General features: G+C 47.6%; 2 protein-coding genes across 3 annotated transcripts; both read left to right on the plus strand.

Moving 5' to 3' along the window:
- Positions 1-32,616: 32,616 nt before the first annotated feature.
- LOC106586740 (DNA repair protein REV1) lies at positions 32,617-59,851 on the plus strand. Of its 2 annotated transcripts, none has more exons than XM_045707544.1 (17): positions 32,617-33,003; positions 35,238-36,330; positions 44,087-44,185; positions 44,277-44,529; positions 44,641-44,769; positions 44,960-45,114; positions 48,649-48,768; positions 48,941-49,161; positions 49,550-49,722; positions 52,257-52,486; positions 52,711-52,919; positions 53,257-53,529; positions 53,640-53,739; positions 54,520-54,713; positions 54,810-54,960; positions 56,578-56,680; positions 56,900-59,851. In XM_045707544.1, the coding sequence occupies exons 2-17, from the start codon at positions 36,252-36,254 to the stop codon at positions 57,009-57,011; spliced, it is 2,601 nt and encodes an 866-aa protein (XP_045563500.1). In that variant the 5' UTR covers positions 32,617-33,003; positions 35,238-36,251; the 3' UTR covers positions 57,012-59,851. The 2 variants fall into 2 exon arrangements, with proteins under 2 accessions (XP_045563500.1, XP_045563501.1); XM_045707545.1 differs by having other exon boundaries at positions 54,523-54,713.
- LOC123730499 (extensin-like) lies at positions 35,284-36,162 on the plus strand. Its single transcript, XM_045707439.1, has one exon. It carries the CDS (start codon positions 35,284-35,286, stop codon positions 36,160-36,162), a length of 879 nt encoding a protein of 292 aa, XP_045563395.1.
- Positions 59,852-60,948: the final 1,097 nt, after the last annotated feature.

Here is a 60,948-nt window from a genome sequence, read left to right on the forward strand (position 1 = left end):
AGGACTCTGTATGCGTCGGACATGATGAGAGGACTCTGTATGCGCCGGACATGATGAGAGGACTCTGTATGCGTCGGACATGATGAGAGGACTCTGTATGTGTCGGACATGATGAGAGGACTCTGTATGTGTCGGACATGATGAGAGGACTCTGTATGTGTCGGACATGATGAGAGGACTCTGTATGCGCCGGACATGATGAGAGGACTCTGTATGCGCCGGACATGATGAGAGGACTCTGTATGCGTCGGACATGATGAGAGGACTCTGTATGCGCCGGACATGATGAGAGGACTCTGTATGCGTCGGACATGATGAGAGGACTCTGTATGCGTCGGACATGATGAGAGGACTCTGTATGCGTCGGACATGATGAGAGGACTCTGTATGCGCCGGACATGATGAGAGGACTCTGTATGCGTCGGACATGATGAGAGGACTCTGTATGCGTCGGACATGATGAGAGGACTCTGTATGCGCCGGACATGATGAGAGGACTCTGTATGCGCCGGACATGATGAGAGGACTCTGTATGTGTCGGACATGATGAGAGGACTCTGTATGCGTCGGACATGATGAGAGGACTCTGTATGCGTCGGACATGATGAGAGGACTCTGTATGTGTCGGACATGATGAGAGGACTCTGTATGCGTCGGACATGATGAGAGGACTCTGTATGTGTCGGACATGATGAGAGGACTCTGTATGCGTCGGACATGATGAGAGGACTCTGTATGCGCCGGACATGATGAGAGGACTCTGTATGCGTCGGACATGATGAGAGGACTCGTATGCGTCGGACATGATGAGAGGACTCCGTATGCGCCGGACATGATGAGAGGACTCTGTATGCGTCGGACATGATGAGAGGACTCTGTATGCGCCGGACATGATGAGAGGACTCTGTATGCGCCGGACATGATGAGAGGACTCTGTATGCGTCGGACATGATGAGAGGACTCTGTATGCGTCGGACATGATGAGAGGACTCTGTATGTGTCGGACATGATGAGAGGACTCTGTATGTGTCGGACATGATGAGAGGACTCTGTATGTGTCGGACATGATGAGAGGACTCTGTATGTGTCGGACATGATGAGAGGACTCTGTATGCGCCGGACATGATGAGAGGACTCTGTATGTGTCGGACATGATGAGAGGACTCTGTATGCGCCGGACATGATGAGAGGACTCTGTATGCGTCGGACATGATGAGAGGACTCTGTATGTGTCGGACATGATGAGAGGACTCTGTATGCGGCCGGACATGATGAGAGGACTCTGTATGCGCCGGACATGATGAGAGGACTCTGTATGCGCCGGACATGATGAGAGGACTCTGTATGCGTCGGACATGATGAGAGGACTCTGTATGCGCCGGACATGATGAGAGGACTCTGTATGTGTCGGACATGATGAGAGGACTCTGTATGTGTCGGACATGATGAGAGGACTCTGTATGTGTCGGACATGATGAGAGGACTCTGTATGCGCCGGACATGATGAGAGGACTCTGTATGTGTCGGACATGATGAGAGGACTCTGTATGCGCCGGACATGATGAGAGGACTCTGTATGCGCCGGACATGATGAGAGGACTCTGTATGCGTCGGACATGATGAGAGGACTCTGTATGCGTCGGACATGATGAGAGGACTCTGTATGCGCCGGACATGATGAGAGGACTCTGTATGTGTCGGACATGATGAGAGGACTCTGTATGCGCCGGACATGATGAGAGGACTCTGTATGCGCCGGACATGATGAGAGGACTCTGTATGCGCCGGACATGATGAGAGGACTCTGTATGCGTCGGACATGATGAGAGGACTCTGTATGCGTCGGACATGATGAGAGGACTGTATGTGTCGGACATGATGAGAGGACTCTGTATGTGTCGGACATGATGAGAGGACGTCTGTATGCGCCGGACATGATGAGAGGACTCTGTATGTGTCGGACATGATGAGAGGACTCTGTATGCGTCGGACATGATGAGAGGACTCTGTATGCGCCGGACATGATGAGAGGACTCTGTATGCGTCGGACATGATGAGAGGACTCTGTATGCGTCGGACATGATGAGAGGACTCTGTATGCGCCGGACATGATGAGAGGACTCTGTATGTGTCGGACATGATGAGAGGACTCTGTATGTGTCGGACATGATGAGAGGACTCTGTATGCGTCGGACATGATGAGAGGACTCCGTATGCGCCGGACATGATGAGAGGACTCCGTATGCGTCGGACATGATGAGAGGACTCCGTATGCGTCGGACATGATGAGAGGACTCTGTATGCGCCGGACATGATGAGAGGACTCTGTATGCGCCGGACATGATGAGAGGACTCTGTATGCGTCGGACATGATGAGAGGACTCTGTATGCGCCGGACATGATGAGAGGACTCTGTATGCGTCGGACATGATGAGAGGACTCTGTATGCGTCGGACATGATGAGAGGACTCTGTATGTGTCGGACATGATGAGAGGACTCTGTATGCGTCGGACATGATGAGAGGACTCTGTATGTGTCGGACATGATGAGAGGACTCTGTATGCGTCGGACATGATGAGAGGACTCTGTATGCGTCGGACATGATGAGAGGACTCTGTATGCGTCGGACATGATGAGAGGACTCTGTATGCGCCGGACATGATGAGAGGACTCTGTATGTGTCGGACATGATGAGAGGACTCTGTATGCGCCGGACATGATGAGAGGACTCTGTATGCGCCGGACATGATGAGAGGACTCTGTATGGTGCGCCGGACATGATGAGAGGACTCTGTATATGTCGGACATGATGAGAGGACTCTGTATGCGTCGGACATGATGAGAGGACTCTGTATGCGTCGGACATGATGAGAGGACTCTGTATGCGCCGGACATGATGAGAGGACTCTGTATGTGTCGGACATGATGAGAGGACTCTGTATGCGTCGGACATGATGAGAGGACTCTGTATGTGTCGGACATGATGAGAGGACTCTGTATGCGTCGGACATGATGAGAGGACTCTGTATGCGCCGGACATGATGAGAGGACTCTGTATGCGTCGGACATGATGAGAGGACTCTGTATGCGCCGGACATGATGAGAGGACTCTGTATGCGTCGGACATGATGAGAGGACTCCGTATGTGTCGGACATGATGAGAGGACTCCGTATGTGTCGGACATGATGAGAGGACTCTGTATGCGCCGGACATGATGAGAGGACTCTGTATGCGCCGGACATGATGAGAGGACTCTGTATGCGCCGGACATGATGAGAGGACTCTGTATGCGCCGGACATGATGAGAGGACTCTGTATGCGCCGGACATGATGAGAGGACTCTGTATGTGTCGGACATGATGAGAGGACTCCGTATGCGTCGGACATGATGAGAGGACTCGTATGTGTCGGACATGATGAGAGGACTCTGTATGCGTCGGACATGATGAGAGGACTCTGTATGCGTCGGACATGATGAGAGGACTCTGTATGCGTCGGACATGATGAGAGGACTCTGTATGCGCCGGACATGATGAGAGGACTCTGTATGCGCCGGACATGATGAGAGGACTCTGTATGCGTCGGACATGATGAGAGGACTCTGTATGCGTCGGACATGATGAGAGGACTCCGTATGCGCCGGACATGATGAGAGGACTCTGTATGCGCCGGACATGATGAGAGGACTCTGTATGCGCCGGACATGATGAGAGGACTCTGTATGCGCCGGACATGATGAGAGGACTCTGTATGCGCCGGACATGATGAGAGGACTCTGTATGCGCCGGACATGATGAGAGGACTCTGTATGCGCCGGACATGATGAGAGGACTCTGTATGCGCCGGACATGATGAGAGGACTCTGTATGCGCCGGACATGATGAGAGGACTCTGTATGCGCCGGACATGATGAGAGGACTCTGTATGCGCCGGACATGATGAGAGGACTCTGTATGCGTCGGACATGATGAGAGGACTCTGTATGCGTCGGACATGATGAGAGGACTCTGTATGTGTCGGACATGACGAGAGGACTCTGTATGCGCCGGACATGATGAGAGGACTCTGTATGTGTCGGACATGATGAGAGGACTCTGTATGCGCCGGACATGATGAGAGGACTCTGTATGCGTCGGACATGATGAGAGGACTCTGTATGCGCCGGACATGATGAGAGGACTCTGTATGCGCCGGACATGATGAGAGGACTCTGTATGCGCCGGACATGATGAGAGGACTCTGTATGTGTCGGACGTGATGAGAGGACTCTGTATGTGTCGGACGTGATGAGAGGACTCTGTATGTGTCGGACATGATGAGAGGACTCTGTATGTGTCGGACATGATGAGAGGACTCTGTATGTGTCGGACATGATGAGAGGACTCTGTATGCGCCGGACATGATGAGAGGACTCTGTATGCGCCGGACATGATGAGAGGACTCTGTATGTGTCGGACATGATGAGAGGACTCTGTATGTGTCGGACATGATGAGAGGACTCTGTATGCGTCGGACATGATGAGAGGACTCTGTATGTGTCGGACATGATGAGAGGACGTGCTCTATGCGTCGGACATGATGAGAGGACTCTGTATGCGCCGGACATGATGAGAGGACTCTGTATGTTCGGACATGATGAGAGGACTGCTCTATGCGTCGGACATGATGAGAGGACATCTCTATGCGCCGGACATGATGAGAGGACTCTGTATGTGTCGGACATGATGAGAGGACTCTGTATGTGTCGGACATGATGAGAGGACTCTGTATGTGTCGGACATGATGAGAGGACTCTGTATGTGTCGGACATGATGAGAGGACTCTCTATGTGTCGGACATGATGAGAGGACTCTGTATGCGTCGGACATGATGAGAGGACTCCGTATGTGTCGGACATGATGAGAGGACTCTGTATGCGCCGGACATGATGAGAGGACTCTGTATGCGTCGGACATGATGAGAGGACTCTGTATGCGTCGGACATGATGAGAGGACTCTGTATGCGTCGGACATGATGAGAGGACTCTGTATGCGTCGGACATGATGAGAGGACTCTGTATGCGCCGGACATGATGAGAGGACTCTGTATGCGTCGGACATGATGAGAGGACTCTGTATGCGCCGGACATGATGAGAGGACTCTGTATGCGCCGGACATGATGAGAGGACTCTGTATGCGCCGGACATGATGAGAGGACTCTGTATGCGCCGGACATGATGAGAGGACTCTGTATGCGCCGGACATGATGAGAGGACTCTGTATGTGTCGGACATGATGAGAGGACTCTGTATGTGTCGGACATGATGAGAGGACGTGCTCTATGTGTCGGACATGATGAGAGGACTCTGTATGCGCCGGACATGATGAGAGGACTCTGTATGCGTCGGACATGATGAGAGGACTCTGTATGCGCCGGACATGATGAGAGGACTCTGTATGCGTCGGACATGATGAGAGGACTCTGTATGCCCGGACATGATGAGAGGACTCTGTATGCGCCGGACATGATGAGAGGACTCTGTATGCGCCGGACATGATGAGAGGACTCTGTATATGTCGGACATGATGAGAGGACTCTGTATGCGTCGGACATGATGAGAGGACTCTGTATGCGCCGGACATGATGAGAGGACTCTGTATGCGTCGGACATGATGAGAGGACTCTGTATGTGTCGGACATGATGAGAGGACTCTGTATGTGTCGGACATGATGAGAGGACTTGTATGCGTCGGACATGATGAGAGGACTCTGTATGTGTCGGACATGATGAGAGGACGTGCTCTATGCGCCGGACATGATGAGAGGACTCTGTATGTGTCGGACATGATGAGAGGACTCTGTATGCGGCGGACATGATGAGAGGACTCTGTATGCGTCGGACATGATGAGAGGACTCTGTATGCGCCGGACATGATGAGAGGACTCTGTATGCGTCGGACATGATGAGAGGACTCTGTATGCGTCGGACATGATGAGAGGACTCTGTATGCGTCGGACATGATGAGAGGACTCTGTATGCGTCGGACATGATGAGAGGACTCCGTATGCGTCGGACATGATGAGAGGACTCCGTATGCGCCGGACATGATGAGAGGACTCCGTATGTGTCGGACATGATGAGAGGACTCTGTATGCGTCGGACATGATGAGAGGACTCTGTATGCGTCGGACATGATGAGAGGACTCTGTATGCGTCGGACATGATGAGAGGACTCTGTATGCGTCGGACATGATGAGAGGACTCTGTATGCGTCGGACATGATGAGAGGACTCTGTATGCGCCGGACATGATGAGAGGACTCTGTATGCGCCGGACATGATGAGAGGACTCCGTATGCGCCGGACATGATGAGAGGACTCCGTATGCGTCCGGACATGATGAGAGGACTCCGTATGCGTCGGACATGATGAGAGGACTCCGTATGCGTCGGACATGATGAGAGGACTCCGTATGCGTCGGACATGATGAGAGGACTCCGTATGCGTCGGACATGATGAGAGGACTCCGTATGCGTCGGACATGATGAGAGGACTCCGTATGCGTCGGACATGATGAGAGGACTCCGTATGCGTCGGACATGATGAGAGGACTCCGTATGCGTCGGACATGATGAGAGGACTCTGTATGCGTCGGACATGATGAGAGGACTCTGTATGCGTCGGACATGATGAGAGGACTCTGTATGCGTCGGACATGATGAGAGGACTCTGTATGCGCCGGACATGATGAGAGGACTCTGTATGCGTCGGACATGATGAGAGGACTCTGTATGCGCCGGACATGATGAGAGGACTCTGTATGCGTCGGACATGATGAGAGGACTCTGTATGCGCCGGACATGATGAGAGGACGTCTGTATGCGCCGGACATGATGAGAGGACTCTGTATGCGTCGGACATGATGAGAGGACTCTGTATGCGTCGGACATGATGAGAGGACTCTGTATGCGTCGGACATGATGAGAGGACTCTGTATGCGTCGGACATGATGAGAGGACTCTGTATGCGTCGGACATGATGAGAGGACTCTGTATGCGTCGGACATGATGAGAGGACTCTGTATGCGTCGGACATGATGAGAGGACTCTGTATGCGTCGGACATGATGAGAGGACTCTGTATGCGTCGGACATGATGAGAGGACTCTGTATGTGTCGGACATGATGAGAGGACTCTGTATGCGTCGGACATGATGAGAGGACTCTGTATGCGTCGGACATGATGAGAGGACTCTGTATGTGTCGGACATGATGAGAGGACTCTGTATGCGTCGGACATGATGAGAGGACTCTGTATGCGTCGGACATGATGAGAGGACTCTGTATGCGTCGGACATGATGAGAGGACTCTGTATGCGTCGGACATGATGAGAGGACTCTGTATGCGCCGGACATGATGAGAGGACTCTGTATGCGCCGGACATGATGAGAGGACTCTGTATGCGTCGGACATGATGAGAGGACTCTGTATGCGTCGGACATGATGAGAGGACTCTGTATGCGTCGGACATGATGAGAGGACTCTGTATGCGTCGGACATGATGAGAGGACTCTGTATGCGTCGGACATGATGAGAGGACTCTGTATGCGTCGGACATGATGAGAGGACTCTGTATGCGTCGGACATGATGAGAGGACTCTGTATGCGTCCGGACATGATGAGAGGACTCTGTATGCGCCGGACATGATGAGAGGACTCTGTATGCGTCGGACATGATGAGAGGACTCTGTATGCGTCGGACATGATGAGAGGACTCTGTATGCGTCGGACATGATGAGAGGACTCTGTATGCGTCGGACATGATGAGAGGACTCTGTATGCGTCGGACATGATGAGAGGACTCTGTATGCGTCGGACATGATGAGAGGACTCTGTATGTGTCGGACATGATGAGAGGACTCTGTATGTGTCGGACATGATGAGAGGACTCTGTATGCGTCGGACATGATGAGAGGACTCTGTATGCGTCGGACATGATGAGAGGACTCTGTATGTGTCGGACATGATGAGAGGACTCTGTATGCGTCGGACATGATGAGAGGACTCTGTATGCGTCGGACATGATGAGAGGACTCTGTATGCGTCGGACATGATGAGAGGACTCTGTATGCGTCGGACATGATGAGAGGACTCTGTATGCGTCGGACATGATGAGAGGACTCTGTATATGTCGGACATGATGAGAGGACTCTGTATGCGTCGGACATGATGAGAGGACTCTGTATGCGTCGGACATGATGAGAGGACTCTGTATGCGTCGGACATGATGAGAGGACTCTGTATGTGTCGGACATGATGAGAGGACTGTATGTGTCGGACATGATGAGAGGACTGTATGTGTCGGACATGATGAGAGGACTCTGTATGTGTCGGACATGATGAGAGGACGTGCTCTATGCGTCGGACATGATGAGAGGACTCTGTATGTGTCGGACATGATGAGAGGACTCTGTATGCGTCGGACATGATGAGAGGACTCTGTATGCGTCGGACATGATGAGAGGACTCTGTATGCGTCGGACATGATGAGAGGACTCTGTATGCGTCGGACATGATGAGAGGACTCTGTATGTGTCGGACATGATGAGAGGACTCTGTATGTGTCGGACATGATGAGAGGACTCTGTATGTGTCGGACATGATGAGAGGACTCCGTATGCGTCGGACATGATGAGAGGACTCCGTATGCGTCGGACATGATGAGAGGACTCCGTATGTGTCGGACATGATGAGAGGACTCCGTATGCGTCGGACATGATGAGAGGACTCTGTATGCGTCGGACATGATGAGAGGACTCTGTATGCGTCGGACATGATGAGAGGACTCTGTATGCGCCGGACATGATGAGAGGACTCTGTATGCGCCGGACATGATGAGAGGACTCTGTATGCGTCGGACATGATGAGAGGACTCTGTATGCGCCGGACATGATGAGAGGACTCTGTATGCGTCGGACATGATGAGAGGACTCCGTATGCGTCGGACATGATGAGAGGACTCTGTATGCGCCGGACATGATGAGAGGACTCTGTATGCGCCGGACATGATGAGAGGACTCCGTATGCGTCGGACATGATGAGAGGACTCTGTATGCGTCGGACATGATGAGAGGACTCCGTATGCGTCGGACATGATGAGAGGACTCTGTATGCGCCGGACATGATGAGAGGACTCTGTATGCGCCGGACATGATGAGAGGACTCTGTATGCGTCGGACATGATGAGAGGACTCTGTATGCGTCGGACATGATGAGAGGACTCTGTATGCGTCGGACATGATGAGAGGACTCTGTATGCGCCGGACATGATGAGAGGACTCTGTATGCGTCGGACATGATGAGAGGACTCTGTATGCGTCGGACATGATGAGAGGACTCTGTATGCGTCGGACATGATGAGAGGACTCTGTATGCGTCGGACATGATGAGAGGACTCTGTATGCGTCGGACATGATGAGAGGACTCTGTATGCGTCGGACATGATGAGAGGACTCTGTATGCGTCGGACATGATGAGAGGACTCTGTATGCGTCGGACATGATGAGAGGACTCTGTATGCGTCGGACATGATGAGAGGACTCTGTATGTGCCGGACATGATGAGAGGACTCTGTATGCGTCGGACATGATGAGAGGACTCTGTATGCGTCGGACATGATGAGAGGACTCTGTATGCGTCGGACATGATGAGAGGACTCTGTATGCGTCGGACATGATGAGAGGACTCTGTATGCGTCGGACATGATGAGAGGACTCTGTATGTGTCGGACATGATGAGAGGACTCTGTATGCGTCGGACATGATGAGAGGACTCTGTATGCGTCGGACATGATGAGAGGACTCTGTATGTGTCGGACATGATGAGAGGACTCTGTATGCGTCGGACATGATGAGAGGACTCTGTATGCGTCGGACATGATGAGAGGACTCTGTATGCGTCGGACATGATGAGAGGACTCTGTATGCGTCGGACATGATGAGAGGACTCTGTATGCGCCGGACATGATGAGAGGACTCTGTATGCGCCGGACATGATGAGAGGACTCTGTATGCGCCGGACATGATGAGAGGACTCTGTATGCGTCGGACATGATGAGAGGACTCTGTATGCGTCGGACATGATGAGAGGACTCTGTATGCGTCGGACATGATGAGAGGACTCTGTATGCGCCGGACATGATGAGAGGACTCTGTATGCGTCGGACATGATGAGAGGACTCTGTATGCGTCGGACATGATGAGAGGACTCTGTATGCGCCGGACATGATGAGAGGACTCTGTATGCGTCGGACATGATGAGAGGACTCTGTATGCGTCGGACATGATGAGAGGACTCTGTATGCGTCGGACATGATGAGAGGACTCTGTATGCGTCGGACATGATGAGAGGACTCTGTATGCGTCGGACATGATGAGAGGACTCTGTATGCGCCGGACATGATGAGAGGACTCTGTATGCGCCGGACATGATGAGAGGACTCTGTATGCGCCGGACATGATGAGAGGACTCTGTATGCGCCGGACATGATGAGAGGACTCTGTATGCGTCGGACATGATGAGAGGACTCTGTATGCGTCGGACATGATGAGAGGACTCTGTATGCGTCGGACATGATGAGAGGACTCTGTATGTGTCGGACATGATGAGAGGACTCTGTATGCGTCGGACATGATGAGAGGACTCTGTATGCGTCGGACATGATGAGAGGACTCTGTATGCGTCGGACATGATGAGAGGACTCTGTATGTGTCGGACATGATGAGAGGACTCTGTATGCGTCGGACATGATGAGAGGACTCTGTATGCGTCGGACATGATGAGAGGACTCTGTATGCGCCGGACATGATGAGAGGACTCTGTATGCGTCGGACATGATGAGAGGACTCTGTATGTGTCGGACATGATGAGAGGACTCTGTATGCGTCGGACATGATGAGAGGACTCTGTATGCGTCGGACATGATGAGAGGACTCTGTATGCGTCGGACATGATGAGAGGACTCTGTATGCGTCGGACATGATGAGAGGACTCTGTATGCGCCGGACATGATGAGAGGACTCTGTATGCGTCGGACATGATGAGAGGACTCTGTATGCGTCGGACATGATGAGAGGACTCTGTATGCGTCGGACATGATGAGAGGACTCTGTATGCGTCGGACATGATGAGAGGACTCTGTATGCGTCGGACATGATGAGAGGACTCTGTATGCGCCGGACATGATGAGAGGACTCTGTATGCGTCGGACATGATGAGAGGACTCTGTATGCGTCGGACATGATGAGAGGACTCTGTATGCGTCGGACATGATGAGAGGACTCTGTATGTGTCGGACATGATGAGAGGACTCTGTATGCGCCGGACATGATGAGAGGACTCTGTATGCGTCGGACATGATGAGAGGACTCTGTATGCGTCGGACATGATGAGAGGACTCTGTATGCGCCGGACATGATGAGAGGACTCTGTATGCGCCGGACATGATGAGAGGACTCTGTATGCGCCGGACATGATGAGAGGACTCTGTATGCGTCGGACATGATGAGAGGACTCTGTATGCGTCGGACATGATGAGAGGACTCTGTATGCGTCGGACATGATGAGAGGACTCTGTATGCGTCGGACATGATGAGAGGACTCTGTATGCGTCGGACATGATGAGAGGACTCTGTATGCGTCGGACATGATGAGAGGACTCTGTATGCGTCGGACATGATGAGAGGACTCTGTATGCGTCGGACATGATGAGAGGACTCTGTATGCGTCGGACATGATGAGAGGACTCTGTATGCGTCGGACATGATGAGAGGACTCTGTATGTGTCGGACATGATGAGAGGACCTCTATGCGTCGGACATGATGAGAGGACTCTGTATGCGTCGGACATGATGAGAGGACTCTGTATGCGTCGGACATGATGAGAGGACTCTGTATGCGTCGGACATGATGAGAGGACTCTGTATGCGTCGGACATGATGAGAGGACTCTGTATGCGTCGGACATGATGAGAGGACTCTGTATGCGTCGGACATGATGAGAGGACTCTGTATGCGTCGGACATGATGAGAGGACTCTGTATGCGTCGGACATGATGAGAGGACTCTGTATGCGTCGGACATGATGAGAGGACTCTGTATGCGTCGGACATGATGAGAGGACTCTGTATGCGCCGGACATGATGAGAGGACTCTGTATGCGCCGGACATGATGAGAGGACTCTGTATGCGTCGGACATGATGAGAGGACTCTGTATGCGTCGGACATGATGAGAGGACTCTGTATGCGTCGGACATGATGAGAGGACTCTGTATGCGTCGGACATGATGAGAGGACTCTGTATGCGCCGGACATGATGAGAGGACTCTGTATGCGTCGGACATGATGAGAGGACTCTGTATGCGCCGGACATGATGAGAGGACTCTGTATGCGCCGGACATGATGAGAGGACTCTGTATGCGTCGGACATGATGAGAGGACTCTGTATGCGTCGGACATGATGAGAGGACTCTGTATGCGTCGGACATGATGAGAGGACTCTGTATGCGTCGGACATGATGAGAGGACTCTGTATGCGCCGGACATGATGAGAGGACTCTGTATGCGTCGGACATGATGAGAGGACTCTGTATGCGTCGGACATGATGAGAGGACTCTGTATGCGTCGGACATGATGAGAGGACTCTGTATGCGTCGGACATGATGAGAGGACTCTGTATGCGTCGGACATGATGAGAGGACTCTGTATGCGCCGGACATGATGAGAGGACTCTGTATGCGTCGGACATGATGAGAGGACTCTGTATGCGCCGGACATGATGAGAGGACTCTGTATGCGTCGGACATGATGAGAGGACTCTGTATGCGTCGGACATGATGAGAGGACTCTGTATGCGCCGGACATGATGAGAGGACTCTGTATGCGTCGGACATGATGAGAGGACTCTGTATGCGTCGGACATGATGAGAGGACTCTGTATGCGTCGGACATGATGAGAGGACTCTGTATGCGTCGGACATGATGAGAGGACTCTGTATGCGTCGGACATGATGAGAGGACTCTGTATGCGTCGGACATGATGAGAGGACTCTGTATGCGCCGGACATGATGAGAGGACTCTGTATGCGTCGGACATGATGAGAGGACTCTGTATGCGTCGGACATGATGAGAGGACTCTGTATGCGCCGGACATGATGAGAGGACTCTGTATGCGTCGGACATGATGAGAGGACTCTGTATGCGCCGGACATGATGAGAGGACTCTGTATGTGTCGGACATGATGAGAGGACTCTGTATGCGTCGGACATGATGAGAGGACTCTGTATGCGTCGGACATGATGAGAGGACTCTGTATGCGTCGGACATGATGAGAGGACTCTGTATGCGTCGGACATGATGAGAGGACTCTGTATGCGTCGGACATGATGAGAGGACTCTGTATGCGTCGGACATGATGAGAGGACTCTGTATGCGTCGGACATGATGAGAGGACTCTGTATGCGTCGGACATGATGAGAGGACTCTGTATGTGTCGGACATGATGAGAGGACTCTGTATGCGTCGGACATGATGAGAGGACTCTGTATGTGCCGGACATGATGAGAGGACTCTGTATGCGCCGGACATGATGAGAGGACTCTGTATGCGCCGGACATGATGAGAGGACTCTGTATGCGCCGGACATGATGAGAGGACTCTGTATGCGTCGGACATGATGAGAGGACTCTGTATGCGTCGGACATGATGAGAGGACTCTGTATGCGCCGGACATGATGAGAGGACTCTGTATGCGTCGGACATGATGAGAGGACTCTGTATGCGCCGGACATGATGAGAGGACTCTGTATGCGTCGGACATGATGAGAGGACTCTGTATGCGCCGGACATGATGAGAGGACTCTGTATGCGCCGGACATGATGAGAGGACTCTGTATGCGCCGGACATGATGAGAGGACTCTGTATGCGCCGGACATGATGAGAGGACTCTGTATGCGTCGGACATGATGAGAGGACTCTGTATGCGTCGGACATGATGAGAGGACTCTGTATGCGCCGGACATGATGAGAGGACTCTGTATGCGTCGGACATGATGAGAGGACTCTGTATGCGTCGGACATGATGAGAGGACTCTGTATGCGTCGGACATGATGAGAGGACTCTGTATGCGTCGGACATGATGAGAGGACTCTGTATGCGTCGGACATGATGAGAGGACTCTGTATGTGTCGGACATGATGAGAGGACTCTGTATGCGTCGGACATGATGAGAGGACTCTGTATGCGTCGGACATGATGAGAGGACTCTGTATGCGTCGGACATGATGAGAGGACTCTGTATGTGTCGGACATGATGAGAGGACTCTGTATGCGTCGGACATGATGAGAGGACTCTGTATGCGTCGGACATGATGAGAGGACTCTGTATGCGTCGGACATGATGAGAGGACTCTGTATGTGTCGGACATGATGAGAGGACTCTGTATGTGTCGGACATGATGAGAGGACTCTGTATGCGTCGGACATGATGAGAGGACGTGCTCTATGCGTCGGACATGATGAGAGGACTCTGTATGCGTCGGACATGATGAGAGGACTCTGTATGTGTCGGACATGATGAGAGGACTCTGTATGCGTCGGACATGATGAGAGGACTCTGTATGCGTCGGACATGATGAGAGGACTCTGTATGCGCCGGACATGATGAGAGGACTCTGTATGCGTCGGACATGATGAGAGGACTCTGTATGTGTCGGACATGATGAGAGGACTCTGTATGCGTCGGACATGATGAGAGGACTCTGTATGCGTCGGACATGATGAGAGGACTCTGTATGCGTCGGACATGATGAGAGGACTCTGTATGTGTCGGACATGATGAGAGGACTCTGTATGCGTCGGACATGATGAGAGGACTCTGTATGCGTCGGACATGATGAGAGGACTCTGTATGCGTCGGACATGATGAGAGGACTCTGTATGCGTCGGACATGATGAGAGGACTCTGTATGCGTCGGACATGATGAGAGGACTCTGTATGCGTCGGACATGATGAGAGGACTCTGTATGCGTCGGACATGATGAGAGGACTCTGTATGCGTCGGACATGATGAGAGGACTCTGTATGCGTCGGACATGATGAGAGGACTCTGTATGCGTCGGACATGATGAGAGGACTCTGTATGCGCCGGACATGATGAGAGGACTCTGTATGTGTCGGACATGATGAGAGGACTCTGTATGCGTCGGACATGATGAGAGGACTCTGTATGCGCCGGACATGATGAGAGGACTCTGTATGCGCCGGACATGATGAGAGGACTCTGTATGCGTCGGACATGATGAGAGGACTCTGTATGCGTCGGACATGATGAGAGGACTCTGTATGCGCCGGACATGATGAGAGGACTCTGTATGCGTCGGACATGATGAGAGGACTCTGTATGCGTCGGACATGATGAGAGGACTCTGTATGCGTCGGACATGATGAGAGGACTCTGTATGCGTCGGACATGATGAGAGGACTCTGTATGCGTCGGACATGATGAGAGGACTCTGTATGCGTCGGACATGATGAGAGGACTCTGTATGCGTCGGACATGATGAGAGGACTCTGTATGCGTCGGACATGATGAGAGGACTCTGTATGCGTCGGACATGATGAGAGGACTCTGTATGCGTCGGACATGATGAGAGGACTCTGTATGCGTCGGACATGATGAGAGGACTCTGTATGCGTCGGACATGATGAGAGGACTCTGTATGCGTCGGACATGATGAGAGGACTCTGTATGCGTCGGACATGATGAGAGGACTCTGTATGCGCCGGACATGATGAGAGGACTCTGTATGCGTCGGACATGATGAGAGGACTCTGTATGCGCCGGACATGATGAGAGGACTCTGTATGCGTCGGACATGATGAGAGGACTCTGTATGCGTCGGACATGATGAGAGGACTCTGTATGCGTCGGACATGATGAGAGGACTCTGTATGCGTCGGACATGATGAGAGGACTCTGTATGCGTCGGACATGATGAGAGGACTCTGTATGCGCCGGACATGATGAGAGGACTCTGTATGCGTCGGACATGATGAGAGGACTCTGTATGCGTCGGACATGATGAGAGGACTCTGTATGCGCCGGACATGATGAGAGGACTCTGTATGCGTCGGACATGATGAGAGGACTCTGTATGCGTCGGACATGATGAGAGGACTCTGTATGCGTCGGACATGATGAGAGGACTCTGTATGCGTCGGACATGATGAGAGGACTCTGTATGCGCCGGACATGATGAGAGGACTCTGTATGCGTCGGACATGATGAGAGGACTCTGTATGCGCCGGACATGATGAGAGGACTCTGTATGCGTCGGACATGATGAGAGGACTCTGTATGCGTCGGACATGATGAGAGGACTCTGTATGCGCCGGACATGATGAGAGGACTCTGTATGCGCCGGACATGATGAGAGGACTCTGTATGCGTCGGACATGATGAGAGGACTCTGTATGCGTCGGACATGATGAGAGGACTCTGTATGCGTCGGACATGATGAGAGGACTCTGTATGCGTCGGACATGATGAGAGGACTCTGTATGCGTCGGACATGATGAGAGGACTCTGTATGCGCCGGACATGATGAGAGGACTCTGTATGCGTCGGACATGATGAGAGGACTCTGTATGCGTCGGACATGATGAGAGGACTCTGTATGCGTCGGACATGATGAGAGGACTCCGTATGCGTCGGACATGATGAGAGGACTCCGTATGCGTCGGACATGATGAGAGGACTCTGTATGCGTCGGACATGATGAGAGGACTCCGTATGCGCCGGACATGATGAGAGGACTCTGTATGCGTCGGACATGATGAGAGGACTCTGTATGCGTCGGACATGATGAGAGGACTCTGTATGCGTCGGACATGATGAGAGGACTCTGTATGGCCGGACATGATGAGAGGACTCTGTATGCGCCGGACATGATGAGAGGACTCTGTATGCGTCGGACATGATGAGAGGACTCTGTATGCGTCGGACATGATGAGAGGACTCTGTATGCGCCGGACATGATGAGAGGACTCTGTATGCGTCGGACATGATGAGAGGACTCTGTATGCGTCGGACATGATGAGAGGACTCTGTATGCGTCGGACATGATGAGAGGACTCTGTATGCGTCGGACATGATGAGAGGACTCTGTATGCGTCGGACATGATGAGAGGACTCTGTATGCGTCGGACATGATGAGAGGACTCTGTATGCGTCGGACATGATGAGAGGACTCTGTATGCGTCGGACATGATGAGAGGACTCTGTATGCGTCGGACATGATGAGAGGACTCTGTATGCGTCGGACATGATGAGAGGACTCTGTATGCGTCGGACATGATGAGAGGACTCTGTATGCGTCGGACATGATGAGAGGACTCTGTATGCGTCGGACATGATGAGAGGACTCTGTATGCGTCGGACATGATGAGAGGACTCTGTATGCGTCGGACATGATGAGAGGACTCTGTATGCGTCGGACATGATGAGAGGACTCTGTATGCGTCGGACATGATGAGAGGACTCTGTATGCGTCGGACATGATGAGAGGACTCTGTATGCGCCGGACATGATGAGAGGACTCTGTATGCGTCGGACATGATGAGAGGACTCTGTATGCGCCGGACATGATGAGAGGACTCTGTATGCGTCGGACATGATGAGAGGACTCTGTATGCGTCGGACATGATGAGAGGACTCTGTATGCGTCGGACATGATGAGAGGACTCTGTATGCGTCGGACATGATGAGAGGACTCTGTATGCGTCGGACATGATGAGAGGACTCTGTATGCGTCGGACATGATGAGAGGACTCTGTATGCGCCGGACATGATGAGAGGACTCTGTATGCGTCGGACATGATGAGAGGACTCTGTATGCGCCGGACATGATGAGAGGACTCTGTATGCGTCGGACATGATGAGAGGACTCTGTATGCGTCGGACATGATGAGAGGACTCTGTATGCGCCGGACATGATGAGAGGACTCTGTATGCGTCGGACATGATGAGAGGACTCTGTATGCGCCGGACATGATGAGAGGACTCTGTATGCGTCGGACATGATGAGAGGACTCTGTATGCGTCGGACATGATGAGAGGACTCTGTATGCGTCGGACATGATGAGAGGACTCTGTATGCGTCGGACATGATGAGAGGACTCTGTATGCGTCGGACATGATGAGAGGACTCTGTATGCGTCGGACATGATGAGAGGACTCTGTATGCGTCGGACATGATGAGAGGACTCTGTATGCGCCGGACATGATGAGAGGACTCTGTATGCGCCGGACATGATGAGAGGACTCTGTATGCGTCGGACATGATGAGAGGACTCTGTATGCGTCGGACATGATGAGAGGACTCTGTATGTGTCGGACATGATGAGAGGACTCTGTATGCGTCGGACATGATGAGAGGACTCTGTATGTGTCGGACATGATGAGAGGACTCTGTATGCGTCGGACATGATGAGAGGACTCTGTATGTGTCGGACATGATGAGAGGACTCTGTATGCGTCGGACATGATGAGAGGACTCTGTATGCGTCGGACATGATGAGAGGACTCTGTATGTGTCGGACATGATGAGAGGACTCTGTATGCGCCGGACATGATGAGAGGACTCTGTATGCGTCGGACATGATGAGAGGACTCTGTATGCGCCGGACATGATGAGAGGACTCTGTATGCGTCGGACATGATGAGAGGACTCTGTATGCGTCGGACATGATGAGAGGACTCTGTATGCGTCGGACATGATGAGAGGACTCTGTATGCGCCGGACATGATGAGAGGACTCTGTATGCGTCGGACATGATGAGAGGACTCTGTATGCGTCGGACATGATGAGAGGACTCTGTATGCGTCGGACATGATGAGAGGACTCTGTATGCGTCGGACATGATGAGAGGACTCTGTATGCGTCGGACATGATGAGAGGACTCTGTATGCGTCGGACATGATGAGAGGACTCTGTATGCGTCGGACATGATGAGAGGACTCTGTATGCGTCGGACATGATGAGAGGACTCTGTATGCGTCGGACATGATGAGAGGACTCTGTATGCGTCGGACATGATGAGAGGGACTCTGTATGCGTCGGACATGATGAGAGGACTCTGTATGCGCCGGACATGATGAGAGGACTCTGTATGCGTCGGACATGATGAGAGGACTCTGTATGCGTCGGACATGATGAGAGGACTCTGTATGCGTCGGACATGATGAGAGGACTCTGTATGTGTCGGACATGATGAGAGGACATGCTCTATGCGTCGGACATGATGAGAGGACTCTGTATGCGTCGGACATGATGAGAGGACTCTGTATGCGTCGGACATGATGAGAGGACTCTGTATGTGTCGGACATGATGAGAGGACTCTGTATGTGTCGGACATGATGAGAGGACTCTATGTGTCGGACATGATGAGAGGACTCTGTATGTGTCGGACATGATGAGAGGACGTGCTCTATGTGTCGGACATGATGAGAGGACTCTGTATGCGTCGGACATGATGAGAGAACTCTGTATGCGTCGGACATGATGAGAGCACTCTGTATGCGTCGGACATGATGAGAGGACTCTGTATGCGTCGGACATGATGAGAGGACTCTGTATGCGTCGGACATGATGAGAGGACTCTGTATGTGTCGGACATGATGAGAGGACTCTGTATGCGTCGGACATGATGAGAGGACGTCCTCTATGTGTCGGACATGATGAGAGGACTCTGTATGTGTCGGACATGATGAGAGGACTCTGTATGTGTCGGACATGATGAGAGGACTCTGTATGTGTCGGACATGATGAGAGGACTCTGTATGTGTCGGACATGATGAGAGGACTCTGTATGTGTCGGACATGATGAGAGGACGTGCTCTATGCGTCGGACATGATGAGAGGACTCTGTATGTGTCGGACATGATGAGAGGACTCTGTATGTGTCGGACATGATGAGAGGACTCTGTATGCGTCGGACATGATGAGAGGACGTGCTCTATATGTCGGACATGATGAGAGGACTCTGTATGTGTCGGACATGATGAGAGGACTCTGTATGTGTCGGACATGATGAGAGGACTCTGTATGCGTCGGACATGATGAGAGGACTCTGTATGCGTCGGACATGATGAGAGGACTCTGTATGCGTCGGACATGATGAGAGGACTCTGTATGCGTCGGACATGATCAGAGGACTCTGTATGCGCCGGACATGATGAGAGGACTCTGTATGCGTCGGACATGATGAGAGGACTCTGTATGCGCCGGACATGATGAGAGGACTCTGTATGCGTCGGACATGATGAGAGGACTCTGTATGCGCCGGACATGATGAGAGGACTCTGTATGCGTCGGACATGATGAGAGGACTCTGTATGCGTCGGACATGATGAGAGGACTCTGTATGCGTCGGACATGATGAGAGGACTCTGTATGCGTCGGACATGATGAGAGGACTCTGTATGCGTCGGACATGATGAGAGGACTCTGTATGCGTCGGACATGATGAGAGGACTCTGTATGCGTCGGACATGATGAGAGGACCCAGCTTTTCATAGTTGTGCATGTTCATATCAGTCTGAAATGTGGGGCTGAGTATTCTTGCTAGAACAAATTCTAAGGTTGTTGCGTGTGTGTGTGTGTGTGTGTGCGTGTGCGTGTGCGCGCGCGCAGGGTGGGTACATGGCTGCCAAGGTGTCCAAGCTGGATGAGCAGTTAAAGCTGGACGCCCCGAGAGAGAAGCTGAAAGATGGCGCCTGCTCCAGCATCTTCACTGGGGTGGCCATCTATGTCAACGGGTACACAGGTGAGACAAATGGGCATTAACCTATGCCCCACCCTTACCCCACTGATCCTAGCGTGATCCCTCATATAGCTACTTGACTACAATTTCTGTGCAATTTTACTTTAATGTGTGTGTGTATTACTAGATAATAGACATGTTTCATGTGGGGTTCAGTTCTTAAATTTGTATGTTTAACTTTCTGCCTCTTCATTCTGTTTTCCCACATGGCCTTCCTCCCCCTTTCCCCTCTCCTTCCCAGTTGTGTAAAGTGCTATAGTAAAAACAATTTAAAGTACTAATTAAGTCATTTTTTGGGGTATCTGTACTTTACTATTTTATATTTTTGACAAATTTTACTTCACTACATTCCTAAAGAAAATAATGTACTTTTTCTCCATACATTTTCCCTGACACCCAAAAGTACATTTTGAATGCTTAGCAGGACAGGAAAATGTGGTCTAATTCACATACTTATCAAGAGAACATCCCTGGTCATCCCTACTGTCTCAGATCTGACGGACTCAAATACTTTGTTTGTGATGTCTGAGTGTTGAAGTGTGCCCCTGGCTATCCATAAATAAATAAAAAAACAAGAAAATGTGGCCGTCTGCTTTGCTTAATGTAAGTCATTTGAAAGGATTTTTACTTTTGATACTAAAGTATATTTGATGGCATTTGAGGAGTACATCACATCAGTCACTGGCTTTATCGATAAGTGCATCGAGGACGTCGTCCCCACACTGACTGTACGTACATACCCCAACCAGAAGCCATGGATTACAGGCAACATTCGCACTGACCTAAAGGGTAGAGCTGCCACTTTCAAGGTGCAGAACTCTAACACGGAAGCTTATAAGAAATCCTGCTATGCCCTCCGACGAACCATCAAACAGGCACAGCGTCAATACAGGGCTAAGATTGAATCGTACTACACCGGCTCCGACGCTCGTCAGATGTGGCAGGGCTTGCAAACTATTACAGACTACAAAGGGAAGCACAGCCACGAGCTGCCCAGTAACACGAGCCTACCAGACGAGCTAAATCACTTCTATGCTCGCTTCGAGGCAAGCAACACTAAGTTATGCATGAGAGCATGAGCTGTTCCGGACGACTCTGTGATCACGCTGTCTGTAGCCGACGTGAGTAAGACCTTTAAACAGGTCAACATTCACAAGGCTGCGGGGCCAGACGGATTACCAGGACGTGTATTCTGGACATGTGCTGACCAACTGGCAAGTGTCTTCACTGACATTTTCAACATGTCCCTGATTGAGTCTCTAATACCAACATGTTTGAAGCAGACCACCATAGTCCCTGTGCCCAAGAACACAAAGGCAACCTGCCTAAATGACTACAGACCCGTAGCACTCACGTCCGTAGCCATGAAGTGCTTTGAAAGGCTGGTAATGGCTCACATCAACACCATTATCCCAGAAACCCTAGACCCACTCCAATTTGCATACCGCCCAGATCCACAGATGATGCAATCTCTATTAGAGGTCGGCCGATTAATTAGGGCCGATTTTCAAGTTTTCATTACAATCGGTAAACAGCCTTTTTGGACGCTGATTACATTGCAATCCATGAGGAAACTGTGTGGCAGGCTGACTACCTGTTATGCGAGTGCAGCGTGAAAAGGACCTTGTGGCTGCAATGAGCCAAGGTAAGTTGCTAGCTAGCATTAAACTTATCTTATAAAAAAACAATCCATCTTCACATAATCACTAGTTAACTACACATGGTTGATATTACTAGGTTAACTAGCTTGTCCTGCGTTGCATATAATCAATGTGGTGCCTGTTAATTTATCGTCGAATCACAGCCTAATTCAACTTTGCCTAACGGGTGATGATTTAACAAAAGCGCATTCGCGAAATCGTTGCACAAATGTACCTAACCATAAACATCAATGCCTTTTTAAAAATCAATACACAGGAGTATATTTTTTTTAACCTACATATTTAGTTAAAATACCTCTTTGGGCTAGCGACCCACCTCGACAAGATCCGGTGAAATTGCAGAGTGCGAAATTCAAAATACAAAAATCGTAATATTAAACATTCATGAAAATACAAGTGTCATACATCATTTAAAAGCTTAACTTCTTGTTAATCCAGCCGCGAAAGCATACCATGCGATTATCTGAGGACAGCGCCCCGAGTACAAAAGCATTAAAAACATTTTCCAAACCAGCAGAGGCGTCACAAAAGTCAGAAATAGCGATAAAATAAATCACTTACCTTTGAAGATCTTCCTCTGTTTGCAATCCCAAGGGTCCCAGGGGTCCCAGCTACATAACAAATGCTTGTTTTGTTCGATAAAGACCTTCTTTATATCCCAAAAAGTCAGTTTTGTTGCCGCACTTGATTCAGTAATCCACCTGTTCCACTCATTCAAAATGCATACAAAGGAATTCTAAAAGTTACCAATAAACTTCGTCCAAACAAGTCGAACAACGTTTCTAATCAATCCTCAGGTACCCTAATATGTAAATAAATGATGAAAATTAAGACGAGAATAGTGTGTTCAATTCCGGAGATAAATAATGAAGTGCTCGCCTTCATCCACGCGCGCCACAACACTATAGTCAAAATGAGAGCCACCTGAAAAACTACAAATTCTAGCTCATTTTTCAAAAAACAAGCCTGAAACCCTTTCTAAAGACTGTTGACATCTAGTGGAAGCAATAGGAACTGCTATCTGGGAGGATTTCCTTTGATTTTCCCATAGACAGGCATTTAAAAAAAAAAAAAGAAGAAAACATTCCGGATGGATTCTCCTCGGGGTTTTGCCTGCCATATCAGTTCTGTTATACTCAGACATTATTTTAACAGTTTTAGAAACTTCAGAGTGTTTTCTATCCAATACTACCAATTATATGCATATCCTAGCCTCTGGGCCTGAGTAACAGGCAGTTTACTTTGGGCATGTCAGTCATCCGAACATCCGAATACTGTCCCCTATCCTTAAAATAAATGCATGTTAGCAGGCAATATTAACTAGGGAAATTGTGTCACTTCTCTTGCGTTCAGTGCAATGACATAACGTTGAAGGTTGTGCAATGTAACAGCAATATTTAGACTTAGGGTTGCCACCCGTTCGACAAAATATGGAATGGTTCCGTATTTTACTGAAAGAATAAACTTTTCCAAAATGATAGATTCCGGATTTGACCATATTAATGACCAAAGGCTCGTATTTCTGTGTTTATTATAATTAAGTCTATGATTTGATAGAGTACTCTGACTGAACAGTGGTAGGCAGCAGCATGCCCGTAAGCATTCATTCAAACAGCACTTCACTGCGTTTGCCAACAAATCTTAGCAATGCTTGAAGCACAGCGCTGTTTATGACTTCAAGCCTATCAACTCCCGACATTAGGCTGGCAATACTAAAGTGCCTATAAGAACATCCAATAGTCAAAGGTATATGAAATACAAATGGTATAGAGAGAAATAGTCAATGCGTCATAATTCCTATAATAACTACAACCTAAAATTTCTTAACTGGGAATATTGAAGACCAGGGAATATTGAACCACCAGCTTTCATATGTTCTCATGTTCTGAGCAAGGAACTTAAACGTTAGCTTTTTTACATGGCACATATTGCACTTCTACTTTCTTCTCCAACACTTTGTTTTTGCATTATTTAAACCAAATTGAACATGTTTAATTATTTATTTGAGACTAAGTAAATACAATCTATGTATTATATTAAGTTATTGCACTCCACACTGCCCTTTCCCACCTGGACAAAAGTAACACCTACGTGAGAATGCTATTCATTGACTACAGCTCAGCGTTCAACACCATAGTGCCTTCAAAGCTTATCACTAAGCTAAAGATCCTGGGACTAAACACCTCCCTCTGCAACTTGATCCTGGACTTCCTGATGGGCTGCCCCCAGGTGGCGAGGGTAGGTAGCAACACATCTGCCACGCTGATCCTCAACACTGGAGCCCCTCAGGGGTGCGTGCTCAGTCCCCTGCTGTACTCCCTGTTCACCCACGACTGCATGGCCAGGCACGACTCCAACACCATCATTAAGTTTGCTGACGACACAACAGTGGTAGGCCTGATCACCGACAACGAGACAGCCAATAGGGAGGAGGTCAGAGACCTGGCCGTGTGGTGCCAGAATAACAACCTCTCCCTCAACGTAACCAAGACTAAAGAGATGATTGTGGGCTACATTAAAAAGAGGACAGAGCACACCCCCATTCTCATCGACGGGGCTGTAGTGGAGCAGGTTGAGAGCTTCAAGTTCCTTGGTGTCCACATCACCAACAAACTAGAATGGTCCAAACACACCAAGACAGTCGTGAAGAGGGCACGACAAAGCCTATTCCCCCTCAGGAAACTAAAAATAATTGGCATGGGTCCTGAGATCCTCAAAAGGTTCTACAGCTGCAACATCGAGAGCAACCTGACTGGTTGCAACACTGCCTGGTACGGCAAATGCTCGGCCTCTGACCTTTAGGCACTACAGAGGGTAGTGCGTATGGCACAGTACATCACTGGGGCTAAGCTGTCTGCCATCCAGGACCTCTACACCAGGCGGTGTCAGAGGAAGGCCCTAAAAATTGTAAAAGACCCCAGCCACCCCAGTCATAGACTGTTCTCTCTACTACCGCATGGCAAGCAGTACCGGAGTGCCAAGTCTAGGACAAAAAGGCTTCTCAACAGTTTTTACCCCCAAGACATAAGACTCCTGAACAGGTAATCAAATGGCTACCCGGACTATTTCCATTGTGTGCCCCCCCCAACCCCACTTTTTACGCTGCTGCTACTCTCTGTTTATCATATATGCAGTCCCTTTAACTATACATTCATGTACATACTACCTCAATTAGCCCGACCAACCACTGCGAGCCCGACCAACCAGTGCGATCGCACATTGGCTAACTGGGCTACCTGCATTGTGTCCTGCCAACCCCTCTTTTACATTACTGCTACTCTCTGTTCATCATATATGCATAGTCACCTTAACCATATCTACATGTACATACTACCTCAATCAGCCCAACTAACCAGTGCCTGTATATAGCCTCACTACTGTTATAGCCTTGCTGCTGTATATATCCTCGCTACTATTATTTTTCACTGCCTTTTTTACTGTTGTTTTTATTTCTTTACTTACCTTGTTCACCTAATACCTTTTTTTGAAATTGCGCTGTTGGTTAGAGCCTGTAAGTAAGCATTCCACTGTAAGGTCTACACCTGTTGTTTTTGGCGCACGTGACAAATACATTTTGATTTGCACACTGCTCTTGATAGTATCACTGCTCTTTAATAAGCTTTACGTATCGGCCTCACGGCCTTCGTCAGAGATTTTGTGATTTTTGTTAATTAGCACCCTTATGTAGACCTAGCCCCACCCACATCCGTTCAATGCATCGAATGGGGTTGGAGGTGAAGGAAAAGAAAAGTGCTACCAAATATAACAATATGCAGCCCCAGCCCACTAGCTGAGAGACAGAGATACTAACGAATACCCACCAACAAACTTTATTCTAGAGCTGGCTGAATATGTTTCGACGTATAACTACAGTTGAAGTCGGAACTTTACATACACTTAGGATGGAGTCATTAAAACTCGTTTTTCACCACTCTACTCATTTTTTGTTAACAAACTATAGTTTTGGCAAGTCGGTTAGGACTTCTACTTTGTGCATGACATAAGTCATTTTTCCAACAATTGTTTACAGACAGATTATTTCACTTATAATTCACTGTATCACAATTCCAGTGGGTCAGAAGTTTACATACACTAAGTTGACTGTGCCTTTAAACAGCTTGGAGAATCCCAGAAAATTATGTCATGGCTTTAGAAGCTTATGATAGGCTAATTGACATAATTTGAGTCAATTGGAGTTGTACCTGTGGATGTATTTCAAGGCCTACCTTTAAACTCACTGCCGCTTTGCTTGACATCATGGGAAAATCAAAAGAAATCAGCCAATGGTACCACGTTCATCTGTACAAACAATAGTACGCAAGTATAAACACCATGGGACCACGCAGCCGTCATACCACTCAGGAAGGAGACGCATTCTGTCTCCTAGAGATGAACGTACTTTGGTGCGAAAAGTGCAAATCAATCCCAGAACAACAGCAAAGGACCTTGTGAAGATGCTGGAGGAAAGCGGTACAAAAGTATCTATATCCACAGTAAAACAAGTCCTATATCGACATAACCTGAAAGGCCGCTCAGCAAGGAAGAAGCCACTGCACCAAAACCACCATAAAAAAGCCAGACTACGGTTTGCAACTGCACATGGGGACGGACAAAGATTGTACTTTTTGGAGAAATGTCCTCTGGTCTAATGAAACAAAAATAGAACTGTTTGGCCATGATGACCATCGTTATGTTTGGAGGAAAAAGGGGGAGGCTTGCAAGCCGAAGAACACCATCCCAACCGTGAAGCACGGTGGTGGCAGCATCATGTTGTGGGGGTGCTTTGCTGCAGGAGGGACTGGTAACTTCACAAAATAGATTACATCATGAGGAAGGAACATTATGTGGATATATTCAAGCAACATCTCAAGACATCAGTCAGGAAGTTAAAGCTTGGTCGCAAATGGGTCTTCCAAATGGACAATGACCCCAAGCATACTTCAAAAGTTGTGGCAAAATGGCTTAAGGACAACAAAGTCAAGGTATTGGAGTGGCCACAAAGCCCTGACCTCAATCCCATAGAAAATGTGTGAGCAGAACTGAAAAGGCGTGTGCGAGCAAGGAGGCCTACAAACCTGACTCAGTTACACCAGCTCTGTCAGGTGGAATGGGACAAAATTCACCCAACTTACTGTGGGAAGCTTGTGGAAGGCTACCCGAAACGTTTGATCCAAGTTAAACAATTTAATGGCAATGCTACCAAATACTAATTGAGTGTATGTAAACTACTGACCCACTGGGAATGTGATGAAAGAAATAAAAGCTGAAATAAATCCTTCTCTCTACTATTATTCTGACATTTCACATTCTTAAAATAAAGTGGTGATCCTAACTGACCTAAGATAGGGAATTTTTACTTGGATTAAATGTCAGGAATAGTGAAAAACTGAATGTATTTGGCTAAGGTGTATGTAAACTTCCAACTTCAACTATATTTCAGGTTTAATGATGAATTATATCTCCAAACGAATGAAACATCGATGGGCTCCACATTCGCTCCGAGCTATGCTACTCCTTGTGGGTCTTTTTGAAGAACGTTTTGTTAATAATGAAAATGAAAATCATTTTTGAATAAAGTCTTGAGGTGGTATCGATATGTTTAGGACATTTTTTGCATATGGAGAAGAGCTGTCTGACTTCATGGCATTACTCAATGGCATTGACCCAAATCTCAAATTCACTATTGAATGTGACACTGTGTTCATTACCTTGATATGTGGATTGAGAAATCAAATGCAACTCTGTATAGAAAAGAAATGGAAAGAATACTCTATTACAGGGGGACGGCTTCCATCCTGAGCCATTAAAAAGAGGACTTCCAAGAAGCCAGTTTTTCAGACTGTGCCGTATATGCCACTCCACAGAGGATTATCTAGCAAAAGCAGCGGAGATGCGCACTAGGTTTCTAAGAGGAGGTTATTCGCCACAATGTGTGGATGAAGCTCTTCATTTGGCATTGGGTAAAACACGAGATGAACTTCTACACAAAAGACCCGCTAGTGCTAAAGAACAACCTGTAATGTTCACAACTACATATAAACTCAGCAAAAAAAGAGACGTCCCTTTTTCAGGACCCTGTCTTTCAAAGATAATTCGTAAAAATCCACATAACTTCACAGATCTTCATTGTAAAGGGTTTAAACACTGTTTCCCATGCGTGGTCAATGAACCATAAACAATTAATGAACATGCACCTGTGGAAGGGTTGTTAAGACACTAACAGCGTACAGATGGTAGGCAATTAAGGTTACAGTTATGAAAACTTAGGACACTAAAGAGGCCTTTCTACTGACTCTGAAAAATACCAAAGAAAGATGCCCAGGGTCCCTGCTCATCTGCGTGAACGTGCCTTAGGCATGCTGCAAGGAGGCATGAGGACTGCAGATGTGGCCAGGGCAATAAATTGCAATGTCCGTACTGTGAGACGTTTAAGACAGCGCTACAGGGAGACAGGACGGACAGCAGATCGTCCTTGCAGTGGCAGACCACGTGTAACAACACCTGCACAGGATCGGAACGCACAATCCCTCCATCAGTGTTAAGACTGTCTGCAATAGGCTAAGAGAGGCTGGACTGAGGGCGTGTAGGCGTGTTGAAAGGCAGGTCCTCACCAGACATCACCGGCAACAACGTCGCCTATGGGCACAAACCCACCGTCGCTGGACCAGACAGGACTGGCAAAAAGTGCTCTTCACTGACGAGTTGCGGTTATGTCTCACCAGGGATGATAGTCGGATTCGCGTTTATCATCGAAGGAATGAGAGTTACACCGAGGCCTGTATTCTGGAGCGGGATTGATTTGGAGGTGGAGGGTCCGTCATGGTCTAGGGCGGTGTGTCACAGCATCATCGGACTGAGCTTGTTGTCATTGCAGGCAATCACAACACTGTGCGTTACAGGGAAGACATCCTCCTCCCTCATGTGGTACCCTTCCTGCAGGCTCATCCTGAATGCCACCAGCCATACTGGTCATTCTGTGTGTGATTTCCTGCAAGACAGGAATGTCAGTGTTCTGCCATGGCCAGCGATGAGCCCGGATCTCAATCCCATTGAGCATGTCTGGGAACTGTTGGATCAGAGGGTGAGGGCTAGGGCCATTCCCCCCAGAAATGTCCGGGAACTTGCAGGTGCCATTGTGGAAGAGTGGGGTAACATCTCACAGCAAGAACTGGCTAATCTGGTGCAGTCCATGAGGAGGAGATGCACTGCAGTTCTTAATGCAGCTGGTGGCCACACCAGATACTGACTGTTACTTTTGATTTTGACCCCCCCTTCGTTCAGGGACACATTATTCAATTTCTGTTAGTCACATGTCTGTGGAACTTGTTCAGTTTATGACTCAGTTGTTGAATCTTGTTATGTTCATACAAATATTTACACGTGAAGTTTGCTGAAAATAAACACAGTTGACGTTTCCTTTTTTGCTGAGTTTACTTTGAACTCGTGAAAAGTGGAAGATGCTGTCAAGAAGCACTGGCATGTTTTGTCATCAGACCCAGCTTTGCCTGCTGAATTTAAGAATCCACCACTCATTGTGTATAGGAGAAGTCGCAATTTAGGCAATAAATTGGTCCATGCCAACTGCCAGCCACGAAAGAAAATCAGCCAGGCTCTGTTACACCCTCTTCCAAATGGTAGCTATAAATGCAGAGGTTGCTGACAGTGCAACAATATGATGAAGTGTGAATATTTCTGCCACCCCCACACAGGAAAACGGGTTCCAAATAAATGACATCATTATGTGCTCCACCACCCACGTTATCTACATGATTAAATGTCCGTGTGGGCTCTGCTATGTCGGTAAAACCTCTCGTTCTCTCAAACAGAGAATCAGTGAATGTAAAAGTTAAATTAGGAGAAACGACAGGGATTATCCAGTCGCAGTACATTTTAATGACCTAAAACATGACATTTCTACCTTTTAGATTTTGTGGCTTAGAGAAAGTCAAGATATCAGACAGGGGAGGTGATATTAATAATACTCTGAGTAAAAGAGAATGTTTTGGGATTTTCACCCTCCAGACATTATTTCCTAAAGGACTTAATGATGAAATGCCTATGTATGTTATGTTGTGAATTGTAACATGAATTATGCCCCTATTCCAGATTACTCTGATTTTTCTTGCACTGTACCCAATGATTTATGAAAACTTGCTTGGTAGGTCGATGTCCTCATTGTGATTTCACAGACGTGTTTAATACGTTTTATGTACACACTTTATTTGAATATTTATGAAATGCATATTGTTATATTTGGAAGCACTTATTTGTTTTTCCTTCGCCTCCAACCCCATTCGATGGTGGAACGGATGTGGGTGGGGCTAGGTCTACATAAGGGTGCTAATTAAAAAAACTCACAAAAGCTCTGACGAAGGCCGTGAGGCCGATACGTAAAGCTTATTAAAGAGCAGTGATACTATCAAGAGCAGATTGCAGGTTCCTTATTTTTTCTCCTCTTATTCAACTGTTTCCATGCACCTGCAATAAGATAGCTTGGATGTGCGAGTGCCTTTTAGAATTTTGAGATACTTACAGTAAGTATATTTAAAACTAAATACTTTCACTCAAGTAGTATTCTACTGGGTGACTTTTACATGAGTCATTTTCTATTAAGGTATCTTTACTTTTACTTAAGTATGACAATTGGGTACTTTTTCCACCACTGCTCCTTCCTGCCTTCCTCTCTTTTGTCCCTCCTTCCTTCCTCAGCCTTTCTCTTTTTTTATCCCATTTCTTTCCTCCTCTTTTGTCGAATCTCACTTTGACCCACAGGAAAGATACAGTGGATATGTAAATTAACTTTAAAAATATCACAGGGAGTATTCTCTCTCTCTCTCTCTGTTGCGCGCGTTAGGCTTGGTTATATCACATTACTCCTTAATCTCTCCTTGTCTCTTCTCCGTTGTAACCTCTGCTCTTAAAGAAGTATATCTGTAAAACCAATATGGATATACATCATGAATATAGGCCAGAAGACACGGCTGGATTCAATAATAATATGTCCAGACGTAGATATGCCTATCCCTGTTCTTACTCTCGACCCTGCTTGTGTGTGTGTGCACAGAGCCACAGACCCATAGGATTACAATGAGTAGAATCTGCATTTCAGAGTTAGTTCTATTCATTCTAATTCTATGCCCAGAGCCCAGTGTGAACGAGCTGCGCAGGCTGATGAATCTGCATGGGGGTCAGTTCCACATGTACTACTCCCACTCTAACACCACCCACATCATCGCTACCAACCTGCCCAACAGTAAGATACAGGAGCTGAGGGACCAGAAGGTGGTCCGGCCAGAGTGGATCACTGACAGGTGTGTGTGTGTGTGTGTGTGTGTTGTGTCTAAGTGTAGTGTAATCTACATTATACTTAGTGTTTCAACATACCTCTTTCCCTCCATCAGTATCAAGGCTGGCCATCTCCTGTCCTACTTGCAGTACCAGCTCTATGCCAAGCAGAAAGGCCTGAGCTTCCCCAGTGTGTCTGTTCACCAGGGCCAAGAGCCTGCAGGACCCCACCATGGGCACCTCCTACCCAGCCACAGCCTCCCTTTACCCAGCCTCAATAACCACAACCCAGCCCCTAGCCTTGGGCAGCCCCTATCCAGGCACCACACTCCTACATCCAGCCACAGTCATCTACACACAGACAATCTACACCCCCAACCCAACCACTATAACCCCCTAGCTAGCCACTGCAGCCCCCAGCCCAGCCACTCTCTCCCCAGCCACCTCGGCTCCCAGCCCAGCCACTCTCTCCCCAGCCACCTCGGCCCCCAGCCCAGCCACTCTCTCCCCAGCCACCTCGGCCCCCGGCCCAGCCACTCTCTCCCCAGCCACCTCGGCCCCCGGCCCAGCCACTCACTCCCCAGCCATCTCGGCCCCCGGCCCAGCCACTCTCTCCCCAGCCACCTCGGCACCCGGCCCAGCCACTCTCTCCCCAGCCACCTCGGCCCCCGACCCAGCCACTCTCTCCCCAGCCACCTTGGCCCCCGGTCCAGCCACTCTCTCCCCAGCCACCTCGGCCCCCGGCCCAGCCACTCTCTCCCCAGCCTCCTCGGCCCCCGGCCCAGCCACCTCGGCCCCCGGCCAAGCCACCTCGGCCCCCGGCCAAGCCACCTCGGCCCCCAGCCAAGCCACCTCGGCCCCCAGCCCAGCCACCTCGGCCCCCAGCCCAGTCAACTCAGCTCTCAGTCCAGGCACCTCACTCTAGGACCCAGCCTCCTCGGCCCCTTTTCCTCCAACCACCTTTACTCTGACCCAGGGCACATCACCCACCACCCACCCAGGCACGGGAAACCCAAGTTAGGCTGCATCCAGCCTCCTCCTTCAGCCTATACCCACCCACAGACCCCTGGTCCCGTCCCTGCAAACCCCAGCCACAAGCGCTCTAAACCTGGACAGGCACAACCTCCTTCCATCCTCTGCATCTCCAGTCACCTCCAGCACAGCTACCGGGAGCTGGACTTCAGACTGTGAGTGTGTTTTAGGTGTATTTTGATATTTGTACAATGCCTTCCACTAATATTGGCACCCTTGGTAAATATGAGTATAACGGGCTGTGAATTTTTTTTATTTGCTGTTTATCTCCTTGGTCTTTCATTCAAAATGTTCACAAAAATCGAACCTTTAATTGAAGTAAAATTATTGAAAAAATAAAAGTGAAATAAATATTGTTCTACTAAACATGTGTGCCACAATTATTTTACCCCTAGAAATTCTTATGAGTAAAATCTAACTGAATTCTATTCCCATTCATATTTTACGGTTTTAAGTTCACCTGAGTGATTAGGAACACTTAAGTGGTAAGCCATGACTTCCTGTTTCACTGGGGTATAAATATGAGGTGACATACAGGCCAAGTTCCCATGGTCATCCATCACTATGGGAAAGACCTGAGAATACAGTAATGATATGCGACAAAAGGTTATTGAGCTGCAGAAATCAGGAAATGGCTATAAGAAGATGTCTCAATGGTTGAAAATGCCCATTTCCACTATCAGGGCAATAACTATGAAGTTTAAAGCAACTGGAGATGTTAACAATGGGCCTGGAAGAGGACGTGTGTCTATATTGACCCCATGCACAGTGAGGAGGATGGTTAGAGTGGCCAAAACATCTCCAAGGATCACAGCTGGAGAATTGCAGACGTTAGTTGGGTCTTGGGGTCAGAAAATCTCCAAAACTACAATCAGACGCCACCTACATAACCACAAGTTGTTTGGGAGGGTTGCCATAAAAAAGCCTTTGCTGTCATCAAACAACAAACTCAAGCGCCTACAGTTTGCCAAACATTACTGGAACTTTCAATGGGACCGGGTTCTATGGTCAGATGAGACCAAAATAGAGCTTTTTGGAAACAAACACCAGAGGTGGGTTTGACGTAGACAGAAAGATAGCCATGCAGAAAAGTACCTCATCCCCACTGTGAAATATGGTGGTGGATCAAGCAATCAAGGAAATGTATTTATAAAGCCCTTCTTACATCAGCCGATGTCACAAAGTGCTGCACAGAAACCCAGCCTAAAACCCCAAACAGCAAGCAATGAAGATGTAGAAGCACGGTGGCTAGGAAAAACTCCCTAGAAAGGCAGGAACCTAGGAAGAAACCTAGAGAGGAGCCAGGCTCTGAGGGGTGGCCAGTCCTCTTCAGGCTGTGCTGGTTGAGATTATAACAGTACATGGCCAAGATGTTCAAACATTCATAGATGACCAGCAGGGTCAAATCATAATAATAATCACAGTGGTTATCGAGGGTGCAACAGGTCAGCACCTCAGGAGTAAATGTCAGTTGGCTCTTCATAGCCGAGCATTCAGAGTTAGAGAATTAGAGAGAGTATACTTAAATTCACACAGGACACTGGATAAGACAGGAGAAATACTCCAGATATAACAGACTGATCCTAGCCCCCCGACACAAACTATTGCAGCATAAATACTGGAGGCTGAGACAGGAGGGGTCGGGAGAAACTGTGCCCCTGTCCGACGATGCCCCTGGACAGGGCCAACCAGGCAGGATATAACCCCACCGACTTTGCCAAAGCACAGCCCCCACACCATTAGAGGGATATCTTCAACCACCAATTTACTATCCTGAGACAAGGCTGAGTTTAGCCACGATGATCGACTCCCCCCACGGCACGAACCCGTGGATCTTTTATGTTGTGGGGCTGTTTTTCTTCCAAAGGCCCTGGACAACTTGTTAGGATACATGGTATCATGGACTCCATCAAGTACCAGAAGATTTTACATCTAAACCTGACTGCCTCTGCTGGGAAGATTAAACTGGGCCGTGGTTGGATCTTCCAGCAGGACAATAATCCAAAGCACACCTCAAAATCAAAACAAAAATGGTTCACTGACCACAGAATCAAGGTTTTGCCATAGCCATCCCAGTCCCCAGACCTAAACCCCATAGAAACCCTGTGTGCTGAGCTGAAGAGGATAGTCCACAAGCGTGGACCTTGGAATCTGAACGATCTAGAGATGTTTTCTACAACCTCATTATGCATTATAGGAGAGGACTCGGAGCTGTTATCGTGGCAAAGGGAGGTTGCACAAAGTATTGAATGAATATTAAGTGGGGGGCACTGTATATTGGTGCATGTTTGTGTATTGTCCTGGCATAATAACATACAAAAGCCAATACAGAAAGAACATTGGTTCCATGTTGTGATTCTTAATTCTCACTTCTCTCTCTCTCCGATAGGAATGGATCATTACTGACCTCTTATGAAAAGACTGGTAGCGTCAAAATGAACGGGGTCCAAGAGTTGGGTGGTGAGGACCCCTGTCCTGTCAAAACTCCCAGAGGGGTGAAGGACCCCACTCTGACCAACAGTCACGCCCATCCTGTGAATGGTGCCATAAAGCCTCTGGACCTCTCCCCACACCCCACACGACCCACACCCACTACAGACAGGGGGTTACCCCATACTCTCCAATCCATACCCCCACAGCCTGACAGCCCCTTATCCAAACCCCCTATCCAACATGACACCCTCAGACCTCCCCCTGTCTCTCACCACAGACACCACGCACAACCGGCCAATGAACAGAGACCCAAGCCCCCTCCGCCCACCTATCAGGAGGCCATGGCTGCCTCGACATCCTGCCCCCTAGATCTCCCGCCTCAATCAGATTTCCCTCCTGAGAAACCACTCCCCCCTGCTAACCCAAACCCCTCCCCTTCCCCTGTCTGTCTGAATGGCAGCCACCACAATGTTTTTCCTTCTAACCCCACCCCCCTGGAAACCAACAACCTATCAGCCAACACCTTTCCTTCTAACCCCACCCCCCTGGAAACCAACAACCTATCAGCCAACGCCTTTCCCTTGAACCCTGCCCCTCTGGAAACCAACAACCTATCAGCCAACACCTTTCCTTCTAACCCCACCCCCCTGGAAACCAACAACCTATCAGCCAACACCTTTCCTTCTAACCCCACCCCCTGGAAACCAACAACCTATCAGCCAACACCTTTCCTTCTAACCCCACCCCCCTGGAAACCAACAACCTATCAGCCAATGCCTTTCCCTCGAACCCTGCCCCCCTGGAAATCAACAACTTATCAGCCAACCCCTTTCCCTCAAACTACGCTCCTCTGCACCACGACCAACAATCAGCAAAGGTAAAGACCGGGGGGATCATCTCAGAGTTTTACTCCCACTCTCGTCTACACCACATCTCCACGTGGAGGAGTGAGTTCTCTGAGTATGTCAACATGTTGCAGAGCAGGAGGAGGGCCACAGAGGGTACCACCTTCCCCGGGAGAGACAGGCTCAGACGCCAGAGGAGAGAGGGTAAGGAGCTGTAGGGTGGGTGTTTGGAAGGGATGGATTGGATAGTCTCTGTCTGATGGTATGTGAATTCTGATAACTCAGTCCAGTCATGTCCATCTGTCGGTCTGTCTCTCTCTCGCTCACACACTCCTCTCTTATCTCACTCGCTCTCTCTCTCTCACTCACACACACACACACACACACTCCTCTCACTCTCCTCTCTTAAATGTCATAGGGAAAATTCTGCATGTTGTTAATGTCATCAGGGTTTGTTTGAGTGTGATGCATTTTGCAGACCATGAATAGCTGTGTACAGAGCCTTCAGAAGGTATTCATACCCCTTGACTTATTCCAGATTTTGTTGTTACAGCCTGAATTCAAAATGGATGAAATACAATAAAATTCTCACAGACAATACCCCATAATGACAGTGAAAACATGTTTTTAGAACATTTTGCAAATGTATTAATAATGAAATATCAAATTTACATAAGTTCACACCCATGAGTCAATACTTTGTAGAAGCACCTTTGGCAGCGATTACAGCTTTGAATCATCTTGGGTATGTTTGTATCAGATTTGAGTCATCTTGGGTATGTCTGTATCAGCTTTGAGTCATCTTGGGTATGTCTGTATCAGATTTGAGTCATCTTGGGTATGTCTGTATCAGCTTTGAGTCATCTTGGGTATGTCTGTATCAGATTTGAGTCATCTTGGGTATGTCTGTATCAGCTTTGAGTCATCTTGGGTATGTCTGTATCAGCTTTGAGTCATCTTGGGTATGTCTGTATCAGCTTTGAGTCATCTTGGGTATGTCTGTATCAGCTTTGAGTCATCTTGGGTATGTCTGTATCAGATTTGAGTCATCTTGGGTATGTCTGTATCAGCTTTGCACATCTGGATTTGGGGATTTTCTCCCATTCTTCCTTGCAGATTTTCTTAAGCTGTTAAATTGCAGTAGATGGGTAGCTGGTGAACAGCAATCTTGAAGTCTTCAAACAAATATTCAATGGGATTCAAGTCGGGGCTTTGGCTGGGCCATTCAAGGACTTTCACATTCTTTTTCTGAAGCCATTCCAGTGTTGCTTTGGCTGTATGCTTGGGGTCATTGTACTGTTGGAATGTAAATCTTTGCCCCAGTCTAAGGTCGTTTGCACTCTGAAGCAGGTTCTCATCAAGGATTTTCCTGTATTTGGCTCCATCCATTGTTCCCTCTATCCTTACCAGCCTCCCAGTCCCTGTCGCTGAAAAGCATTCCACCAGACAGATGAGCTGTGCCTGATTTTTTTCCAGACATAGCGCTTTGCATTCAGGCCAAAGGGTTACAATTGTGTCTCATCAGACCACAGAATCTTTTGCATTATGATCTCAGAGTCTTTCATGTGCCTTTTGGCAAACTCCAGGCGTGCTGTCATGTGCCTTTTGTCAAACTTCAGGCATGCTGTCATAAAGCCCAGATTGGTGAGGTGCTGTAGATACTGTTGTCCTTCTGGGAGGTTCTCCCATCTCAGACAAGTTCTGTCAGAGTGATCATTGGGTTTTGGTCACCTCTCTGACCAAGGTACTTCTTGCCCGGTTACTCAGTTTTGGTCGAACGACCAGCTCTAGGCAGAATCTGGGTAGTTCCATATTTTTTCAATTTCCCAATGATGGAGACCACTGTGCTCTTGGAAACTATCAAATCAAATGTATTTGTATAGCCCTTCTTACATCAGCTGATATCTCAAAGTGCTGTACAGAAACCCAGCCTAAAATCCCAAACAGCAAGCAATGCAGGTGTAGAAGCACGGTGGCTAGGAAAAACTCCCTAGAAAGGCCAAAACCTCGGAAGAAACCTAGAGAGGAACCAGGCTACGAGGGGTGGCCAGTCCTCTTCTGGCTGTGCCGGGTGGAGATTATAACAAAACATGGCCAAGATGTTCATAAATGACCAGCATGGTCAAATAATAATAATCACAGTAGTTGTCGAGGGTGCAACAAGTCAGCACCTCAGGAGTAAATGTCAGTTGGCTTTTCATAGCCAATCATTGAGAGTATCTCTATCGCTCCTGCTGTCTCTAGAGAGTTGAAAACAGCAGGTCTGGGACAGGTAGCACGTCCAGTGAACAGGTCAGGGTTCCATAGCCGCAGGCAGAACAGTTGAAACTGGAGCAGCAGCACTGCCAGGTGGACTGGGGACAGCAAGGAGTCATCATGCCAGGTAGTCCTGAGGCATGGTCCTAGGGCTCAGGTCCTCCGAGAGAGAGAAAGAGAGAATTAGAGAGAGCATATTTAAATTCACACAGGACACCGGATAAGACAGGAGAAATACTCCAGATATAACAGACTGACCCTAGCCCCCGACACATAAACTACTGCAGCATAAATACTGGAGGCTGAGACAGGAGGGGTCAGGAGACACTGTGGCACCATCCGATGATACCCCCGGACAGGGCCAAACAGGCAGGATATAACCCCACCCACTTTGCCAAAGCACAGCCCCCACACCACTAGAGGGATATCTTCAACCACCAACTTACCATCCTGAGACAAGGCCGAGTATAGCCCACAAAGATCTCCGCCACGGCACAACCCAAGGGGGGGGGCGCCAACCCAGACAGGAAGACCACGTCAGTGACTCAACCCACTCAAGTGACGCACCCCTCCTAGGGATGGCATGGAAGAGCACCAGTAAGCCAGTGACTCAGCCCCTGTAATAGGGATCGAGGCAGAGAATCCCAGTGGAGAGAGGGGAACCGGCCAGGCAGAGACAGCAAGGGCAGTTCGTTGCTCCAGAACCTTTCCGTTCACCTTCACACTCCTGGGCCAGACTACACTCAATCATAGGACCTACTGAAGAGATGAGTCTTCAGTAAAGACTTAAAGGTTGAGACCGAGTCTGCGTCTCTCACATGGGTAGGCAGACCATTCCATAGAAATTGAGCTCTATAGGAGAAAGCCCTGCCTCCAGCTGTTTGCTTAGAAATTCTAGGGACAATTATGAGGCCTGCGTCTTGTGACCATAGCGTATGTGTAGGTATGTACGGCAGGACCAAATCGGAAAGATGGGTAGGAGCAAGCCCATGTAATGCTTTGTAGGTTAGCAGTAAAACCTTTAAATGCCTTAACAGGAAGCCAGTGTAGGGAGGCTAGCACTGGAGTAATATGATCACATTTTTTGGTTCTAGTCAGGATTCTAGCAGCCATATTTAGCACTAACTGAAGTTTATTTAGTGCTTTATCTGGGTAGCCGGAAAGTAGAGCATTGCGGTAGTCCAACCTAGAAGTAACAAATGGATACATTTTTCTGCATCATTTTTGGACAGGAAGTTTCTGATTTTTGCAATGTTACGTGGATGGAAAAAAGCTGTCCTTGAAACAGTCTTGATATGTTCTTCAAATGAGAGATCAGGGTCCAGAGTAACGCCGAGGTCCTTCACAGTTTTATTTGAGACGACTGTACAAACATCAAGATTAATTGTCAGATTCAACAGAATATCTCTTTGTTTCTTGGGACCTAGAACAAGCATCTCTGTTTTGTCTGAGTTTAAAAGTAGAAAGTTTGCAGCCATCCACTTCCTTATGTCTGAAACACAGGCTTCTAGCGAGGGCAATTTTGGGGCTTCACCATGTTTCATTGAAATGTACAGCTGTGTGTCATCCGCATAGCAGTGAAATTTAACATTATGTTTTCGAATGACATCCCCAAGAGGTAAAATATATAGTGAAAACAATTGTGGTCCTAAAACGGAACCTTGAGGAACACCGAAAATTACAGTTGATTTGTCAGAGGACAAACCATTCACAGAAACAAACTGATATCTTTCCGACAGATAAGATCTAAACCAGGCCAGAACTTGTCCATGTAGACCAATTTGGGTTTCCAATTTCTCCAAAAGACTGTGGTGATCGATGGTATCAAAAGCAGCACTAAGGTCTAGGAGCATGAGGACAGATGCAGAGCCTCAGTCAGACGCCATTAAAAGGTCATTTACCACCTTCACAAGTGCAGTCTCAGTGCTATGACGGGGTCTAAAACCAGACTGAAGCGTTTCATATACATTGTTTGTCTTCAGGAAGGCAGTGAGTTGCTGCCCAACAGCTTTTTCTATAATTTTTGAGAGGAATGGAAGATTCGATTTTTATATTTTCTGGGTCAAGGTTTGGCTTTTTCAAAAGAGGCTTTATTACTGCCACTTTTAGTGAGTTTGGTACACATCCGGTGGATAGAGAGCCGTTTATTATTTTCAACATAGGAGGGCCAAGCACAGGGAGCAGCTCTTTCAGTAGTTTAGTTGGAATAGGGTCCATTATGCAGCTTGAAGGTTTAGAGGCCATGATTATTTTCATCATTATGTCAAGAGATATAGTACTAAAACACTTTAGTGTCTCCCTTGATCCTAGGTCCTGGCAGAGTTGTGCAGACTCAGGAAAACGGAGCTTTGGAGGAATACGCAGATTTAAAGAGGAGTCCATAATTTGCTTTCTAATGATCATGATCTTTTCCTCAAAGAAGTTCATGAATTTATTACTGCTGAAGTGAAAGCCATCCTCTCTTGGGGAATGCTGCTTTTTAGTTAGCTTTGCGACAGTATCAAAAAGAAATTTTGGATTGTTCTTATTTTCCTCAATTAAGTTGGAAAAATAGGATGATCGAGCAGCAGTGAGGGCTCTTCGATACCGCACGGTACTGTCTTTCCAAGCTAGTCGGAAGACTTCCAGTTTGGTGTGGCGCCATTTCCGTTCCAATTTTCTGGAAGCTTGCTTCAGAGCTCGTGTTTTTTCTGTATACTAGGGAGCTAGTTTCTTATGACAAATGTTTTTAGTTTTTGGGGGTGCAACTGCATCTAGGGTATTGTGCAAGGTTAAATTGAGTTCCTCGGTTAGGTGGTTAACTGATTTTTGTTCTCTGACGTCCTTGGGTAGGCAGAGGGAGTCTGGAAGGGCATCAAGGAATCTTTGGGTTGTCTGAGAATTTATAGCACGACTTTTGATGCTCCTTGGTTTGGGTCTGAGCAGATTATTTGTTGTGATTGCAAACGTAATAAAATGGTGGTCCGATAGTCCAGGATTATGAGGAAAAACATTAAGATCCACAACATTTATTCCATGGGACAAAACTAGGTCCAGAGTATGACTGTGGCAGTGAGTAGGTCCAGAGACATGTTGGACAAAACCCACTGAGTCGATGATGGCTCCGAAAGCCTTTTGGAGTGGGTCTGTGGACTTTTCCATGTGAATATTAAAGTCACCAAAAATGTGAATATTATCTGCTATGAATACAATGTCCGATAGGAATTCAGGGAACTCAGTGAGGAAAGCTGTATATGGTCCAGGAGGCCTGTAAACAGTAGCTATAAAAAGTGATTGAGTAGGATGCATAGATTTCATGACTAGAAGCTCAAAAGATGAAAACTGTGGGGTTTTTTTTTTGTAAATTGAAATTTGATATCGTAAATGTTAGCAACACGCCTTTGTGCGATGCACGGCATGCCTTTGTGGGATGCATGGGGGATATGGTCACTAGTGTAACCAGGAGGTGAGGCCTCATTTAACACAGTAAATTCATCAGGCTTAAGCCATGTTTCAGTCAGGCCAATCACATCAAGATTATGATCAGTGATTAGTTCATTGACTATAACTGCCTTGGAAGTGAGGGATCTAACATTAAGTAGCCCTATTTTGAGATGTGAGCTATCACGATCTCTTTCAATAATGGCAGGAATGGAGGAGGTCTTTATTCCAGTGAGATTGCTAAGGCGAACACCGCCATGTTTAGTTTTGCCCAACCTAGGTCGAGGCACAGACACGGTCTCAATGGGGATAGCTGAGCTGACTACACTGACTGTGATAGTGGCAGACTCCACTAAGCTGGCAGGCTGGCTGACAGCCTGCTGCCTGGCCTGCGCCCTATTTCATTGTGGAGCTAGAGGAGTTAGAGCCCTGTCTATGTTCGTAGATAAGATGAGAGCACCCCTCCAGCTAGGATGGAGTCCGTCACTCCTCAACAGGCCAGGCTTGGTCCTGTTTGTGGGTGAGTCCCAGAAAGAGGGCCAATTATCTACAAATTCTATCTTTTGGGAGGGGCAGAAAACAGTTTTCAACCAGCGATTGAGTTGTGAGACTCTGCTGTAGAGCTCAACACTCTAGAAGTTGTTTTATACCTTTTCCCAGATATATTCCTCATCACAATTCTATCTCGGCGATCTAGAGACACTTCCTGGGACTTCATGGTATAGTTTCTCAAAGGAAATTGGATACACCTGAGCTCAATTTGGAGTTTCATAGCAAAGGGGTGTGAATACTTATGTAAATTAGATATTTCTGTATTTCATTTTCAAAAAATTTGGAAAACATATTTTCACTTGGTCATTATGGGCTATTGTGTATAGGGTGAGGGGGAAAAACAATTTAATCAATTTTGAATTCAAGCTGTAACACAACAAAATGTGGAGTAAGTCAAGGGGTATTAACACTGTCTGTCTGTCTGTCTGTCTGTCTGTCTGTCTGTCTGTCTGTCTGTCTGTCTGTCTGTCTGTCTGTCTGTCTGTCTGTCTGTCTGTCTGTCTGTCTGTCTGTTTCTCTGTCTGTTTCTCTGTCTGTCTGTCTGTCTGTTTCTCTGTCTGTCTGTCTGTCTGTTTCTCTGTCTGTCTGTCTGTTTCTCTGTCTGTGTGTCTGTCTGTCTGTCTGTTTCTCTGTCTGTCTGTCTGTTTCTCTGTCTGTCTGTCTGTCTGTCTGTCTGTCTGTCTGTCTGTCTGTCTGTCTGTCTGTCTGTCTGTCTGTCTGTCTGTCTGTCTGTCTGTCTGTCTGTTTCTCTGTCTGTCTGTCTGTCTGTTTCTCTGTCTGTCTGTCTGTTTCTCTGTCTGTCTGTCTGTCTGTCTGTCTGTCTGTCTGTCTGTCTGTCTGTCTGTCTGTCTGTCTGTTTCATTGTCTGTCTGTCTGTCTGTTTCCTTCTCTGTCTGTCTGTCTGTTTCTCTGTCTGTCTGTCTGTTTCTCTCTCTGTTTCTCTGTCTGTCTGTCTGTCTGTCTGTCTGTCTGTCTGTCTGTCTGTTTCTCTGTCTGTCTGTCTGTCTGTTTCTCTGTCTGTCTGTCTGTCTGTCTGTCTGTCTGTCTGTCTGTCTGTCTGTCTGTCTGTCTGTCTGTCTGTCTGTCTGTCTGTCTGTTTCTCTGTCTGTCTGTCTGTCTGTCTGTCTGTCTGTCTGTTTCTCTGTCTGTCTGTCTGTCTGTTTCTCTGTCTGTCTGTCTGTCTGTCTGTCTGTCTGTCTGTCTGTCTGTCTGTTTCTCTCTCTCTCTGTCTGTCTGTCTGTCTGTCTGTCTGTCTGTCTGTCTGTTTCTCTGTCTGTCTGTCTGTCTGTCTGTTTCTCTGTCTGTCTGTTTCTCTGTCTGTCTGTCTGTCTGTCTGTCTGTCTGTCTGTCTGTCTGTCTGTCTGTCTGTCTGTCTGTCTGTTTCTCTGTCTGTCTGTTTCTCTGTCTGTCTGTCTGTCTGTCTGTCTGTCTGTCTGTCTGTCTGTCTGTCTGTCTGTTTCTCTGTCTGTCTGTCTGTCTGTTTCTCTGTCTGTTTCATTGTCTGTCTGTCTGTCTGTCTGTCTGTTTCCTTGTCTGTCTGTTTCCTTGTCTGTCTGTCTGTCTGTCTGTCTGTCTGTCTGTCTGTCTGTCTGTCTGTCTGTCTGTCTGTCTGTCTGTCTGTCTGTTTGTTTGTTTCCTGGACTGTCTGTCTGTCTGTCTGTCTGTCTGTCTGTCTGTCTGTCTGTCTGTCTGTCTGTCTGTTTGTTTCCTGGTCTGTCTGTTTGTTGACCAGGTTTGTCAGCTGCTCCTGGCCCTCAGTCCTGTATCCTGCATGTGGACATGGACTGTTTCTTTGTCTCCGTGGGGATCAGACACCGACCAGACCTCAAAGGTATACACGCACAAACTCAAGTATTTCTATCATATTTGCTATTCTAGTCCTAAGTGCCCACTAACCGCACCCCCTCCTCTCCTCCCCCCAGGGAAGTCTGTAGCGGTGACCAGTAACCGTGGTTCAGGCAGAGTGGCCCAGAGACCTGGTGTTGACCGCCAGCTGGAGCTGCAGTACTACCAGAAAACATATTGCTATCCAGCTGTGTCAGAGAGGAAGGATGGGGACCTGGAGGAAATGACATCATCAGAGACGGAGAGTCACATCTCCCATGGCAACAGTGTTGACCAGGGTACTGCTGCCCTCTCTATGGCTGAGATCGCCTCCTGTAGCTATGAGGCCAGGTACCACACACACACACACACACACACACACACACACACACACACACACACACACACACACACGTACACTCTACCCTATAGTAATATGTGGTCTCTCTTTCGGTCTGTCAGGCAGGCGGGGGTGAGGAACGGGATGATTTTTGGCCAGGCCAAACAGCTGTGTCCCTCCCTGCAGTCTGTCCCTTATGACTTCCAGGCCTACAAGAAGGTGGCCCTGGCCATGTACGAGACCCTCGCCAGGTTCGCATGGATGAACAGATACTCACTCACTCTCTCTCTCTATACCTGTCATCTATGACTATTAGTTACTTGGTAGGATTGTAGCACAATCTCATCTATTAGACAACAAATTGATTTAACTTTTCTCTTTATTTTCTCTCTTTCTCTCCCTCTCCTCTGCCTCTGTTACTCTCTCTGTCTCTCTCTGTAGTTATTCTCACGACATCGAGGCCCTGAGTTGTGACGAGGCGTTGGTGGATAGCTCCGCCCTGCTGGCCGAGTTGAGTGTTACACCAGATGAACTTGCCAGTGCCATCCGGGCAGACGTCAGGGAGAGGACTGGGTGCTCTGCCTCAGTGGGCATGGGTGAGTAGTGCCATCCGGGCAGACATCAGGGAGAGGACTGGGTGCTCTGCCTCAGTGGGCATGGGTGAGTAGTGCCATCCGGGCAGACATCAGGGAGAGGACTGGGTGCTCCGCCTCAGTGGGCATGGGTGAGTAGTGCCATCCGGGCAGACATCAGGGAGAGGACTGGGTGCTCTGCCTCATGAACCTTTTTCATTTCCATATGGACTAGAAAGCTAAGCTAAGTGTTTGTTGGTCTTCAGGAATGTGACTGAATTGTGCCTCAGGCCTTGAAAAAGAAAAGGTTTAACTGATTGAAGTATAAAGAGATATGGGTGATTAAATGCCGTGGTGAAGGCAGCGACGGTGCCAGAGCAATGAGTGGAGCTGACTTGGCTGTTTGAAAGTGCATCAGACTAATTCTTCTTTAGTTAGTTAGTTAGTTTTTTGTTTAGAAAATAATTTCTCCTCAGAAGCGACAGTTTCAGGGATGGTAAACAGCTTGCCATATCTGTATCAGGGAACTGGACAGGAGGGACAGTTTCAGGGATGGTAAACAGATTGTCATATCTGTATCAGGGAACTGGACAGAGTGACAGTTTCAGGGATGGTAAACAGATTGCCATATCTGTATCAGGGAACTGGACAGAGTGACAGTTTCAGGGATGGTAACAGATTGTCATATCTGTATCAGGGAACTGGACAGAGCGACAGTTTCAGGGATGGTAAACAGATTGTCATATCTGTATCAGGGAACTGGACAGAGCGACAGTTTCAGGGATGGTAAACAGATTGTCATATCTGTATCAGGGAACTGGACAGAGCGACAGTTTCAGGGATGGTAAACAGATTGTCATATCTGTATCAGGGAACTGGACAGAGCGACAGTTTCAGGGATGGTTAACAGATTGCCATATCTGTATCAGGGAACTGGACAGAAGCGACAGTTTCAGGGATGGTAAACAGATTGCCATATCTGTATCAGGGAACTGGACAGAGCGACAGTTTCAGGGATGGTAAACAGATTGTCATATCTGTATCAGGGAACTGGACAGAGCGACAGTTTCAGGGATGGTAAACAGATTGTCATATCTGTATCAGGGAACTGGACAGAGCGACAGTTTCAGGGATGGTTAACAGATTGCCATATCTGTATCAGGGAACTGGACAGAAGCGACAGTTTCAGGGATGGTAAACAGATTGCCATATCTGTATCAGGGAACTGGACAGAAGCGACAGTTTCAGGGATGGTAAACAGATTGCCATATCTGTATCAGGGAACTGGACAGAGCGACAGTTTCAGGGATGGTAAACAGATTGTCATATCTGTATCAGGGAACTGGACAGAGCGACAATGTCAGGGATGGTAACAGATTGTCATATCCGTATCAGGGAACTGGACAGGAGGGACAGTTTCAGGGATGGTAACAGATTGTCATATCTGTATCAGGGAACTGGACAGAGCGACAGTTTCAGGGATGGTAAACAGATTGTCATATCTGTATCAGGGAACTGGACAGAGCGACAGTTTCAGGGATGGTAAACAGATTGTCATATCCGTATCAGGGAACTGGACAGGAGGGACAGTTTCAGGGATGGTAACAGATTGTCATATCTGTATCAGGGAACTGGACAGAGCGACAGTTTCAGGGATGGTAAACAGATTGTCATATCTGTATCAGGGAACTGGACAGAAGCGACAGTTTCAGGGATGGTAAACAGATTGTCATATCCGTATCAGGGAACTGGACAGGAGGGACAGTTTCAGGGATGGTAACAGATTGTCATATCTGTATCAGGGAACTGGACAGAGCGACAGTTTCAGGGATGGTAAACAGATTGTCATATCTGTATCAGGGAACTGGACAGAGCGACAGTTTCAGGGATGGTAAACAGATTATCATATCTGTATCAGGGAACTGGACAGAGCGACAGTTTCAGGGATGGTAAACAGATTGTCATATCTGTATCAGGGAACTGGACAGAGCGACAGTTTCAGGGATGGTAAACAGATTGTCATATCTGTATCAGGGAACTGGACAGAGCGACAGTTTCAGGGATGGTAAACAGATTGTCATATCTGTATCAGGGAACTGGACAGAGCGACAGTTTCAGGGATGGTAAACAGATTGTCATATCTGTATCAGGGAACTGGACAGAGCGACAGTTTCAGGGATGGTTAACAGATTGTCATATCTGTATCAGGGAACTGGACAGAGCGACAGTTTCAGGGATGGTAACAGATTGTCATATCTGTATCAGGGAACTGGACAGGAGGGACAGTTTCAGGGATGGTAAACAGATTGTCATATCTGTATCAGGGAACTGGACAGAGCGACAGTTTCAGGGATGGTAAACAGATTGCCATATCTGTATCAGGGAACTGGACAGAAGCGACAGTTTCAGGGATGGTAAACAGATTGTCATATCTGTATCAGGGAACTGGACAGAGTGACAGTTTCAGGGATGGTAAACAGATTGTCATATCTGTATCAAGGAACTGGACAGAGCGACAGTTTCAGGGATGGTAAACAGATTGTCATATCTGTATCAGGGAACTGGACAGAAGCGATAGTTTCAGGGATGGTAAACAGATTGTCATATCTGTATCAGGGAACTGGACAGAGCGACAGTTTCAGGGATGGTAAACAGATTGTCATATCTGTATCAGGGAACTGGACAGAGCGACAGTTTCAGGGATGGTAAACAGATTGTCATATCTGTATCAGGGAACTGGACAGAGCGACAGTTTCAGGGATGGTAAACAGATTGTCATATCTGTATCAGGGAACTGGACAGAGCGACAGTTTCAGGGATGGTAAACAGATTGTCATATCTGTATCAGGGAACTGGACAGAGCGACAGTTTCAGGGATGGTAAACAGATTGTCATATCTGTATCAGGGAACTGGACAGAGCGACAGTTTCAGGGATGGTAAACAGATTGTCATATCTGTATCAGGGAACTGGACAGAGCGACAGTTTCAGGGATGGTAAACAGATTGCCATATCTGTATCAGGGAACTGGACAGGAGGGAGTGGTGATTCAAATACAGCAGTTCTGTAACATCTTTAATTGAGCCTCTCATTCTCCTTAATTGCCGGCCTCAACACGTTACGGAAAGAGGTGAACTGTATTGGAATCTGGGGACAGGTCGTCTGGATACTGGACAGCCAATAAATTGGCAAATTGGAAACATCTTTAGCGGACAACAGTTCTTCAGGGCTTGAACAAAAAAAGCGGTTTGCGATTTGGTTCATACTGGTGAACCGGCGTTTGAGTTGTGTGGTTGTAATATCTCTGGTGTATCTTGGCATGCATCATTCAAGACTACATTTAACTTGTGTGCAGCGCAATGGACATGTAACGCACAATATCTCAGGAAAGACTGTCTGGGTTGACTCCGTAAAGGAAACCAGAGGAGGTTAAAGTGCATTATACCAGTGATTCTGTTGGCACAACAAGGGAGGAAGCATTTGGAAATGGAGGGGCAGCATAGTTTCCCTCCCACTGTAACACACCCTGTCTAACCTCTGTGACCTCTGACCTGTCCAGGGTCCAACATCCTGTTGGCGAGAATGGCTACCCGGAAGGCTAAGCCGAACGGACAGTACTTCCTGAGGTCAGAGGAAGTGGACGACTTCATCAGGGACCAGACGGTGACCAGCCTACCAGGTGAGGCACTACAGCAGCACCTGCTGGCCGCACACACACCACACACACACCACACACCAACCACACACACATCACACACACAGTTACTCTGCAACTGATGATCATCTTTCTTGTGCATCTCCAGAATATAAACTGTCCTTCTCTACACCCTCCATCTCTCCTTCTCCCACAGGTGTGGGCCGTTCTATGGCTGGTAAACTGGCATCTCTGGGTGTGAGGTCATGTGGGGACCTGCAGCAGGTGTCTCTGCAGCGGCTGCAGAAGGAGTTTGGCCCTCGCACCGGTCAGACCCTCTTCAGGTTCTGCCGAGGTCTGGACGACCGGCCCGTCCGTAGCGAGAAGGAGAGGAAGTCTGTCTCGGCTGAGATGAACTACAACATCCGCTTCACACAGGTCCGTACCTGTTTAATCCGGTTTACACTGGTCCGTACCTGTTTAATCCGGTTTACACAGGTCCGTACCTGTTTAATCCGGTTTACACTGGTCCGTACCTGTTTAATCCGGTTTACACTGGTCCGTACCTGTTTAATCCGGTTTACACTGGTCCGTACCTGTTTAATCCGGTTTACACTGGTAAGAGCTTGTTTGATCTGGTCCACGCAGGTCATAACTGGTTTATACTGATCAAAACTGGGGCTTATTCAAGGAGGCAGAATATTCAGATTGTTCAGAATGGGATATTTCCTGAAGAACAGACATTCTTCTTTGCCTGTTCAAAGTGACAGGCTTTTCTATCACTTTCTCCATTCTCTCTTTCTCTAAATTCTCTCCATCTCACCAGGTGGACGAGGCGGAGTCGTTCCTGACCAACCTGTCCATTGAGGTGCAGAAGCGACTGCAGGGGGCGGGGCTTAGGGGTCGCAGGCTGACCCTAAAGGTCATGGTCTGTAAGGCAGGGGCCCCGGTGGAGCCATCCAAGTACAGTGGTCATGGCACCTGTGACAATTTGGCTAGGTGAGCGAGACAAATGGACACGGTGACCGTGTCCGAATACCCATAAATAGTAGGCTCTTGTGGTATGCGAAAATTTAACATTTTATAGTATGTAAAATGAAGTATGCTTTAAATACCAGGATGTCATACTCATTTCAGCTCTTCATCTAGTACATTTAGCTGCACACTGTTGAGGAAGAGCATCGTCTTTTCACCCTCACGTGTGTTTGACAAGCTGATAATCAGAATTGAGGACACTCTACATAAATAAACGAATGGCGGGAAATCAACGCATTCTCAGTATGGATCAGCCTAGGATGTTATCTGTTGCTCATTCTCAGTATGGATCAGCCTAGGATGTTATTTGTTGCTCATTCTCAGTATGGATCAGCCTAGGATGTTATCTGTTGCTCATTCTCAGTATGGATCAGCCTAGGATGTTATCTGTTGCTCATTCTCAGTATGGATCAGCCTAGGATGTTATTTGTTGCTCATTCTCAGTATGGATCAGCCTAGGATGTTATCTGTTGCTCATTCTCAGTATGGATCAGCCTAGGATGTTATCTGTTGCTCATTCTCAGTATGGATCAGCCTAGGATGTTATTTGTTGCTCATTTCAGCCTAGGATGTTATCTGTTGCTCATTGTCAGTATGGATCAGCCTAGGATGTTATTTGTTCCTCATTCTCAGTATGGATCAGCCTAGGAAGTTATTTGTTCCTCATTCTCAGTACAGATCAGCCTAGGATGTTATTTGTTCCTCATTCTCAGTACGGATCAGCCTAGGAAGTTATTTGTTCCTCATTCTCAGTACAGATCAGCCTAGGATGTTATTTGTTCCTCATTCTCAGTACAGATCAGCCTAGGAAGTTATTTGTTCCTCATTCTCAGTACAGATCAGCCTAGGATGTTATTTGTTCCTCATTCTCAGTACGGATCAGCCTAGGATGTTATTTGTTCCTCATTCTCAGTATGGATCAGCCTAGGATGTTATTTGTTCCTCATTCTCAGTATGGATCAGCCTAGGATGTTATTTGTTCCTCATTCTCAGTATGGATCAGCCTAGGAAGTTATTTGTTCCTCATTCTCAGTACGGATCAGCCTAGGATGTTATTTGTTCCTCATTCTCAGTATGGATCAGCCTAGGAAGTTATTTGTTGCTCATTCTCAGAATGGATCAGCCTAGGAAGTTATTTGTTCCTCATTCTCAGTACGGATCAGCCTAGGAAGTTATTTGTTCCTCATTCTCAGTACGGATCAGCCTAGGAAGTTATTTGTTGCTCATTCTCAGTATGGATCAGCCTAGGAAGTTATTTGTTCCTCATTCTCAGTACGGATCAGCCTAGGATGTTATTTGTTCCTCATTCTCAGTACGGATCAGCCTAGGATGTTATTTGTTCCTCATTCTCAGTACGGATCAGCCTAGGATGTTATTTGTTCCTCATTCTCAGTATGGATCAGCCTAGGATGTTATTTGTTCCTCATTCTCAGTATGGATCAGCCTAGGATGTTATTTGTTCCTCATTCTCAGTATGGATCAGCCTAGGAAGTTATTTGTTCCTCATTCTCAGTACGGATCAGCCTAGGATGTTATTTGTTCCTCATTCTCAGTATGGATCAGCCTAGGAAGTTATTTGTTGCTCATTCTCAGTATGGATCAGCCTAGGAAGTTATTTGTTCCTCATTCTCAGTACGGATCAGCCTAGGAAGTTATTTGTTGCTCATTCTCAGTACGGATCAGCCTAGGAAGTTATTTGTTGCTCATTCTCAGTACGGATCAGCCTAGGAAGTTATTTGTTGCTCATTCTCAGTACGGATCAGCCTAGGAAGTTATTTGTTGCTCATTCTCAGTACGGATCAGCCTAGGAAGTTATTTGTTGCTCATTCTCAGTATGGATCAGCCTAGGAAGTTATTTGTTGCTCATTCTCAGTATGGATCAGCCTAGGAAGTGATTTGTTCCTCATTCTCAGTACGGATCAGCCTAGGATGTTATTTGTTCCTCATTCTCAGTACGGATCAGCCTAGGAAGTTATTTGTTGCTCATTCTCAGTATGGATCAGCCTAGGAAGTTATTTGTTCCTCATTCTCTCAGTATGGATTAGCCTAGGATGTTATTTGTTCCTCATTCTCAGTACGGATCAGCCTAGGAAGTTATTTGTTGCTCATTCTCAGTATGGATCAGCCTAGGAAGTTATTTGTTCCTCATTCTCTCAGTATGGATTAGCCTAGGATGTTATTTGTTCCTCATTCTCAGTATGGATCAGCCTAGGATGTTATTTGTTGCTCATTGCATTTGTTTTTTGTTTTTTATAAAAAAAAGTATGTTCTAAATAATTTGTGGTACAATTAGTACACAGTATGTAGTTTTAGTAAATAGTAGGCAAGACAGATTTCAGACACATCCTGGAACACACTGAGGGGACATAATTGAGTGTCTTCCTCTTCTCTCTCTCTCTCTCTCTCCTCTTCTCCTCTTTTCTCTTCTCCTCTTCCTCTCTCCTTTACCCTCCTCTCCTCTACCCTCCTCTCCTCTTTCCCCCTCTCTCCTCTCTCAGGTCAGTGACCCTGGCCCAGCTTACAGACTGTGGTCATCTGATAGCCAGTGAGGTCATCAAGCTGTTCCACACAATGAGGCTGAAGGTGCAGGACATGAGGGGGGTGGGCCTCCAGGTGCAGCTCCTCGAGGGGGCCCACTCCGTCCCCAAGGACCCCTCGTGCCCTAAAACATGCTCCATCAGAGACAAGATACTGGCCCAGCGCCCCCCTGCCCAACATAACCACACAGGTGTGTGTGTGTGTGTGTGTGTGTGTGTGTGTGTGTGTGTGTGTGTGTGTGTGTGTGTGTGTGTGTGTGTGTGTGTGTGTGTGTGTGTGTGTGTGTGTGTGTGTGTGTGTGTGTGTGTGTGTGTGTGTGTGTGTGTGTGTGTGTGTGTGAGCTCTTGTTAGTGGTTACCTCAAGGAGCCAGTCATCGAGCCATAGAACGACCTCTGCTGTCTCTCTCCCTTCAGATTCGCTACCTAATACCGCCATTACATGCACCAATCAGGAGAAGAGTTCCTCTGCCAGAGTCCTGCCCCCCTTCTCCACTCCCCGCCCTACATCGCCTGCTGAGCCAATCCCAGGGACGAGTAAAGGAGAGCCGCCACCCTCTACACGCACACCTAACCATGTTGGTACACACCTTAACCTCAGCATCGAGGTCTCCCCTCCCTCACAGGTACTTCACCCCTAGTTCAACAGTGCATTGCTCTTATTGAAAAACCATTTGGTTGGCTATGTTTTTGAAGCATCATTTCAAGTCCAATCAAATTGTATTTGTCACATGCTCCGAATACAACAGGTACCTTACCGTGTAGCAGCAGTGTAGAAACAAGGGGGGAGGGGGGAGGTCAATGTAAATCATCCAGGTGGCCATTTGATGAATAGTTCAGCGGTCTTATGGCTTGGAGGTAGAAGCTGGAAAGGAGCCTTTTGGCCAGTAAAATCACCCTCACACACATGTTTCCCAGGATACATGTTGTATGTGTGTCCATGTGTGTCTGTGTCCATGTCAGGTGGACCGGTCAGTGTTGGAGGCCTTGCCTGCAGAGTTGAGAGAACAGGTGGAGCACTCCTGGACCCACAGACACACAGAGAGAACCCACAACGGGTCACACCAACACCCCCTTCACCCGTACCCCTCCTCCCCTGGCCCCTCTTCTCCTCTCTCTTCCTGTTCATCTTCCCCTCTACCCTCTCCTGTAGGAGGACTAGTGATTCAGATCCCCAACCAGCCTGGACAGACCGGCTCCACAGGCATCATCCTGGAACTGCCTGACTTCTCCCAGGTACACACACACCCACAAACATTCTCATTAACACCAACACCCCCTATAAACACACACATATTGTCTCTCTGTGTGGGTGTGGGTGTGTGTGTGTGTGTGTGTGTGTGTAGGTTGACCCAGAGGTGTTTGCAGCACTCCCCAGAGAACTCCAGGAGGAGCTGCGTTCAGCGTACGGCCGCAGAGAGAACGCCCAGGCCCAGGGGATCATGGGTAAGACTGCAGACCAAAGTAGTGCAGAATACAGTATATCTATCCAATAATATACACTTAGTTTACCAAACATTAAGAACACCTTCCTAAGAAGAATGGTCCACACCCCCCACCCCAGAACAGCCTCAATTCGTCAGGGCATGGAGTCTACAAGGTGTTGAAAGCTTTCCACAGGGATGCTGGCCCATGTTGACTCCAATGCTTCCCACAGTTGTGTCAAGTTGGCTGGATGTCATTTGGGTGGTGGACCATTCTTGATACACACGGGAAACTGTTGAGTGTGAAAAACCCTGCAGCATTGCAGTTCTTGACTCAAACCAGTGTGCCTGGCACCTACTACCATACCCCATTCAAAGACACTTAAATATTTTGTCTTGTCCATTCACCCTCTGAATGGCACACATACACAATCCATGTCTCAATTGTATCAAGGCTTAAAAATCCTTCTTTAACCTGTCTCCTCCCCTTCACAAACACTGATTGAAGTGGATTTAACATGTGACATTAATGAGGGATCATAGCTTTCACCTGGATTCCCCAGTCAGTCTGACATGTAAAGAGCAGGTGTTCTTAATGTTGTGTACACTCAGTGTATAATAATAATAATATAATATAGAATATATATGCCATTTAGCAATACACTGGAAAGAACCGGAGAACCGACCAATGATCAAATTAAACTTTCATTGCATTGCCCCCTTATCTCTCTCTTTCCTTCTCTACCTTTCACTCCTTCCCTCGCCTTGCTTGTCCACCCCTCCCCTCTCTCTTTCTCTGTAGCAGACCAGAGGAACCCCCTGTTGCATCTGAAGCATGTGGGGGTGGGTCGGATGAAGCGCTGCTACAAGAATGCCAACAATAGCCCTGCCAAGAAAGGCCCCTCCCCTCTAAAGAGGCCCCGCCCACCAGGAAACAGCCCGGCCAAAGACCTACCACACGTGCTCAGATCCAGGGACCTACCCAATGGCCTCAAGGTGAGCCCCTAAGCACTTATCCAAGGTAAGTTTTCTGTTTTCTGATTAATTAATGATGCATAGTGATTGAACTGGCCTGAACTGACCCCCATCCAGCTGGAGACTGGACCTTCCACCTCCTCCCTACAGCAGGACGACCCAGAGACTCTGTCCAAGTTCACCCCTCGCCCTGAACCCACCCTCGCTGGAGCCTGTGATTTCATGGACATCCGAACACTACTCAGAGAATGGGTCACTACCATCTCAGGTACAGAATGGGGGGAGTGGGTTGTTTACTACCATCTATGGAAAAAGGGGGACATTTGCTGCCATAGTACAGTCGTGGCCAAAAGTTTTGAGAATGACACAAAAATTAATTTTCACAAAGTCTGCTGCCTCAGTTTGTATAATGGCAATTTGCATATACTCCAGAATGTTATGAAGAGTGATCAGATGAATTGCAATTAATTGCAAGTCCCTCTTTGCCATGCAAATGAACTGAATCCCCCAAAAAAACATTTCCACAGCATTTCAGCCCTGCCACAAAAGCACCAGCTGACATCATGTCAGTGATTCTCTCGTTAACACAGGTGTGAGTGTTGACAAGGCTGGAGATCACTCTGTCATGCTGATTGAGTTCGAATAACAGACTGGAAGCTTCAAAAGGTGCTTGGAATCATTGTTCTTCCTCTGTCAACCATGGTTACCTGCAAGGAAACACGTGCCGTCATCATTGCTTTGCACAAAAAGGGCTTCACAGGCAAGGATATTGCTGCCAGTAAGATTGCACCTAAATCAACCATTTATCGGATCATCAAGAACTTCAAGGAGAGCGGTTCAATTGCTGTGAAGAAGGCTTCAGGGCGCCCAAGAATGTCCAGCAAGCGCCAGGACCGTCTCCTAAAGTTGATTCAGCTGCAGGATCGGGGCACCACCAGTACAGAGCTTGCTCAGAAATGGCAGCAGGCAGGTGTGAGTGCATCTGCATGCACAGTGAGGCGAAGACTTTTGGAGGATGGCATGGTGTCAAGAAGGGCAGCAAAGAAGCCACTTCTCTCCAGGAAAAACATCAGGGACAGACTGATATTCTGCAAAAGGTACAGGGATTGGACTGCTGAGAACTAGGGTAAAGTCATTTTCTCTGATGAATCCCCTTTCCGATTGTTTGGGGCATCCGGAGACCATTCATGTGTGGGGTTGCTTCTCAGCCAAGGGAGTGGGCTCACTCACAATTTTGCCTAAGAACACAGCCATGAATAAAGAATGGTACCAACACATCCTCCGAGAGCAACTTCTCCCAACCATCCAGGAACAGTTTGGTGATGAACAATGCCTTTTCCAGCATGATGGAGCACCTTGCCATAAGGCAAAAGTGATAACTAAGTGGCTCGGGGAACAAAAAAACATCGATATTTTGGGTCCATGGCCAGGAAACTCCCCAGACCTTAATCCCATTGAGAACTTGTGGTCAATCCTCAAGAGGCGGGTGGACAAACAGAAACCCACAAATTCTGACAAACTCCAAGCATTGTTTATGCAAGAATGGGCTGCCATCAGTCAGGATGTGGCCCAGAAGTTAATTGACAGCATGCCAGGGCGGATTGCAGAGGTCTTGAAAAAGAAGGGTCAACACTGCAAATATTGACTCTTTGCATCAACTTCATATAATTGTCAATAAAAGCCTTTGACACTTATGAAATGCTTGTAATTATACTTCAGTATTCCATAGTAACATCTGACAAAAATATCTAAAGACACTGAAGCAGCAAACTTTATAGAAATTAATATTTGTGTCATTCTCAACTTTTTGCCACAACTGTAGTTGTGTTTTTGACTGTGTTGAAGATGTAGTACTGTGTTTTTCTAAGTACTTTTCCCCCCTCAGACCCTATGGAGGAGGACATTCTGCAGGTAGTCAAGTACTGCACTGATCTGATCAACGACAAAAATCTAGAGAAACTTGCCCTGATCATCAAGTACATGAAGAGGTACAGTCCATTTGTGGTCTAACTCTCCCCTCTTCACCTCTGTCTCAGTGAGGGACCACTCGGCCATGGTCAAATAGGACCTGTTTGGGGATCTAGGATCATACTACCCCCATTGTTGAGATTCCATTTCAATTAGTGCTTTTCTCTTTTTCTCATGTGTGTTTAGTTTATTAGATATTCAAGTGTGTTAGGCCTAAGGCATATCTTATGTCATGGCAGGTTGATGCAGCAGTCTGTGGAGTCTGTATGGAGCATGGCCTTTGACTTCATCCTGGACAACGTGCAGGTGGTGGTACAGCAGACCTACGGCAGCACTCTGAAGATCACGTAGGAGAGGGCAGCACTCTGAAGATCACGTAGGAGAGGGCAGCACTCTGAAGATCACGTAGGAGAGGGCAGCACTCTGAAGATCACGTAGGAGAGGGCAGCACTCTGAAGATCACGTAGGAGAGGGCAGCACTCTGAAGATCACGTAGGAGAGGGCAGCACTCTGAAGATCACGTAGGAGAGGGCAGCACTCTGAAGATCACGTAGGAGAGGGCAGCACTCTGAAGATCACGTAGGAGAGGGCAGCACTCTGAAGATCACGTAGGAGAGGGCAGCACTCTGAAGATCACGTAGGAGAGGGCAGCACTCTGAAGATCACGTAGGAGAGGGCAGCACTCTGAAGATCACGTAGGAGAGGGCACGGCAGGCTCTGGCCAAGTCTCAAATCACACCCTATTCCCCATATAGTGCACTGGTCAAAGGTATTATACTAATATGTGGAGGATAGAATGCCATTTGAGATTCAGTTTTGCTCCTCCTGCTCCTGTTTGTTGTGCCACTGTTACATCATCTTACTATTACATCATGATCCTGTGGGAGGAGCTAGGTCAAATCATGATGTCTGTGATCTTCAGCACGGAAAGTCGGAGTTCTAGAAAGATGCCAGAGTTTCAGAATTGTTCTCTCCTTGCGTCATCACAGTGAAAGAGTTCTGTGTCATTGTGACATCAACACAACAACCCTCTGTCACTTTGACATCAGCAGAGCCTAACCTGCCTTCTGTTGTGACGTCGTCATAACACACGTCAGCAGAACAGAGCACCGATATCGGCTGCACTACACTTTGAAAAATCAAACTTGGCCCATCACACAATGTCCAACTTTCCATGGGTCGGAGGGGGAGGGGCAGGAACCCTCCTCCTGTAGCCCCTATTGGTCAGGACCCACTGAAAGTCATGAGTAATGGCAGAGTTGGCCACTAGGTCTGTGAATATGCCAATCGTCCCAGTATAGGACAGACTGAGACATAGAGATGGCCATGGAATCTCTTTGCTGTCTCCACTGCGTTATTCCTCGTTCTTTGACATGCAGGGTTTGGAAGCAGAAAGCAGAGACCTCTTCCAGTCTTCTGGATTCTGTTTCTTTTCACTCTCTCTGCTTTGCACCAGTTGTTCTGTTACTCTCTGCTTTGCACCAGTTGTTCTGTTACTCTGCTTTGCACCAGTTGTTCTGTTACTCTCTGCTTTGCACCAGTTGTTCTGTTACTCTCTGCTTTGCACCAGTTGTTCTGTTACTCTGCTTTGCACCAGTTGTTCTGTTACTCTCTGCTTTGCACCAGTTGTTCTGTTACTCTCTGCTTTGCACCAGTTGTTCTGTTACTCTCTGCTTTGCACCAGTTGTTCTGTTACTCTGCTTTGCACCAGTTGTTCTGTTACTCTCTGCTTTGCACCAGTTGTTCTGTTACTCTCTGCTTTGCACCAGTTGTTCTGTTACTCTCTGCTTTGCACCAGTTGTTCTGTTACTCTCTGCTTTGCACCAGTTGTTCTGTTACTCTCTGCTTTGCACCAGTTGTTCTGTTACTCTCTGCTTTGCACCAGTTGTTCTGTTACTCTCTGCTTTGCACCAGTTGTTCTGTTACTCTCTGCTTTGCACCAGTTGTTCTGTTACTCTGCTTTGCACCAGTTGTTCTGTTACTCTCTGCTTTGCACCAGTTGTTCTGTTACTCTCTGCTTTGCACCAGTTGTTCTGTTACTCTCTGCTTTGCACCAGTTGTTCTGTTACTCTCTGCTTTGCACCAGTTGTTCTGTTACTCTCTGCTTTGCACCAGTTGTTCTGTTACTCTCTGCTTTGCACCAGTTGTTCTGTTACTCTCTGCTTTGCACCAGTTGTTCTGTTACTCTAAGCTTTGCCACCTCCTCGGCCTCAGAAGTATCTGCAAACTGACACAGACTCAAAAACACCCTGTCTGGGACATTGGTTTGTACCTTTCCTCTGCAAAAAAAAAGTGCCATTGTAAATAGTGTTTTCAACGCCGCCTCTTGTTCATTTTACAAAGAAAAGGCTTGTTTTTTTAAATATACTTTTTTCCCTTTTTTTTCTTGTATTGTTTACAAGTAGTGTGTTATTAACGGTTAGTTCTCGTGTGTGGGTGGGTGGGTGGGTGGCGGTGGCGTGACAGCATGGAAACCGGAAGCTGGCCAAATCCCTTATGTTGATTTTTGATGTAACTTGTATTTAGTTAAGACATGGAATCTCAAGGGTCTGAAGTGCCTTCCTGTCCTTCAACTACACTGATGAGAGAATACTGGAGAAAGCAATACCATATGGCTTTGGATTGCTACTACGTAACAAGTGCAGATATCTGAAAGGAGTTGAGGAAGCTATTTCAGACTATTGTGATGCACCCAGACTCTCCTGTCAATGCTTTCTGTGACATCACATAAAATGGTAATTCTCTCTTGTGACCTCACAACGTCACACCTATTTCTGACATCACATAAATCTGCATTTGTTGCAACCCCAAAAAAAGAACTGACAGTTCTCTCATTGTGACATACGCAGTGGGTTTGAAATGGCTCCTACTGAACCTGACCCACGATCATATAACAGTTCGTATACTGGTGAAATGAATGTAGCTGTAAACACGGGAGACGCAGACAACCTGTGATTCTGACTTCATTACATTCAAATTTGTATGCTGTGGTCTCTGAGTGACTGTAAAATACTTTTCCTGTCATCTGCCATAACTCTTCGAAAGCTAAGGGCCAGAAGAAAAGATCTAATTGGTCAGTGTACCTGTCTATCATGACTGACCCATGCCTGAAGACCTGAAGCTGTGACATCATTTGTATGTTTTCTAAGAACTTGATAATAAACTTGGAATTAATAAAAGCCTTGATCAAATCAAATTGTATTGGTCACATACACTTATTTAGCAGATGTTATTATGGGTGTAGTGAAATGCTTGTGTTTCTAGCTCCAACAGTGCAGTAATATCTAACAAGTCACAACAATACACACAAACCTAAAAGTAAAAGACTATATTAAGAAATATATAAATATTAGGATGAACAATGTCAGAACGGCATTGACTAGTATACAGTACATACTGTACATATGAAATGAGTAAAACTGTATGTAAACATTTATTAAAGTGACTAGTGATCCATTATTAAAGTGACCAGTGATTCCATGTCTAGGTATAGGGGCAGCAGACTCGAAGGTGTAGGGATGAGTAGCCGGGTAGTGATGGCTATTTAACAGTCTGATGGCCTTGAGATTGAAGCTGTTTTTCAGTCTCTCGGCCACAGCTTTGATGCACCTGTACTGAAAGGAAAGGATGATTCAAGTAAACCTTGAACTTATTGCAGTTAGGTGGTCACACAGACATAACTTTTTGCCAAACTGGACAGGGGCTAGCCCATTGTGAACTGTCAATAAATACTAACTAATAATATGCTAGCATTTGGTGCCTGGTTCAAGACGGGCTTGCTTATAAACTTTTTGGTTGTTACATAATAAAAATGCAATGTAATGAAAAAGTATCCTAACTAAGCTACTACAGTCTCATTGGTGGTAACTGGACTTTATTTACCTGTGACTTACTTTTTTTAACGAAATCAATTTCAAATTACAATAACAAACAAACAGGACATCACTACAAGTATATTTTCTTAAGAAACAAAATAACATTAAAGTAAAGCAAATAAACAAAATAAGAAATACAAATTCCTATACATTAATTGCCAGTTACAACAGTTTAAAAAGTTAAATAAAATAAACTGAAAAAGGTCAGGGGCTACAATTGTATAAACCTATGATGTAAGAATACTTTTGTTGTGGACTAATCCTAGAGATTTTATAAAATATTTGGCATTTGGGGACAGATTTCAAATCTTAGTTTTTCCACCATTAATGTTTCCCATGGGAAATGTTAGAAACACTTCAAATAAGGGCTGTGTTTCATGTAGGCTTACCCTGGTGTGACCTAACCGTGTAAA

This window comes from Salmo salar, chromosome ssa25, assembly GCF_905237065.1.
Source record: "Salmo salar chromosome ssa25, Ssal_v3.1, whole genome shotgun sequence".
NCBI classification, from domain to species: Eukaryota; Metazoa; Chordata; class Actinopteri; order Salmoniformes; family Salmonidae; genus Salmo; species Salmo salar.

Excerpts from the sequence above, each read along its gene's own strand:
- LOC123730499 (XM_045707439.1), top strand. The coding sequence starts at position 35,284 with ATGAACGGGGTCCAAGAGTTGGGTGGTGAGGACCCCTGTCCTGTCAAA.
- LOC106586740 (XM_045707544.1), top strand. The coding sequence starts at position 36,252 with ATGTTGCAGAGCAGGAGGAGGGCCACAGAGGGTACCACCTTCCCCGGG. Across the intron at positions 49,723-52,256 it reads ACCTGTGACAATTTGGCTAG|GTCAGTGACCCTGGCCCAGC; the intron begins GTGAGCGAGACA and ends CTCCTCTCTCAG. Across the intron at positions 52,487-52,710 it reads TGCCCAACATAACCACACAG|ATTCGCTACCTAATACCGCC; the intron begins GTGTGTGTGTGT and ends CTCTCCCTTCAG.